Source organism: Bidens hawaiensis, unplaced genomic scaffold, assembly GCF_021521415.1.
Source record: "Bidens hawaiensis isolate Kalapana, Puna unplaced genomic scaffold, B.hawaiensis_p1.1 tig00012958_1, whole genome shotgun sequence".
Lineage (NCBI taxonomy): Eukaryota > Viridiplantae > Streptophyta > Magnoliopsida > Asterales > Asteraceae > Bidens > Bidens hawaiensis.
Window position 1 is genome coordinate 32,862 of NW_027504993.1, and position 66,328 is coordinate 99,189.

At 36.7% G+C, this 66,328-nt stretch overlaps 2 protein-coding genes and 4 pseudogenes across 3 annotated transcripts; 2 read left to right on the top strand and 4 right to left on the bottom strand.

Moving 5' to 3' along the window:
- Nucleotides 1-8,576: 8,576 nt before the first annotated feature.
- LOC143609752 (basic leucine zipper 43 pseudogene) lies at nucleotides 8,577-9,302 on the bottom strand (annotated as a pseudogene).
- Nucleotides 9,303-35,978: 26,676 nt separating this feature from the next.
- On the bottom strand, nucleotides 35,979-36,996 carry LOC143609747 (uncharacterized). Its single transcript, XM_077084416.1, has one exon. The coding sequence runs from the start codon at nucleotides 36,994-36,996 to the stop codon at nucleotides 35,998-36,000; it is 999 nt and encodes a 332-aa protein (XP_076940531.1). The 3' UTR covers nucleotides 35,979-35,997.
- A 1,398-nt stretch (nucleotides 36,997-38,394) lies between these two features.
- On the top strand, nucleotides 38,395-42,889 carry LOC143609748 (uncharacterized; annotated as a pseudogene). Its single transcript, XR_013149472.1, has 12 exons — nucleotides 38,395-38,642; nucleotides 39,596-39,681; nucleotides 39,939-40,018; nucleotides 40,089-40,144; nucleotides 40,669-40,717; nucleotides 40,834-40,980; nucleotides 41,063-41,158; nucleotides 41,231-41,343; nucleotides 41,406-41,536; nucleotides 41,611-41,852; nucleotides 41,928-42,758; nucleotides 42,840-42,889. The product of XR_013149472.1 is annotated as an uncharacterized LOC143609748 (transcript).
- A 1,268-nt stretch (nucleotides 42,890-44,157) lies between these two features.
- LOC143609749 (pentatricopeptide repeat-containing protein At3g02330, mitochondrial pseudogene) lies at nucleotides 44,158-46,692 on the top strand (annotated as a pseudogene).
- A 1,046-nt stretch (nucleotides 46,693-47,738) lies between these two features.
- LOC143609750 (uncharacterized) lies at nucleotides 47,739-50,399 on the bottom strand. The gene is made up of 5 exons (XM_077084417.1): nucleotides 50,107-50,399; nucleotides 48,803-48,839; nucleotides 48,486-48,722; nucleotides 48,334-48,381; nucleotides 47,739-48,236 (listed from the first exon to the last, which is right to left on the bottom strand). Exons 1-5 carry the CDS (start codon nucleotides 50,397-50,399, stop codon nucleotides 47,739-47,741), a joined length of 1,113 nt encoding a protein of 370 aa, XP_076940532.1.
- Nucleotides 50,400-55,137: 4,738 nt separating this feature from the next.
- LOC143609751 (WAT1-related protein At5g40240-like) lies at nucleotides 55,138-60,340 on the bottom strand (annotated as a pseudogene).
- Between the last annotated feature and the right edge of the window lie 5,988 nt (nucleotides 60,341-66,328).

Below are 66,328 nucleotides of genomic sequence, written 5' to 3' on the forward strand. Positions count from 1 at the left end.
ATCGGTTCATTAATCGAGGTGAGTACTTTCATACCCCTTTTTCCATCTTTCGTTTTGGGGTGACATTTCATACTTATCAAACTAAATGCTTTAATTACTTGCATCTTCAACCCACAAACGTGATTGTATACCTTACTTGAATAATTGCTCGATTTGGTGTTGTATGCTTATTTGACTATGTGTTTACAGCTTTTGGATGGTGAAACTATAAATCCTATACCATTTGGCAATGGCAAGGTGTCGTTAACGTATGCTATTAACGATAACTATAAATCCTAGACTACTCGGCATCCCCTTGTAGTTAGGTGGTGCTAATGTAAGCTTATCAACAACTGTCATAAAATCCTAGACTAATTGCCAATAGCTAGGTGTCGCTAACTTGTTTAGCGATAACTATTTATTCTAGTTTATAGCTCTTATTTATTGTTTTGTATACAAGTTTTGTGGATTTTCATACTATACACTTATATGCTTAAACTTATGAATTGCTCACCAACCTTTGTGTTGACAAACTTTATTTTATGAAATGTTACAGGTTTGACTTTTGTTGACTCGAGTGCTTGACGGAAAACGTTACCAAGACCTTTAGGATATTAGCAAAACGAACAATATAATTATTACTTGTATTCAGTTTGTTTGTGTAGACGAGAAGTGTTGTTTATTGATTTGTTGAAATAAAATGAGTTAAATGAATATTGTCATTTTAAATAGTGTCTTGTGTATTTGTCCAATCACGTTGTACCCCGACATGTTCCGCCTTTGGTCGGGGTGTGACATAAAAGATGTCAAACTGTTGGGTTAAAAGTAAAGTATTAAAGATAAAAAAAAAAAAAAAAAAACCAAAAGTGGGTACAACCCACTAAAGCCCAAGGTACAAATTATAAAGCATACTTAAGTGCTAATTGTATATATAATATATATAACTAGTTTTTCTACCCAGCACGGTGCGTCGGGGCAAGTGGCAAAACCCCAACGTTGACACACGGGTGTTGGTTAAACCCGAACAATACGATGATGATTTGACACGAATTCGATCAGGATCAGCTGCGTTTGTTATGATATAGGCACCATTGATACAATTTGAGCGTTAAAGCTCAAGTTAATTTGCATTAACATATAAAAACATTAACATATAAGAAAACAAAATATTTAAGGCGATGTTTATTTGGTTGGCACACCCGGAATGTGGTTAAACCCAAGCGTCGTGCTCCTGAGTGTTGAGGCGGTAACTTGACACGAATTCGGTCGGTTTTGATTACGATATGTATTACAGTACCGGAAATAAATAAATATATATATATATATATAAATCGAGATGGACCAACTACCAAATTTGGGGGGGGGGGGTCGATCAGTAAAATCGTGCATTGGTAAAACCCGAGCGTTGTCAGACATGGACTTTAAATAAGGCCGCAAGTATATGCGAACTCGGTCAGTTTTTTTCAAGTTTGTTATGGTACCGGAACTAAAACAAAAAAAATTAATGTTTAGTCGATTTCCATTACGTTTATTATGGTAACTAAATTAAAAAAAAAATTATTTAACGACTAATACGGTGCCGTCAAGTGGCCCAACATGCCACTTGCGGCACCAATGTCCTTATTTATATTATAGTAATAATTATGCAAATAATAAGAATAAGTGTCTTTTAATAATAATAATAAAATACCTTTTCTTTTGTCTAGATTTGAATGTAGTATATTTACTAAGTACAACAAAAACTACAGGTTACCATACGTGTATGTTTTTAATGTCTCTGATAATTTGAAACTTTACAAGTATACATGTTTTTGAAAGAAGAAAGCCAAGGTGTTAATTATATGTCATTTGTCTCGTGCTCTGGTTACGTTACGGAGTATATGGAAGTCTAGAAACGAATTAGTATTTAACGGGAGAGAGGTCCAATTATCTAATGCGGCGGGGAATGTAAAGTCGCTTGCATTTTTGTGAATAAACAACCGTTTAAAACGGGGTTTTATTTTGTAGTTGTGCAACCTTATTGAGATGAGTCGGTGCTGTCATTTTTGGTTGTTGCATACATAATATATAATTATTTGGCGGTCATTAAAAAAATGAAAAAAACATCCATGTATGATTTATATTTGTGGTTTGCTACGATCAAAATATGGGAATTAATTAAGTTTATAAATGTTTGAGTATTTTCACGAGTTATATTTTTGTAAAAATGTGAATAAGCAGAGATTCGATCGAAATTGTAGGATGTTTGTTAGCATTAACAGTGAGGTGAGACGCAGTTTCTTAACGAGGTTCTTTGAGGCTTCGTGGCCGCGTAATGGGGTTTTTTTTTTCCACAAATATTTAATGCAAGTTTTAACTAAAATTATAAAAAAATTGAACTAATTTCAGGTTTACGAATCACAATAAACGTTTTAAATGCAAAAGTAACTCAGTTTTATTTTGTTTTATAAAATAAAACATCTAATAATAAAATACAAATAAAAATAAAAATGTAAAAAATCATCTAATAATAATCGTGTTTTTAAGATTTTTATTAAAATAATTTGATGTTTTTTTATTAAGTTAAAGTCACTTAAATATATTAATTGTGTTAGTTACATCACCTTTTTTTTTATATAAATAAAAGTAATCATGGAATAATAAATAAGATTCATGTATGCTTCACATTGTTAGAGCACGCAACAAAAGTTGAATAACTTTAGAAAAAATAAACAAAGTTTCTTCTACTTTTAAGAAACTTCAATGATTTTTGAAATACAAAAACTATTAACTTATAGAATATTAAAATTGATATCGACCATTTATTTTCTATTAATTGGTAGTAAAATGTTCTTATGTATGTCTCCTTTACTTATTACTTATATCAATATTAGTGTTATTATTATAATTATTATTATCAAATTTCTTGTAACTTTTATTATTATTAGTATTATTATAACTTTTTTGTTAAACCAACAATGTTGAAAAGAGAACAATTGTACTTGTTTGTGCGACATCAATCAACAACGTGTGAAATATATGATCCGTTCATATTGAATATCTAAAGAATAATATATCGGCTCATTGTCATATCATTTGAAGGGAAGTAAAAGGAGCCCTTTTAAATAAAAAAACGAAACTTTGGTTTATGAGTTTTTAAAAACCGCTTGGCTTTGTTTAGAAAAAGATGTTCGCTAAGAAAAATAAGTTTGGGTCTAAATCTCTTTTCGTTAATTAATAATTGATTATTATAAAATTGGGCTAAATATCTGACTTACACTATTTATCAAATTTTTAGAATTACTCCAAGTCCAGAATTAGTTTTGAAAACTTGTAAATTTGGTTTTATTCAATTTTTTAATTATTATTTACATGTAAAATCAAAGCTGAACCAAATGTTTGGTTTATGAAAACATCAAACAAACCGTCAGTATTTGTTTGAATTCGTTTTTTTCAATTTCATTCGCACCTGGTATACACAAAGCGGGACCTATTAAACATGAGGAGAGGATGATTCCATATTAGTTTACAAAATTAGAGTAGAGTTGGGTGCCGAGCATCACAAGAAAACTTAATTTGAGTTGATATAGGTAAAGAAATACATGTCATGTATAGTGAATTAAACTACACTTATCAGTTGGAGCTAGTTTTTACTTTGAATCTTAACAAGCCTTTTGTTTATATGGTATAAATCAGGTTATTTTACTCAGTAAAAATATAGATTGGAAACCCGAAAATCATTTCAATATATTAATTTAAATTCCAATCTAATAAGTTTGGAGAAACTAAATTGGCTCACCGCAAACCTAGGCTCGCGCCACTAAGGCCATGTGTGGTGGTAGAAGCCCATGGAGGCGCCACCATAGCCATATGGCTTCGTTTGACTGGCTTATACCTCTTTTCTGCTTTAACCGTCTTTGCGCCCCGAGAAGTGACGACACAGTCATGGATGGCGCCCACTACACATGTCCCAAAGGCGTACACCGTAGCGCTTTACATGGATGTGCAAAATTCCAAAGTTTCAAAATGTTTCTTATCTACGTTTAAAAAATATAAATATACATTGAAATACAATACAAATTTAAAAACTAAACTATTTAATTTAACGATTTGAACACCACACTTAACTTTGAAGAAACATATAATCATCTTGCACATAAATTTTAGCCTTATTTTAAAGCATTTGGGGAAGTCTAAAGCCCAATAAGCATTTGGGTTGGGATTCAACCCCTTAATTCACCCCATTGAGGATAAACAGCCCAAACCAATTCATCCAACAAGATTTAGAATTGGAGTTAATTCTATAAAATTCTTTTGAGAGGTCTATTTGTTAAAACTTATCAATTTTTAGACAAATTATATGTGTCCTCAATAAAGCTTGAGTCAACAGAAATATAGACAATATTCTTTTGTGTTTGTGACAAATTATTCATCTAACGTATATGAATAAACGAAAAGTGTCCCTTATCAACACTATATATAGGTTATAAGCAACTGAAGATAACGTCTACCGTCGCCGTGACTGTGGTGTCTCGGGTGAGGGGTGCTAAGAGGTGGGAATGGGGTTGGCGGATGCGACAACGATGAGTGCCTTCATGTTTTAGAAAGAATTTTATAGAATTAACTTCAATTCTAAATCTAGATTAAGAATGAAACTAAGATTTCAACACTAACAAATTCTATGAACCAAACGTATTAGAAAAAAAAATTCCAATACTAATTCCAATTTTAGTGAATTCACTTGAATATGTAAACCAAACACATCTTTAGTTTGCTTATGACATTTAAAGGAGAAGTTGCTTAGCAAAGCCTTAAATATTTTTCTCTAATCGTACATCTTTTCCATATACAATGGTTTGTTTGTTTTGTTTTATCTTTTGTTAGAAATGAAACCAAATAGAGTAAAAAAATAACGAGAACAATCGTTCGTTACATGATACTCGCATAACTAACAAATATTTGCTAAACGATTACAACAAAGTGGCAAACAAACGAGCAACAACCTGCGCTGCAACCCCTTTTTGCATAGCAAAGCCAATCCTACTAAAAACGAAGCTTTGGTACTTAGGAGCCGAAAAAGTACCATGTACGACACACTAAATCCTGATCAGAAAATTCACAGCCTCCGGTGGCTAGAAACCCAAATGTATTAAAAGCAAAAGGAAGAAACACATGTTGATTCTCTAAATAGGCTTACTCGGGTTTGACAACTTTGCCGGATTCAACCTTTAACGCAGCCTGACTCACAACAACACCACGATCCCTGAGCCCACCACTGGTTGATAATGAGACTTATAAAAAGTTTTTTATGGCACAGAAAGTCATCCCGTTTTCACTATTTTCCCCATTTCTTCCAATCTTTTTGAGGTGACACCTTCTGAATTTCCCCATTCTTTCAACATGTTTCAATTTAATTTATTTTTAAAATTTATTTGTATATTTCATGTTTCACATTTAATTTAAATAAAAAAGTAACGGATATAAAAGTACAAAAATTACAACAACCTAAAAATAAAACTAAATACCATAAATGCTCGATAACATCCGATCGAAGCTAACGTGGCACCATGCAGGAACCGTAAATGTGTAAGAATAATGTGGTTCCCTAGTTCATCGCATGGAGGATGATCATCGACATGTTCGTAAGATATCACGGCACCATATATGATTTTTCTGATACTTCATGGACGTAGTTGCTTTGAAATAATTCCCACTTACCATTTAGGACCCAAATCTTGTTCGACGTACTTTGGTGCCACTTCTTGTGCTTGTTTGAAGCGTTTTTGACCCGTTGGTTTAAATGGCTGTAATGAGGATACGACGATACGTCAATGTTTTGACTATGGTTGCGCAACTAGGGTATATGACGATATCCTACCAAGATAATATCCAAATCTATGTTCAACTCCATCTGCTACAAAAGGACACTTCAAGGCGGTTCCATTTACTACATATTTGAACAAATGCGATCAGTCAATGACCTTGATGTCGTTGTTAGATCCAAGGACTAGAAACACAGTTCCCAAATTCACAAATCATGAGACGCCATCGCTTCAAGAGATCATAGTTGTCAAAACTTAAATATTCAAAGTTACACCCACCCGTCTTAACATTTTCCCTAGGAACGTGAGTGCTGGATTGGACGATGGCATACCCGCTCGTTCAAGTAAGTCGTTCGCATATACTATACTTGTTGTGACAAAGATAGGGAGCCCAAATATTCCGTAGCAAATAAAAGTTTCATAAAGGGATAAACGTACCCTAAAACACAATTCTCGTTGATCGATCAAGAACTCTTATCTTTACATGATCACCGCATATATATATATATATACACACACATACATAGAGTCCGATGATGAACAAGCGTGCCATAATGAGTCCCTAACCTATTAATAATGCACAATAGACACTATACATACTTTCTAATCAATACACTTTTGACTCAAACTTGGTTAACAATTATATATGAGGCTAACAACACACTGATCAGTTGCATAAGACCTTTTTCTTCCATGTATAATATGCTAAATCTTTTTGGATATATGATTTCATGGCAGACATGATTGAGTATATTATACTGAAATATATGATGTCAAAAGCTATATGCTGCTTTGCCAAAAAGAAATCATGGTAGAGACCACAATTTTAAGTGCTTCGGTCTCATCCATGTAGCTTTCCGTCTTTTGTTTGTGGCGATGTGTCGATCTCCAGAGTCACAGATCGAGTTTTATTAATTGATTGGTTTACTATCCGGTTTATCTATCTTTCTCTTCAATCTTCATCAACAAACAAACTTAAATATAACCCACGAATCAAATAATAATAACTAATTAACTATTATATAAAACTTGGCTAGGAGCTGAGTACTAGCTACCAGCCAAGGTTGCAAAAGTCAATAGGCGGACCATAGGCAGCCGACTGGGGAGTTGGGAGTACTCGGAGTACTCGGGGAATATTCAGAGATTACTCGGACATGATAAATATAAAAAAAATAACTTTTGGATATTATATATTTGTCAAAATAAGCATAATTCACGTAAAAAGGTACTCTAGTTGACTCAACGACTTTTGAATGATTTTTTACGGACTTTCAGAGAACCCTAGCCCACCTAGCCCGACTTTTCACCGCCTAGCCCGACTTTGTGTTCAACTTTTTACCGACTTATAGAAATCCTAGCCTGACTAGCACGACTTTTGACCGCCAAGCCCCCCTCACCCGACTTTTGACCGGCTTTGACCGCCTCTGACTAATCCAGGCCGACTTGAAAAAAGTCTCCAAGGTAGGGGTCCAAGGACCGACTAGTCGGCTTTGGAATCCGACTTTTACAACACTGCTACCAGCTTAAATGTAGAATAATCTAAGCATGATCAAGCACATTCATTAAGAAGTAAAAAATCATATTAATGTGTGTGTGTGGGAAAAACGATGATATCGAGATATACATGGATTATCTCAGTTGACATAGGAATATAGGATACTTCTCTTGTTGTACCTGCATATGTTCAACTCTGTATACATTGAAGTAAAAGGGCTAGCAGCGCAGATTGTTGCGCAACTTGTGTCCGCTTTCCTTCTATTTCGATGGTACTATGGTGTAATGTTTAATGAAATATATTGAAGTGAAAAAAGAAAAGTTTGTAACATATTTGAAAACAGACTTACAATATATCTCATGAGCTCCATAATAGTTTATCATACCAGATTAATATTGATACTTAGTGCACATTAATGATATCTTCAGAGCCTAGGATTAGCCAAATTAAATCAGTGAGGGATCATGCAAGGTTGGATAGTGCATAAAAGTTAGCATTTTGGGTGGACCTTTTGACATGTTTTTCTTTTTAACAGCAGTTTTTCTAAGCCACCTTGCTCTAGCTTATCCTGTCCACCCTTCTCAACCAAGAGGGTGACTGCTACTGTCTTGTTATACATATATATTAACCTCAAAAAGTCAAATTCAAGTACTTGCCTTTACTATACTCAATATATATGTACTGATCAACCTTTACTTAGAGCACCTCCAATGAGAGGTTTGCAAGCCATGTCTGGATGATCGACGCGTAATCAATTAAGCAAATAATCCCTAATCCGAACCCACTAGTGTGGAGCGACGCCAAGGCTAACTTCGCTTCTGCTAACCTTGTTTCGGACTTGGACATGGGCCCCTCCGTCTCACACGCATTTTACATATTTATATTATATATACATATATAATTTTAATTTTTTTAATTTGAGTTTATTGAGGTTGGTGTTATAGGAAATTAACTAAATTAAGGTTTTTTTAAGGAGATTTGAATATCTATTGTGACATGGTGAGACGGAGGTTTGTGGAGTGCGCGTTGGAGATCGATGCTCATATGTTTAGAATCCTTTTATTATAATTGGATCCTTGTTGCCCGTTTGCTACCTGCTTACCTGCCTATTTATTGTAATTGGATCCTTTTATTATAATATTATTGTTAGACATCAAAAAAAAACAAAAAAAAAAGAATCCTTACTATATATAGGCTATGATTGAAAAAATAAAGATGTTATTGTACTACTTCCTCATGGAACTCATAGAATACATAGTAATAGATTTATTAAACATGACCATATTAATAAAGAAAACACACTAGAAGAAGTCTGAGGAACTTGAGATGGACGGGTTTGAAATATCATCAAGGTCCCTTAAACTCGGGTAGGCGCCATTAATCTGCCACTGGGTCACCATTTCTCGAAGCTCGGAAGCTTCCTCTTTAAGCTTAGCATTCTCTTGAACAACTTCCTCATGAATCCCTGAAAACTTATTAAGTTTGTCAACAAGTTGATGGTTTTCATTTCGCAACCAAACAACCTGTGACCAAAGCTCATCTAAATGCTTCTGCTTTCGCATACGCGATCGACGCGCTGATTCTCGATTAGATATCATTCTTCTCTGCTTCCTCTCATTAATAATGTTTAGTTGATGCTCATCTGCTTCATCAGAAGTCGAGTTGCTCCGGAAACACGGCGTTTGCATGTTAAGTTCTTGGTATTGAGGGTTCATATGGAGATTGTAGAGTGTGTTCGACGGCTCGTTAAACGGCACGATTGGTGAGTTGTGTAGGTTTAGGATGTTTGGATTTTGGTTTCCATGAAGAAGGTTATAGTGAGAATATTGATCAGTAAACTCACCGGCTTGCATGGCTATAATATTATTTAAGTAAGTTAAGTTTGGCAAGATTTAGGTTTCAGATAGTAAGTACTATAAGAATTTTTAGGGCAATTTATAGTATTCAAAGAGGTTGAGTGGGTCCGAGAATAAGGCTGGTTGTGGACAAGTAGGGTATTATGCATGTGTGGAAGAAATGTTATTTGTATTATTGTATCAATTTTGTCAATGTATCTACTATAAATATAAATGTGTTCGTGTGATGCGGCGGGATACAAAAATCCTAGTAATCATTGCAAACGGTTTGATTTACAGTTTATATCGAAAATCGATCATATAAAACCGACCAGAACTGTAAACTTATTATTGAAGCTCAATACGTGAAACCAAACCATTAGTAACCATTCAGTTTAAATTTTCAATTGTTCAGTTATAGTTTTCAATGATAAAAAAATCAAACCAACGGTTTGGCTCACGGTTCAACTTAGAAACCGTTAAAACCGAATTGTGAACGCCCATACGTAACGTGTTAATTTTTTTAATAGAAAAAAACCTATAGAATACCATACCCAAATTAAAGACAATAAAACGCTCATATTTATGATGCAATTACATATATATATATATATATATATATATATATATATTAGTGTATGAAAAAGTTACGGTCGTTAGAAAATCATTGGTGAAAAGTTGGTTTACAAATTAAATAAAAAGAAATACATGAGTAGAGATGAAGGTTCATATTTTTAACTATTTCTTAAATTTACAAAAGTTAATTAAAGTTGAGAGGGTAATGTTGTAACATCCTAGGCAAATCCCACATCGGCCGTGGACAAGAGAGATCGTTGGTTCATAAGTAAATGTCCCGCCTCTTAAATCATCAACGCGTTTTGGGCTTAATGGTAGTGGACGAGAGGAGAGCTCCACGGTTAAGCTTACTTAGATAGGAGTAGTAGCAGGATGGGTGACCTCCTAGGAAATCTACACCTGGGCAACCAAAACAAATCCGTGAGCTCTTCGTGGGCAAAGCGGACAATATTGGTGGTATGAGGGGTCGGATGTTACAAGTGGTATCAGAGCCACTCTTGTGCCGTTCGGGATTGTGGGGCAAACCTCATCAGAGACGGTGAGTCCTCCAGGGTGTCGCGAGGTACACCTTAGGCGAATCTCACATTCTGGATTGGATGGCGGGGCAAACCTCATCGAGGACGATGAGTCCAAAGGGGGGGGGGGGTGTTTGTAACATCCTAGGCATATCCCACATCGGCCGTGGATAAGAGAGATCGTTGGTTCATAAGTAAATGTCTCGCCTCTTAAATCATCAACGCGTTTTGGGCTTAATGATAGTGGACGAGAGGAGAGCTCCACAGTTAAGCGTGCTCAGGTGGGAGTAGTAGCAGGATGGGTGACCTCCTAGGAAGTCTACACCTGGGCAACAAAAAATAAATCCGTGAGCACTTCGTGGGCAAAGCGGACAATATTGGTGGTGTGAGGGGCCGGATGTTACAAATGTTGTAACTATTTCTAGGCGTATTTTGTAATGGACAAGTTTGCCCTACCTTACATGCTATTAAAGATGTAACTTATGCTTTACAACTAGTAAATTACTTAAAAAATAGGTGTCGTAATTTGCTGACGTCTCATGTATTATATATAGTATAGATATACATATATAGCTACGGTTACTGTTGTGTATATATATAAATAATTCATTGTTATTTTTGATATTTACAAGGCATGTGCCCCTTTGATGGTCAACTGGATACATGATTGCACAAGGCATTTTCTTTTGGCCAATGCCAAGCATACTATTTTTATGGTGGATAAGATTATAGATCTTGAAATATGCTTTCATCACTCATGGAGTGGTGGGGATGGGGAAGAGAGTGCAGAATAATTCATTAATATTGGTGTTAATAAAGCAATCAAATTAAAGAAAAAAAGGGTCACAACTCAACCTTAATTAATATTGGCCTTTGCTAAGTTATATAAGATAGGTAAGGCTGATTTTCATCATTCCATTTAATAAACTGGGCACGTAGATTACATACTAAAACTCTAAATACTAAATTTTAATAAGATCAACACGAAAGTCACAAACTGCCTCCCTACTTGTCAATTGTACACGTTGACAAAACTCTCCAAGGTCACAAACGATCGTTTTGTTCTTTCTCCTCTCCTCTCTCTCTTGCATCTCAGTTGTCACTCTTCCACGTTTGAGTTTACAGAGACCCCGCTGAAGGTGCTTTAAACCATATAGTATAAGATAGTTTTGTTGCAAGATAGGGGAAGTAATTAATATCTAGTTTGCCCATTTTTGAGAAGGATTTATTAATAATTAACTAGTTAATTATAATTAAAAAACAAATACTTTATTTAGTACAATAATCCAGATATTTTAATAAACTAAGTAGGAGCTCGCGGGCAATAAAAATAAAATTAATGGTGTTTTTTAGTTCTCTAATAATTTGTTTAGACTTTAGACACATCTTGTTTTGTTTAATTTTGGTTTAACCTGTTTAAAATATAGCGTAACCTGATTGATCCATAATCTCCCTGATCTTAAATAAATGGAACGAAGAGCGGAATTTTAGAGCGGGTGAAAAGATTATTTACCGCGTCATTAGGAATCACGTCTTCGGGTGACACACTTAGACATCAACCTATGGCAATTAATTCTTAGTCATTATTGCATTAAGTTAACCCACGATGACAAATGATTAGTTTTCAAGGCCATTTTGGAGGAGGAAAAAAGGCACAACTTAAATTGTAATTGGTAAGTGGTCAAGCTAGAGAAAGTGTGATGTGATTGTGATGTGATATTGTCACCTATGAATGTTTTCAAAACCATGTAAACTACTGTACGTTTAATCATATAATTTATATATGTTGATTAAAAGTATTAACATATAGTCATATACCATTACCATTGAATATGCTAAAATAGTATTTGCATGTTGTCATATGCTAGAGTAACTAGTTTAAAAATCATGAAGATAGTTAATTAACTTAGCGTAGTTAGTTTATTTTGTTATTTAACGCCCAAAATTTCGTTTCATATAGTTACTACACCTCATGTTGTTTCTTGTGATTACTATATGACTTTGATCCATCAATGTCTTAAACAACTCTGCTTTCGGAAAGTTTTGTTTAGAGACTCTAGTGACGAACTCTGTTAACTCGTCTAACCGTAACGAACTTTGTTGTTGCTCTAATCAAGGTATTATGACTCATGTTTTCACTATATTTCTTCTATATGTTGTGCACTATGCTATATGGGGCATTAATCCTTTTTTCCATCAATCACAAGCCATTGATTTCTTTAGTAATTTCAAAAGTCAAAATAAGAACTTCTCCATACAATCACAAAGTGATGATGCATATGAATTACTAGAGGTTCCATGAAACATTTATTGGATATCAACAACAGACACTAGCTAACACAATCAGTCGAAAAATCGAATGAACATACAAGCGAAGTGGGTTAATCTTATATGTGAATTAATCTTGGTAACAATTAAAGTTTACAATATCTTCATATAATCTAGATGGCGGGTTGCAACGGTTGTGAACCGTTGTGATGGTTGGCGGCAAAAAAATAACCGTTTAATGGTTATTCTCATTGGCTGCATATCAAATATACCCGACATAATCAAATCCTAGGCTAATATTATCTTAAATGTATGTTACATGCAATAATATTGACAGTAAACCATAATAATGTTTATAATTCTAATAATTTCTTGTTGAATATTGCATTAGCTATTGTATCTCGTGTCCTTATATTTTTTTTAGATTGCTCGATAATAGTCGAACCCTATTGTGATCACATGCCCGTCTTGATCTTTTCACCTCGGTTATCTTCCAAATCTTTCAACTTTTACTTAGTGTCTTGTAAATCCACTAATCACACAATTAGTGACAAGAAATCACGAAGTTGCAATAAAAAATCGACACGTTAACATGTAAGTAAATGAATTATTAACACATGTACGATTTAGCACAAACTTCGTTCGTCTTCCACGCGAATTTAATTTCCGAATTCGCTAGCCAGGCCATCTATATAAATCCAAACTATTTGGTAAAAGAGTAAGCAGTAAGTATTTTGTGACGATATGAAGTTAAATCACTTTTGTACTTGGAATAATCATTAATACTCCATAGTTGAGTACACTAAATGGTTGAAGTTATATACTTATATATATTTGGACAGGAAGAGACTGCTATTTCTTTTCTTGTCCTTGATTTGTTCTTGTGATGTTCCATTTCTTTTCGTGTTGCTCTACATATGGCATCTTGAGTATCGTTTCAACCGTAAGGATGACTGTATATATGCATGAGTTTAGAAATATTAGCATAATGCGGAAATTGATTCATAAAGACACAGCACATGTGGGGCATGCAAGAATCTATCAAGGAAGAAAATAGATTTTCTTGATTATCATCAAATATTTTTTACACCAATTAGCATGAGTTAACATACAGTAAAAAGAAGTCAGAAATACAAATTTTGTCCTTTAAACATAGTTGATTTATGGATCAGATCTTTTAAAAAGTTTACTTTTGAACGATGTACTTTATTTGACAGTTGACAACTTTTCTTGCTTTTCATTCTTTACACTAACAAACGTTAATTTTTTTTTTGTTAAATCACCTCATGTACAGGACACATGAGGGCATTTTAGTCTTTTTACCCTTATTAATTTATTTATGATTAAAAATAAATAGATATACAATATGGGTAAAAAGACTAATATGCTCTCATATGCTTTGCACATGAGGTGATTTAACAGAAAAACATAACGTTCGTTAGTGTAAATGACGAAAAGCAAAGAAAGTTGCCATATAAAGAACATCATTTAAAAGTAAACTTTTTAAAAAACCTGATTCATAAATTTATGTTTAAAGAACAAAATTTGTATTGTTGTCTAAAAAGAATGTGTGGATTGGAAAGAGTCTGAAAAAAATGATTTGCATGAGAGTTAAAAACAAACCTTACCATCAGATTTTTTGTTGTGTTCCATGTATAATGCTTGATGTTCCTGTTATACCCTTGATTTCATTGAGCAGTCAAGAGAAAAACAAAGGAGCTTATGGTAAAATAATATTGACAGGATTAGGACAATGCCCTTAAGTTACGGACAGGCGTCCCACATGGACGGTGCTTGATTTAACACCAACTTCGTCTCTATCCAACCCATAAAGTAGTAATGGTGGTAGAAACATAATATCTGATTCTTTTAGTGCCGGTAGCTCACAGTCTAGCTCTTTGTGTCACTACAAGACTTATTATCTACAGCGACGACATATAGTCAGCATAGGCAAGACAACCTTTTCATTTTGGTTGATCTATACTTACGTGTGACACCCGGTAAATTCCCAATCCCTTAAACCAAGTAATCAACCTAAATATTAGGTAATTATGTTATATGCGCCCTGCGCGAGCGCGCCATGTTAGTCAGCGCGTGCATTTGTTATGTGCGCCCTGCGCGAGCGCGCCATGTTAGTCAGCGCGTGCATTTGTTATGTGCGCCCTGCGCGAGCGCGCCATGTTAGTCAGCGCGGGCATATTATGTGCGCCCTGCGCGAGCGCGCCATGTTAAGAACCTGCGTGGGCATATGTTATATGCGCCATGCGCGAGTGTATTGGTTTTATGTACCTTAACGTTATGTTGTCTAATGGGCTGACCATCCCGCATGATGCTAAGGCGGGTGCATCCTAAATCGTTTATGCGCGTGCGGAAGGGAACTAACCTCCCCGCATGGCGGGAACATTGAGAGCTAGTTTGTCTGAAGCTCCAAGATGGAATTGACTTCAACATAACTGATCACTATGTTGAAATACCAAGACCACCTGGAGAATCTACAAATGAAACTCAATGTCCCTAACTGCGAGAAGGTTGGTGCCTACCCGCAGCAAAGAAATGTCCTTCACGCAGAAAGCTATGCGCACCAAGTGATACGCGCAGAACACTTAGTCTATTCTCCAGACGTAAGGAGATTACTCCCGCCCAAAAGGAAACAGTAGCGTGTTTCAGAGATTTTCCACTTTTTACTGTACACTAACAAAAGTACCTGAAAAAGCACACTGTAACATGAAAAGTCAACTGTCAGCCACCCTATTCTCACCAACCCCAGACCTGCATGTCCTGACCAAATCAAATCAAAATCTTTTATCCACTACTCCACTCTTAAATAAATAATAATAATTTCCATACTTTATCATCATTACCCCTAGATATGAAAAAGATTACAATCCCCTAAAGCAAGGGATTGTGTTCCCTTGAGTTTGCCTATAAATATGTAACCTAAATTATCACCCAAAACACACTTCAAAGAACTGCAAACTTGCACTAATCCTCTCCCAAGCATCCGTTGTTTTCATTTCCGATCCTGTTACTAGGTAAGCCGAGAATATAACCTTGAGATCTACTTTCCAACCCTTATATTCTCCTATTTCTTGATCTTAATATATATACTTCTTGTTATTTAATCGTATTCTAGACCTTCAATTCCGAGGCCAACACCAAGAAAACCCGAATCTCGATTAATCCCTTAACAAGAACCACAGGTGAGTCTCACAGCCCCTATTCTCGCTGTTTTCACTGTTTTTAAACTGTTTTCGGGGCGAGGGACACGTACTTAAATAATGTTTTATCATGGTATACTTACAAGCTATGCAAGCGATTATGTGTTTAAATTATATTTCATGATGAGCAATGCGAACGGTTATCTAAGGTTTTCGATGTATGTGCGCTAGAACTCGAGTAAGTGATCACTTTACCATTGGAACTCTAAGGGTAAGGACTGCTGGTTTGATCCACCCACTCGTAGGGGTCGCACCTCTTTGCATAGACGAGTGCCTAGTATGGTCATGGGGCAGTACTATGGGTTTGAGCCCGCTCGTAGGGGTCGCGCCTCTTTGCATGGACGAGCGCCTTGTTTTCCGGCACAACGTCCGCGCGTAACCCGCGGGACGGAATTATTGATTAGCTCGTAGGGGCAGCGCCTCTTTGCATAGACGAGCACGGTTTTTCAGAAATGTCCACGCGTAAACCGCGGGACGGCATTATATTATTTAGCTCGTAGTGGCAGCGCCACTTTGCATGGACGAGCACACTTCCAGTAATGATCGCGCGTAGCCCACGGAACGACTTTTATCAGAAATATGTCAGATCTATGTTTTCATACGGATTATCAAGTATATGTTTAGACATGAAATCATAAATGTGTTTCAATATGATTTTATCAAGACTATGATGCAATGCGACATATCAAGTTACTAAAACTTGTGAACTCACTCAGTTTATACTGATTCAAATGTTTTTACGTGTCTTTCAGGAGATAACTAGGTAGCGCATGGAGTCACACTTAGAGCACCTCACGCTGAACATCTAAAACTAGCTTTTTGGAAGATTTTAGTTCTATCCCTTCGATGCGCGTGGTTGTTCCCGCCGCGCAAGGGGATATGGCGTGGAAATCTTCAACAGTTTTTATACTTGGATGTTTTTATGAAATTTTTAAACAATGTAATGTATTTGTATTAAACTTTTCATGCGCAATGAAAATCTTTGAATGTTTGCAATGGCCCGTGCTTAATTATCAATCCCCACTCGCGCGCGCCCGGCTGTTTCCGCCGCTCAGGGCCGGGTGTGACAGATTGGTATCAGAGCACTGGTTATAGCGAACTAGGAAAAGAAGTTTTAACCTAGACTATAACCGTTGGGGAATCACATGAAATATTTTTTCAAAGAAAATATTTTCAAAAGAAACTATACACACACTTAGGAACACGGGTCACACAGTGTCTAGTAAATAATGATAACATTATGTGCTCAGAGTACATGCGCTAAGTTTGATATATTTTCATTCTCTTTTAAAGCGAGAATGCCTCCAACTAAAGCCAAAGGAATTACCATGACACCCGAGGAACTCGCGGAAATAATCGCGCAAGCAATCGCAACACATGAGGCCAGCAAGGCCGAATCAAGTCAGGGTCGTCAGAATGAGACCCCAGAACCCGAATCAGGAGCCTTGGACAAAGGATGCTCCTACAAGACATTCATGGCCTGTAAGCCTTGGCCATTCAAGGGTACCGAAGGGGCCATTGGGCTCTACAACTGGATTGACAAGATGGAGACAGTTCTCTCCATTAGCGGATGTAGTGAGAACCAGAAGGTCCTTTACGCGACCTGCATGTTCCAAGAAGCAGCTTCGTCTTGGTGGAAGCTTCAAACGAAAACATTGGGGCGAGAAGTTGCTCTCCACAAGACCTGGGAGGAACTGAAGGAAATGATGATGAGAAAGTTCTGCTCTCGCGCAGAAATCCAGAGTCTACAACAGGAATTCTGGAACCACACCATGGTAGGAACGGATATCGACGCCTACAACAACCGGTTCAACGAGCTTTGCCAGTTGGTGCCAGACATGGCAAACACGGAGGAAAAGAAGATCGAGAGGTATATTTTTGGGTTACCTCCTGTTGTTAGGGTTCCGCTCAACGCCGCAGCGCCTCCAACTTTTGATGAGGCGGTAGCGCGGGCCATCACCCTTACAAGGGATACGGTCCGTGCGGGTATGTTAACTACGCGCGGAATCGAGCAGCGAACCTCTGATCCCAAGAGGAAATGGAACTCTCACCACCGAGGGTCCGACTCCAAGCAGCCACCGTTCAAGAAGCAGGAGAGCGCAAGGACTTACGCGATTCAGGCCGCGGAGCCACCACGAAAAGGATACAGCGGGCCTCGCCCATGGTGCAACAAATGCAAGTATCACCACGAGGGTGAATGCGCAAGAATCGAATGCGCCAAATGTGGCAGACCAGGGCACAAGACGATGAATTGCCGTGTCAGAGAAGCTGGAGCAAGCGACAACTGCTACGCATGCGGGAAGCCAGGGCATTTTAGTCGGGATTGCCCGCAAAAGGGGAACCAAGCTCGCGGGAGAGCTTTTGTGATCGGCGCAGGCGAAGCTAAAGAAGAGCCAAATGTGGTAACCGGTACGTTTTTGCTTAACGGACATTTTGCATCTGTCTTATTTGATACTGGCGCTGACCTAAGTTTTATATCCGCTGAGTTTAAAGACTCCCTAGGCCTAGCAACCAGTAGGCTAGACACGCCTTATACTATAGAACTAGCCAATGGTAGGCAGTTATGCGCGAACGAAAGAACTGAACAATGTGTAATAGTCATGGGAGGTCACGGGTTCAATATTAACTTGTTGCCAATAGACTTGGGAAGTTTTGACATTGTGATAGGTATGGATTGGTTAGTCGAGAACCACGCGGAAGTTATTTGCCATGAGAAGCAGGTTCGGGTCCCACTGTTGAACGGAGAAACCTTGGTGATTCAAGGAGAAAGAAGGGGAGTTGCGACGAAACTAATTTCGTGCCTAAAAGCGCGCAAGTGCCTAAGGAAAGGGTGCTACGCCTTCCTGGCGCATGTCGTAGAGAAGAAAGGAGATGAGCGAAGAATTGAAGACTTACCAGTAGTGCGCGAATTTCCAGAAGTTTTTCCTGAAGATTTGCCCGGATTACCGCCGCCGCGACAAGTCGAGTTTCGTATTGATTTGGTCCCAGGAGCTGCGCCAGTAGCTCGAGCGCCTTATCGATTAGCCCCATCTGAGATGCAAGAGCTATCCAATCAGTTACAGGAACTATTGGATAAGGGTTTCATACGCCCAAGCTTTTCACCTTGGGGAGCTCCAGTACTGTTTGTTAAGAAGAAGGATGGTTCGTTCAGAATGTGTATTGACTACAGGGAACTGAACAAGCTGACAGTCAAAAATCGGTACCCCTTACCGTGGATTGACGACTTATTTGACCAGTTGCAGGGATCCAGTTATTATTCGAAGATAGATCTACGGTCAGGATACCACCAACTTAGGGTCCATGAGGAAGATGTGCCGAAAACAGCCTTCCGATCTAGATACGGCCATTATGAGTTCTTAGTGATGCCTTTCGGGCTAACTAATGCGCCGGCTGTGTTCATGGATCTGATGAACCGCGTGTGCAAACCATACTTGGACAAGTTTGTGATTGTGTTTATAGATGATATTCTGATTTACTCTCGGACCAAGGCCGAGCATGAGCAACACCTGAGATTGATTTTGGAATTATTGAGGAAAGAAAAGTTGTATGCGAAGTTTTCCAAGTGCGAGTTTTGGCTTAGAGAAGTTCACTTTCTCGGTCACGTTGTAAACGAGAAAGGAATACACGTTGATCCTTCCAAAGTCAAGGCCATCGAAAACTGGGAAGCGCCAAAAACCCCAACTGAGGTGAGGCAATTCCTAGGACTAGCTGGCTACTATCGACGCTTCATTGAGAACTTCTCCAAGATAGCTCTACCTCTGACCGCGCTAACTCAGAAAGACAAGAAGTTTGTTTGGGGCGAAAATCAGGAAACAGCATTTCACATGTTGAAACAGAAGTTATGTAGTGCGCCAATTTTATCTCTGCCCGAGGGGACGGATGACATCGTCGTTTACTGCGACGCTTCACATCAGGGACTTGGATGTGTCCTTATGCAGCGAGACAAAGTCATAGCGTATGCCTCGCGCCAACTCAAGACCAATGAAAAGAACTACACAACGCATGATCTGGAACTTGGAGCGGTTGTCTTCGCGCTAAAGATTTGGCGCCATTACCTCTATGGTACAAAGTGTATAATCTTTACGGATCACAAGAGCCTTCAACATATATTTGATCAAAAGGATTTAAACATGAGGCAACGAAGATGGGTGGAGTTGTTGAATGATTATGATTGTGAAATTAAGTACCACCCTGGAAAGGCGAATGTGGTAGCAGACGCGCTAAGTAGGAAGGAGCGAATAAAAACGCTACGAGTCAAGGCTCTAAGGTTGACCATTCACGCAGATCTCTCTACCCGCATCCGAGACGCTCAGCAAGAAGCCTTGAAACCAGAGTTTGTTAAAAACGAATGCCTTGGGGGTATGATTAAGAGTTTGGAACTTAAAGAGAACGGCAATCTATATTTTGCTAACCGCATATGGGTCCCTCTCAAGGGAGGACTGCGCGAGCAAGTATTAAACGAAGCTCACAAGACAAGGTACTCCGTACATCCTGGCGCAGACAAGATGTACCAAGATGTTAAAACGCTGTATTGGTGGCCCAATCTTAAAGGCGCCATCGCGACGTATGTCAGTAAATGCCTGACGTGTTCGAAGGTAAAGGCTGAATACCAGAAACCATCAGGGTTGCTTCAACAGCCAGAAATTCCCATGTGGAAGTGGGAACAAATCTCTATGGACTTCATCACCAAGCTGCCAAGGACACCTGGGGGTTACGACACGATCTGGGTTATTGTGGATCGGCTAACTAAGTCAGCACACTTCCTGCAGATCAAGGAAACCGATAAGATGGAAAAGTTAGCCCGATTGTATATTCGAGAAGTAGTTTCAAAACATGGAGTCCCAGTGTCCATCATTTCTGATAGAGATAGTCGGTTCACATCAAGGTTTTGGAGATCGTTACAAGGGGCTTTGGGTACTCGTCTTGACATGAGTACGGCATATCATCCCCAAACGGATGGGCAAAGCGAGCGAACAATCCAGACATTGGAAGACATGCTACGCGCGTGCGCAATCGATTTCGGTGGTAGCTGGGATACTCATCTCCCATTGGTTGAATTTTCTTACAACAACAGTTATCACACAAGCATCAAGGCTGCGCCATTCGAAGCTTCTATGGGCGCAAGTGTAGATCCCCACTGTGCTGGGCTGAAGTGGGCGACAAACAAATGACTGGTCCAGAATTGATCCAAGAAACAACAGACAATATTTTTCAGATAAGGGATCGCCTTAAGACAGCGCGCGATAGACAGAAGAGCTACGCAGATGTGCGAAGGAAACCATTGGAGTTTCAGGTAGGGGATAGAGTACTTTTGAAAGTCTCTCCATGGAAAGGAGTCCCCCGTTTCGGCAAGCGAGGAAAGTTGAATCCGCGCTACATTGGACCATTTGAGATCCTGGAAAGGATCGGTCCGGTTGCTTATAAACTCCGTTTACCCGCCGAACTCAGTGGAGTTCATGATACGTTTCATGTGTCCAACCTCAAAAAGTGTTTATCTGACGAAACGTTGATTTTGCCGTTGGAAGAGATTCACATCGACAAACAGCTGCACTTCGTAGAAGAACCGATAGCAGTAACCGATTGGAAAGAACAAAAGTTACGCAGAAGCAGAATCAAGTTAGTAAAGGTTCAATGGAACTCGAGGCGTGGGCCTGAATTCACTTGGGAAAGAGAAGACCAGATGCGCCAGAAATACCCACACCTCTTTCAGAACATGGCTTCTGCCAGCAACGTCTCCTAAATTTCGGGACGAAATTCGCTTAACAGGGGGAGAATGTGACACCCGGTAAATTCCCAATCCCTTAAACCAAGTAATCAACCTAAATATTAGGTAATTATGTTATATGCGCCCTGCGCGAGCGCGCCATGTTAGTCAGCGCGTGCATTTGTTATGTGCGCCCTGCGCGAGCGCGCCATGTTAGTCAGCGCGGGCATATTATGTGCGCCCTGCGCGAGCGCGCCATGTTAAGAACCTGCGTGGGCATATGTTATATGCGCCATGCGCGAGTGTATTGGTTTTATGTACCTTAACGTTATGTTGTCTAATGGGCTGACCATCCCGCATGATGCTAAGGCGGGTGCATCCTAAATCGTTTATGCGCGTGCGGAAGGGAACTAACCTCCCCGCATGGCGGGAACATTGAGAGCTAGTTTGTCTGAAGCTCCAAGATGGAATTGACTTCAACATAACTGATCACTATGTTGAAATACCAAGACCACCTGGAGAATCTACAAATGAAACTCAATGTCCCTAACTGCGAGAAGGTTACGTGCCTACCCGCAGCAAAGAAATGTCCTTCACGCAGAAAGCTATGCGCACCAAGTGATACGCGCAGAACACTTAGTCTATTCTCCAGACGTAAGGAGATTACTCCCGCCCAAAAGGAAACAGTAGCGTGTTTCAGAGATTTTCCACTTTTTACTGTACACTAACAAAAGTACCTGAAAAAGCACACTGTAACATGAAAAGTCAACTGTCAGCCACCCTATTCTCACCAACCCCAGACCTGCATGTCCTGACCAAATCAAATCAAAATCTTTTATCCACTACTCCACTCTTAAATAAATAATAATAATTTCCATACTTTATCATCATTACCCCTAGATATGAAAAAGATTACAATCCCCTAAAGCAAGGGATTGTGTTCCCTTGAGTTTGCCTATAAATATGTAACCTAAATTATCACCCAAAACACACTTCAAAGAACTGCAAACTTGCACTAATCCTCTCCCAAGCATCCGTTGTTTTCATTTCCGATCCTGTTACTAGGTAAGCCGAGAATATAACCTTGAGATCTACTTTCCAACCCTTATATTCTCCTATTTCTTGATCTTAATATATATACTTCTTGTTATTTAATCGTATTCTAGACCTTCAATTCCGAGGCCAACACCAAGAAAACCCGAATCTCGATTAATCCCTTAACAAGAACCACAGGTGAGTCTCACAGCCCCTATTCTCGCTGTTTTCACTGTTTTTAAACTGTTTTCGGGGCGAGGGACACGTACTTAAATAATGTTTTATCATGGTATACTTACAAGCTATGCAAGCGATTATGTGTTTAAATTATATTTCATGATGAGCAATGCGAACGGTTATCTAAGGTTTTCGATGTATGTGCGCTAGAACTCGAGTAAGTGATCACTTTACCATTGGAACTCTAAGGGTAGGGACTGCTGGTTTGATCCACCCACTCGTAGGGGTCGCACCTCTTTGCATAGACGAGTGCCTAGTATGGTCATGGGGCAGTACTATGGGTTTGAGCCCGCTCGTAGGGGTCGCGCCTCTTTGCATGGACGAGCGCCTTGTTTTCCGGCACAACGTCCGCGCGTAACCCGCGGGACGGAATTATTGATTAGCTCGTAGGGGCAGCGCCTCTTTGCATAGACGAGCACGGTTTTTCAGAAATGTCCACGCGTAAACCGCGGGACGGCATTATATTATTTAGCTCGTAGTGGCAGCGCCACTTTGCATGGACGAGCACACTTCCAGTAATGATCGCGCGTAGCCCGCGGAACGACTTTTATCAGAAATATGTCAGATCTATGTTTTCATACGGATTATCAAGTATATGTTTAGACATGAAATCATAAATGTGTTTCAATATGATTTTATCAAGACTATGATGCAATGCGATATATCAAGTTACTAAAACTTGTGAACTCACTCAGTTTATACTGATTCAAATGTTTTTACGTGTCTTTCAGGAGATAACTAGGTAGCGCATGGAGTCACACTTAGAGCACCTCACGCTGAACATCTAAAACTAGCTTTTTGGAAGATTTTAGTTCTATCCCTTCGATGCGCGTGGTTGTTCCCGCCGCGCAAGGGGATATGGCGTGGAAATCTTCAACAGTTTTTATACTTGGATGTTTTTATGAAATTTTTAAACAATGTAATGTATTTGTATTAAACTTTTCATGCGCAATGAAAATCTTTGAATGTTTGCAATGGCCCGTGCTTAATTATCAATCCCCACTCGCGCGCGCCCGGCTGTTTCCGCCGCTCAGGGCCGGGTGTGACATTACGGCATATCTTTGGCATAGGATTAGCGGGAATCCTCATTCCTTTGGTGCCGGTATAACCACCAAAACTTAAACTCAAAATGATTATTGAATAGCCCTCGATATATTATAGAGGGGATGTAACTCAAAAACTCCTATTAGAGTGCATAACTCTATCAATTGACTATTAAAACCCTAATCTATTATAACTCGTTTTTATATACTAACCATAACTTGCTAGTCAAAGAATCGCCAGTTTTAATTAAAATACAATTAAGAAACATATTGTAATTATAAAACATAACAAAGATGATTGGCTTGTCATATTATTGGTAACTCAAGTTTCACGAGTTGTGACCGGGAGTCCGAAATTACCGACATAGCTCACAATCTAGCTCTTTGGTTAATTAAACGTACACTTACTCCATGGTACATAAGTTAATTAGTGAATTGCTTATAATATGTTAAATGTTAATTGATGCTAGACTGTCGTTATATAATCAAAAACAATTAAATTCAGTTTCTAATCACATGTAACAGATTTCTAATATTATGAAGTAGCAATTAATAGTACTTATCACACAAGCAAAGGAGTTGAGTTTAATAATTACTAATCAACTTAACAAATTTAAGTAATAAACAAAAGCAAATCACACCCGGGATTCAAATATGCAACTAAACAGTACTCTCATGCAACTTAACAGATTAACTATCACTATTCAAATAAAGATTGCTTAAAGAGCTAAACTGCAGGCATCAACATTCGCTAACACACGACACTACGGTCCCTGCTAGTATGACTCAACTAAGGGCAATTGTATGTTTCGTTGCAATCAACTAATCAAACAACCCTATAAGCAATTATTATAGCAACCGGCAAACTAATCATTCTGATCGACATAAATCTAAACCGACTGAATACACAGCAATACTAAACATCAATACTCATAGATTAACCAATAACAATTACAAATCATTTGTTTTTTAAGTACATGAGAAAAATACTGAAAGTTTACACACTGTATATCCCGGGTATGATTCGAGAAGACTAGCCGTGTATCAACATCTCTAGATCTTCGATTCTGATGATATGGAACATACGATTGATTGAATGGAATGGAGAAGTCTCTCTTTGCCTTAGAAACTGCCTGGAAGAAGTTTGATGTCGAATAGGGTCGTCACAATGAGTTATAAATTAACTTTCTTGTCTGTGCCATCCATCGGGGTACGCGATGGACCAAAGTCAACAATTTATTAATATTAAATACCATCGCGATACGCGATGGCCTTCTTTCCATGATGGGTCCCTTCACTAGCAGTATTAGTTTTTCATCTCGATTCACGTGTTGGACATCCGGGGTCTTCATCCCGTGCTCGTACATATCCAAATTAACTACTGCTTTAGTTACCCGTGACCTGAAATACAATAAACACATATGAAGTATCGAATTTCCTACTATAATTAATAAACTAACAACCCGAAATATATACAAACTGGCCGATCGAAAATCATTAATCATCTGTGTTTTAGAGTTAACATAAAGGATCGTAGAGTGTATGTTTATGATTATATATGGGACTGCTTGAACACAAGATATAACCTAATGATGAACATAATCCCCATAGGAGTAGTACTATATATATGCTAGGGTTCTAGTGCATGATATATTATTATGGTCTAGCTAGCGCATGGGTGAAGTGAGCACCACATTAAGCTTTTTCTCTCTAGCCCGACCTGTCAATTCAACAGTAATTTATTGTTCAGTAGTTGTCTCAGGTGCTAATATAATGTTAATGCTATGATTATATTTGGAAGGATACTTGGATATTGAATATATATCTTGTGGATATCGTCACTTTTAACCCCATTTGTGCACCCCACTCTAGTGAAAGGCCACACGATTTCCATACGACAATCAAGTGCAACTCTACTACACCTTTTCTTTTCCTCTTCAACTTGTAACCAAATAAAGGACATTTTAATCATACAAAAAGTGTTATTAATTTCCTTCTAATGTTTATGTTTCTTTGATACCTTAATCAAGGTTATTGTTTAGTCCCTTTGGGGCTTCGACTCTCGCATAAAGTTCTTGCTTCGACAATTCAAAAGTCGGAGAAGGTTGTTTACTAATGAATCGATAGTCAAACTCATTCCATATCTTTTACTCTATCAAAACGGCGGATTTCTAAATTTTCATAGCCCCTCTCCCCGGGAATTCCTTCTGAGGCCTGCTGAATAATTTTGATGGATTATGTCATTTCACTGATTCGTATTAAATAACGAGCTAACGAATTCCCCGCTTTTTGCCATTGGACTTCAGTGCATCAGTCTCAGCCAAACCCTGAGACTGATGCCTACTTAAGGGATGGTTGAAATATTGTATTATATTATATATTCATTCCACATGTGTTGATGAAAGAAAGAAGGTTCAAGCTTTCATACCAAGTAGCTTTTATTGTATTGTATTATATTTTCATCCCATTAGCTCATATAGAATATTAGTAGAAGTATTTATTTTGCTTTGATAGCAATGATCTTGTTCTCAATTAGCCAAAGATATGGTTTATGTTGACGTCTCTTCTAAAATGATTAGCATTATGACTCTTTAGCCTGTGGAGAAAAGTTGATTGCATACACTTTGTTTTATGGCTTCCAAAACTACTTGACAATCCCACCAGACAAAACAAGTTGTATTACCTCATCCTCTCTCTCTCTCTCTCTCAAAAAATAAAATAAAATAAAATAAAAAAATAAGAAAAGAAAGTAATTCGCTCACTTCGATCCATTTCTTTTTGTGATTTTAGTATAATCTAAGTCATTTAATTCCCATTAATTTTCTATATACCATTGTTTGTTACAAGTCAGAAGTTGTGAATTGTATACTTGTAGCTAGAAGACTATTTTTATTTTAAGCAACTTTTCGAACATGTGATTTAGGGGGTCTTTGGGTGAGCTTTTTAAATTGTTTTTTTGCTTATTTGCTTTTTGAAAAATAAAAGCAACTTTTGAAAAGCTTCAATTTGAAGCTTTTGAAAGAGCTTTGCCAAAAATATTTTGCTTTTTAACAAGTAAACAAGCAAATAAACAAGTTTTAAAATCTCACCCAAACACCCTCTTAAAGAAGTGAAACTCCTAGTGATCGGGGTTTTAAAGAGGGCATAATACCCTTGGCAGGATTGGGGACCACACCCTAGTGGTCCAAGGCCAAAGAAACTAGCTTCGATTTGCACGAAAGCTAAGCATCAATAGTAACCGACATCAGTTATAACTATGACCAATGATAACTTGATCCATTAGTGATAATAGCGAGCTACAACTTGGAGAACAGAGAAGTTGATATTGCTATAAGCAGTAAGTGTGCAGCAGCCACTTGGGCGATCAATAGTTATTGAGTCATTGCCAATATGCGTACTCATAAATAGTATCTGAGTTATTGTCGTGGGTTTTTCTCACTGGCGAGTTATTATGACGAAACCAAATAATTTCTGACACGTATAACCGCCAACCGTCAAAATCTTTAATTGTGTTGTGTCAACTCAACGTTATGATGATTCCCTACATATAAAAAGGTCGTATTTGGTCTTACTAGATGCACATGTTTCACACCGCTTCATATATAGTCTTACCTACAAGTTACATTCTTGTTCTTATTGAACATTTTAAATTATCTGATTAAATATTTTAAATTGAAAGTGGATTCTATAGGGTTTCTAATGTTATCAATCTCATTTATAGGAAATATGAAAGCTATATTTTTGGAACATTATCAATTAGTTCCTATATAAGGTTGAGTTAACATCACACTAACAGCTATCACAAATATTATAATGTATACATTTATAGTTAACATAGAGCCATCATCCATATCTCCTAAGATTGGTTAAAAGAGGATAAGACGATTATCACAAGCTGAAATTGCATAAAATAGTATCAATAGTCGTTTGAAGACTTATTTTTTATTATTATTTACTTTTGTAAAGACGCAATATAATTGCCTCATATGTGCTTACCAACCGTGCTTACAATAAAGTCTTGGTCCACTAAGATCATGGATAATAAAGTTGTTTTGTTTGCTTCAAGCAAATTGGGTTTTTCTTTTATCGTAAATTAACCAAAATATTGCCTTCTAGTACTTTCTCGGGTGACGTATTATTTATCATTGTTATTATTAGTGTGGGTACTGGGTATTTCCTGACAAGAATAGCTGAAAGCGTAGTACAGGCTAAAATAAAATTATGAAGATGTAGTCAGTGTTGTAAAAATCGCTAGTCGAACGGTGGGGTGGGGATTATCGACTAATCAGGATTAATTGGGATTGATCGGATCGGACTTTAATTTATAATTTTCAATTTTATATACACATGCACATATTTTTATATGTAGTTTTCAGTTTTATTCATACATAAAAACATTCTGGCCGGAAATTGGCCTGCCGGAAATTGGCTTGAATCTTGTCGGAAACCGATGGTTTTTATGGAATCTCGCCTGACCTGCTAATTTTGGTTGGAATCTCGCCAGAAATCACTGATTTTGGTCGGAATCTCGCTGAAACCGCGATTTTGGCCGGATTTGAGCATTGACTGATTAATTGGCCGATTAGCCAAAATTAATCAGTGAAGTGGAGACTAGCGATTAATCAGGGATTAATCGATGTCTAGTCGGGATTTTTGCAGCACTGGATGTAGTCAATACATAAAACAAAGAGAAAAAAAAACTTTATAAACCGAATTGAAAATCTAATATAAAATCGAAACATAATTCGTCAAGAAACTTTATAAACCGAACTGAAAAAAAAAACTTTATAAATCGAACTGAAAATCTAATATAATTCGTCAAGAAATTGAAGGTATCTTTGATAGTTGACAAACCGAATTGAAAATCTAATATCGAAACATGTCACTTTTATTTGTAGAAATTGAGGGTATCCCGCATTTATGCTAGACTCTGTCTCTTAGATTAGGGTATCTTTGATAGTTGATAAACCGAATTGAAAATCTAATATAAAATCGAAACATGTCACTTTTATTTGTATTCATATGTGTTTGACAAGTTAACTCTACGCGAAAATAAAATCACGTTATATGACACAAATAAAACCGTAAACAAATTACACAATTATTAAAAGATTATATGGTAATTTGGTTATAAAAAGTAAGCTATAGTTTTCTATAATTAGAGGTTTGTTAGAAAGTTACAATTTTAAAATAAACGTTTAAGCACTCACATTCATACAAGCCTTGTATTTTAAAACATAGACTTATTTTTCAAAAGCTAAAAGGTTAAGCTTGCGGAAGCTAAAAGTACTCATGGTCAAACATGTAGGATTCGTGACGTTTGGATAATCTGAGAGTTATGAAAATATTTTTTGATTGAAATAATTTTGTGGTTTTTCTAAACTTTCAATTAGATTAAACTCATACTTCTAATAAAAACTATGTATGTAAATTGTGATTGTGTGAATTTCGTGAACCTGAGTCCTCGGGAGATGACAAAAGGACGTCTTATATTTGGGGGTGAGTAGTTGGTGGTTGTATAACCGCTATAACTACCACCGGTAGTTGTATAACCATCATAATTGTTATTGGTAGTTATATAACCATCCTAACAATAGATAGTGGTTATAACCTTCTTATCTCCATAACAGCCCCATACCCCTTTGTTACCAGAAGTTGGAACAGTCTTGATCAACATCAAGTATGCCCTCTACACCTCCTAACTTATATTAATGTATATTCAAATTTAACATTTTGTCTTAAGTGAAGAACTAATTACCCAAAAATATCATGATGACACTAAAGTCACCAACAAAACACGTATTTTTCATATGAATTATGCATATGGAGAAGAATACGTACGTATTCGATGGTGATTATAACCTCCGTAACTATCATTGTCGCTACCTTATATATACCGCGTTGTTCCAAAAAATTAGAATAGTTAGATCAATTGTGCACTCCGCACCTCCTATACTATTTACCCTTAAGAAAATGAGTTTACTCCTTACAATCATCATGTGTAGACTATCTGCCTACATTGTAGACTCCTTGATAGTTACAATCATTACCCAAATGACAAAATATAGAAGGCGAAACCACCCTTAAACTTAGCAGAGTTAAGTGTGTTATAAAACCTATGTGACAACGACAAGTATTTTTGTCATGTTTGATGCCAATTGTAAATGAACATGATGTGTGACTTGTGACATTTACACCATGCTTTGTACCCATGGCAAAGATGGAAGAATATCTACGACTTCAATCTGATTGACTACAATTAAATCATAGAGATATGCACCCTCATCTATCAACACTAGTGATCTTTTACTATACTCGCTTTGTCCTGCATAAACCGTATCATTAAGACTACAAATCACGAGTGTCCACTTAATACTTCGAATGGTAAGGAATCATATGTGTTTTAAGTGGTTGAACATGTGACACGGACATCAAGAGACGCCATGGTGGTAAGATATCTTCTGTCTATCCAAGAGGTCGAGTGTACAAATACTACAAGATACAAGTGTATGTAGTGATTGTGGAAGTAGATTATGAATCGTTAAAAAAGCATGTGAGGCGCAATATTCTTGAGTAGCGGGTTTAAATTCAAGCGAGTGGTCAAACTCGTGATATTAAAACATTCTCATGTGGACCTCAAGTTCAACTTGATCCTACCTCGCTACAATAATTATTATTCCGCTTCATTCGCTAAGTCGGTTATTATCGTTTTTATTATTAATTAGACATATCATACCTAGTTTAAATTCGGATATTTTGGTTATAATAAAAATGGCAATTTGTGAGTTAACCGAATTAAATTAACTGAAATGATTAATATTTATATAAGGAAAGTTAACGTACAAATTAAATTAACGTGCTAACTGCGAGAATCAATTAGTGTAACCGAGAATCTAAAAACCTATATCAAGGAGTTAAGAAACTTCTAATGATAGAGGGGAATAAAAGCTATATCAAGGAGTTTAGAAACTTGGAATAAGAAACTCTCCACATACAGAAGATTAGGTGTGTGTATGAAACCAAAAAAAACAATCTGAAACCGAAAAAACCGAACCAAAAACTGACGGTTTGGTTTTATGTTTGTAATAACCGCATTTACTGTTCGGTTTTTGTTTTGCATGTTGTAAAACCGAACCGAGTTTCTAGATGTTCATTTTTTTCATTATAAGTATGCAACTAAAATATTTTTGTTAAATGCATATATAATAATCAATTAGCTATTAATTAACATAATGATTTATACCTAAATTCATTATTTATGGCCAACTTTCATTTTCAACCCAAAATTTTCAAGCTCAAATGACTAAAACCAAAACCGAACTGAAACAAAAACCGAAACTGAAAAAACCAAATTCGAACGGTTTCACTAGCCCAAACCAAACCAAATCAAGATGACTGCATTCAGAAACTAATTGAGATACTTGATAATTAAATACATTTTAAATTGGCTTTTGATGGCAAGAACTCAAGAAGTAGTATTTTTATTATTTTCCACATCTTTCTAGACTTCAACTTTTGTTTTTATTGTTTCCTCAACATATATAGGATTCTATTTGATCAAATTAGTTGCAATCAAAAAACATTACAAGATCAGCATGAGAAGGCTCCTGCACCAAATCATGTTTCCTAATAATAATTACACACATCAAATACCATCTACTGTTTGTGATGAGAAAGAGAGTGAGTGTAAAGTGGGGTTTGTGTGTTCTGGATTCATATGGTGTTGAAGGAACCCAATACATCATATGGTTCACCACTTGTACACAACTCATTCACCACTGCATTCATCACTAGCTAGTACTCTACAAGTACTCAAATGTACTTTGCAAACTATTCTTAAAAACATAGAAATCAAAATTTTTTTTTTAAAAAAAAGAAAAGAAGAAGTATATTGTTATTGTTGTAAAATTGTCCATTATTTTCAATAGTTGTATAAGTAGTTTTTTATTTTTATTTTTATATTTTTTGTGATTTTAGAGTCATCGGGCTATTTGGATGATTGGGGTTAACCTGTACACCAAATGAGAATTCACGATATACATTGTACAAGCTAGGAGGTATGGAGTACATACTTGTCCAAGACTCTTGTGACTTCGGTACTGAAGGACCTATATCACTTCAATATTATGAGGGATTTCCAAGGGGCGTTTCTTGTTAACGGGCTACGGGCAGAACCGGCAGAACCCCTTGTATAGCTCCTTTTTTTTTATTTAGTACTATTTGCCTTACATAGTTTATTTCAAAATAACGAGGACTTTTTCTAGTTTGGTTCGATTTGCGTTTTTTCTCTTTGTATTTCTTTTCTTTCTTTTTTTTTTTGCATTGATATTATAGGTTTCTATATCATATACTTTTCCAAATATTTTATGAAGTTTTATTTCCAATTCAAATTCAATCGAAAATAAAGACAAATATAAATTTTGCTTATTGATTACTTTTCTTTATTTATTATTAGAAAGAATCTATTTTTTTATATTAATTTAAAAATATAGTAATACTAGATACTAGATATATAGTAATACTAGATACTAGATATATAGTAGAGGGGCGGATGTAGCCAAGTGGATCAAGGCAGTGGATTGTGAATCCACCATGCGCGGGTTCAATTCCCGTCGTTCGCCCAGGTTATTATTATTTCTTTTTCTTCTTTTGTGTTAAGCTTATTTATTTTTTTTAATAAATTATTCGCTACAAAAGGATTTTTTTTAGTGAACGTGTCACAGCTTCCTCCTATTTTTTTTTTAAGACGAAGAAAGAAATTCTATTTTCTCTCCTATTTACTACGGCGACGAAGAATCAAATTATCACTATATTTATTCCTTTTTCGACTTCTTTTTCCAAGTGCAGGATAACCCCAAGGGGTTGTGGGTTTTTTTCTACCAATTGGGGCCCTCCTTTCACCACCCCCATGTGGATGGTCTACAGGGTTCATAACCACTTCTCTTACTACAGGGCGCTTACCTAGCCAACGCTTAGATCCGGCTCTACCCAAACTTTTCTGGTTCACCCCAACATTCCCCACTTGTCCGACTGTTGCTGAGCAGTTTTTGGATATCAAACGGACCTCCTCAGAAGGTAATTTTAATGTGGCCGATTTCCCTTATTTTGCAATCAGTTTCGCTACAGCACCCGCTGCTCTAGCTAATTGTCCACCCTTTCCAAGTGTGATTTCTATGTTATGTATGGCCGTGCCTAAGGGCATATCGGTTGAAGTAGATTCTTCTTTTTATCAATCAAAACCCCTTCCCAAACTGTACAAGCTTCTTCCAAAGCATACGGCTTTCTGGATGTAGATGGTGATATCTATACAGATGGATCTTATATATATGGTATAATGAAGTATCACATGGGTGGATATATAAGAATTAAAATCTGCCGAATCACTCATTTTATGATCTTCTACATCCTAGGTCTTCCCGTTCCATCATCTGGCTTATGTTCTTCATGTAGCATTCAGACCGAATGACTCTATGAAATTACGTTGATACTTCCACATATTATGGGTAACGTCGGAGACATCTCTATTTTTCCCCCGGGGAATCTTTAGAATTACCACTGCGTAGCTTTCACTTCGCCTCTGACCATCAAATGAAATGTGAATAATCCGTCCTCTTCTCTTTGAAAGAAGGGGCGCTTCCGGTTCTGTCGGTGCTTGAAACAATTTTGTCTTGGACAAGTATGTAAGGGCAACGCCCCTGGCAAGGTTGTGCTTGAAACAATTTTGTCTTGGGCGGGTTGGGTTAAGGGCAACGCCCCTGGCAAGGGCCACGTTGCCAAGCCAGCATGAATGGAAAACAAAAGAGTTGCTTAACAATGATAGCAAAAAAGTTGCTTCATCCGAAACGCATCTATCAGCATGGATGGCAAAAGGTAGATTGAAAATGAACTTTGAAAGGTACTATCATTTTGTAGTAAACATAAGGTCGGTGGTGAAGTTAAAATTCGGTAATGAAAAAGTTGCTTCATTCACTACTAAAGTACAATTCTGATGTTGAAGATAACCGCTTAACTGTCATAGTCGCATTTGAACATTGTATCGTTTTACCCATCTTTGTCTTGATTCAACACCTATATAAGGACATCACTTGGTCAGGTATGTTCAAACTATTGCTCAATCATTCTACTTTGTTTAATCGATGAATCTCATACTCATATTAAGCGAAGGTCAGATTTGTTTAAATGCTGGTCAACTGCATAAGGTGCCGCATCAGTCGCCTCACATGCACATCATGGAATTGCATCAACTACAAAGATGCGGTCTCAGCACTGTATCATGCGCATCTCACATTGTGTGCTCAAGACAGGCGGATTTAAACCAAGATTATATAGTTTTATAAGAATTTATTTATGTTAACTATGAAGTACTAAATTGACAACAATTTGTTAATCCTAAACAATAAAGTGGCGTTGTACCTCTGCTTTGGTATGCAGACAAGATATTCATGTTGGGGACCCAATGGGCTTTGAATAAGTGAAACAGGCCCATTAGCATATATCATGGCCCATAACTACAATGAGCAACTCCAATCCAACCAAGGGTGCAAACAAGCCGAGCTACTCGAGCTTGGATCAATAAAAAGCTTGAAACGAGTGGCACTCTTTCGAGCAGAGCCCTCAAATATAGCTCGTTTAGTTATCGAGCCTATGCTCGAACCTTATATGGGAAGCTTGTTTAGGCTCGTCGAGTCTTATGTATTATTAAATGTTACCTATTTTGGACTTCTATGTATTAAGTTTACATTACACTTCATAGTCGAGCTCGAGGCGAGCTTTGGGTTGTTTTAGGTACTAAATGATCTCGAGCTGAGCTTAAGTTTGTTTAACGTTTTTTCTCAAAATATATAAAATGAGTAAAAAATGTATATAAATTAATTAATAGATAACAAACGAGCCGAGCCCAAGCTTGCAAAACAACTCACGAGCTGAGCTTGAGCTTTAGAAAAAGAGCTTGAAACGAGCCAAACTCGAGCTCGAGTCCTTGTAAGTCAAAACAAGTCAACCTCAAGCTTGGTTCGTTTACACCCCTAAACCAACCACTCGTGCCCAAACAAACAAAGAACTAGTAAGAACCTCTCAAGCTACCTATAGGTGGTTTCGACTAGATCAATTCGAGCCAATCAGTTTTTATAAGTGTGTAAGTTTATACAAAAACCGATTCGAATAACATTTGAACTTGTTCGATTCAGATACTACCAAGTCGGGTTTTGGGCTGTAGTTTATATATCGTTGGGTGTTCGGATGCGCACTTTATACAAGCATATAGGGTATGCGATTTTTTGAATTGATTAAAGTTATAGGTATAAGAAACACCTAAAAAGATTGCAGGATGTCATATCAGTTGGTTAATCAGCTATTACTAGTAACTTTAGGAGAAAGTTTAAGCAGGATCCCAACTCCCAAATTTCCCAAGCCGATTATCGAACCCAAAACGACCTACGTTAAACTGAAACCCGTTCTACCTAGGGGTGCAAACGAGTCGAGCTACTCGAGATCGACTCGTTAAAAATCTCGATCGACCCGAGCTTAATCGAGCCCGATCCCGAGCTCGAGCCTAAAAGTAAGCACGTTTAATAAACGAGCCCGAGCCCTAGCTTCAATTAATGAGCTCGAGCCGGCTCGCCAGCCTAAACTAGAATGTCATTTATATAATTTTTAAAATATATATTTAATAATTATTAATTAATATATATAATGCTATAAAATATAAATAAAAATAACTAAATAATATATATTATTTTATACATACATTTATAATAGAAAAAAAATATATAAAAATTATTATAATTATACAAAAAAAATAATTGATAAATAGTAAACGAGTCGAGCCCGAGCTTGAAAATCTACTCACGAGCCGAGCTCGAGCTTTGAAACTAGAGATCGAAACGAGCCGAGCTCTGTGTAAGTTAAACGAGCCGAGCTCGGGCTCGGCTCGGCTCGTTTGCACCCCTAGAAACACTTAAAAAGATTGCAGGATGCCGTACCGGTTGGTTAATCGGCTATTACTAGTAACTTCAGTTGAAAGTTTAAACAGAATCCCGACTCCCAAATCTCCCAACCCGATGATCGAACCAAAAACGTCCTACGTTAAACTGAAACTCGTTCTACCAGATCCAAATCACCAAAATATTAATATTAACTGCACATATTTATCTCCAAATGAAGTTCCATTTATTCATCATTAACACTTTAACATGAGTTCAAATTTAACATTTCACAACAGAACTAACATCAAACTATTTACAGGTATATTAACATTAACATATAACAACATTATGACATTAAAGTAAAAAATCAAGATTCAAAACCATACCCGACTCGCAACTCGTCATCATCATACACCACCCGGTTCTTGCTCCTCTCATACTCAACATCATCCGTTGGCAACTCAAACCGACAAACCGGGCACGTGTTCCGAATACCCAACCACGGCACGATACACTCACCGTGATAACAATGCTTACACGGCAGCTCCGTCACCTTCTCCCCAACCAAAATCCCGTCTTTACAAACTGCACACACTTCATCTTCGTCATCGGCATATGACGCATCACACGTCTTCAGATTATCAATAACCGACTTAGCAGCCGGAGGACTCCCTCGCAACGCTCTAACCGTCTCCACGAACTGCCCAATCAACGTATCGAACTCGGGCGTGTACACAAACCCGTCCGCCCCATCGGTCGCAGCTTCAAGATCCCGTTCCAGATTATTAACCGCCAACAGAATCTCCCATTCCAACACACCGACACTCGGTTCACCGTCCGACGAAACCGATAACTCCTCGATCCGATCAATCACCGAGCTCAACCCGTCTCGTTCATATTCATCATCATCATCAACCCGATTATTATCACTATCACTAACCCGATTATCACTGTCATTAATTTGTTGAGTAAATTGAGCTAATTCTTCAGTATCGGATTCGGAATCAATCCCGGCAACTCTTAAGCCTGATTCTAAACTCGGGTTTTCGATATTACTCGAACCGAACAAATCGGTGATGAAATCCATCTGATCGAATTCAATTTCGTCATCGTGGGCGTACAAGCAATCAGGGTAAACGGTTGAATCGGCATCTGGGTCTGGTTCAGATGAGCAACAAGAGCATGAATTCGAGTTTACCTGATTAATATTAGTGTTATATGAAGATGATGAAGATGGGACGAAGAAGGATGAATTGAGGGGTGAATATGGGTCCAAGTTGAAGATGTACGGAACGTCTGTGTTGTCGATGTTGACAACGTCGTCTTCGTCTTCATCGGATTTAGGATGTTTTGTGATGTCCGCCATTGATTGTTGATTGAAGGTGTCAAGTCGAAACCCTAATTAGGTGCTGGTTCTTGGCTCACGCTCTTTGACAAATGGTGTTTCATATCATTAAGAAGTATATAATATTCGGGATGGTTTAACGGAAAAACTTAACGTTCGTTAATGTAAATGATTAAAAGCGAGACGGAAATTCGATTGTTAATCGTGTTTGAATGATAATGAACGGATGATTGGGTTTGAAATTACTGATGTCTGGTGTATATGATGCGATCGATTAACGTAGATGTAGGCATTTACTTTACTGGATCATAATTGTGTTTGTTTATTTAGTTGATCACATGCTACCATTGTAGTCTGATCACGTAATATTATTGTGACCATTTACTTTACTTGATCACATACTAATCTTATGGTTCGTTTACTTATTGAACACGTGCCACCCTTGTGACTCGATTGCATACTTCCCTTGTGGCAATTTTTTATTATTTAACAATGTATGGCGATAACCCTCCGAATAACAACTGGATAAATGAATAAAGAGCATATACTCAGAAGAAAACAAGAGTGATCATTAGCATAATGACCGCGATCGAATGGGCCCATAAGATTGTCATAATAGTACAAGTGTAGATGCGATATGATGTAATATAAATATACAATTATCTACGTATCAAAGCCTTTAACTATATGTATCTTTGTTCCAACTTGTTACTCTCGTTACCCTTAAATCATTCTTATCGTTTTCACGAATCATGATCATACTTACTTGATAGGACTGATTTGATCCTATATCATCATCACAAACGGTTATAATAACGAACGTTTCAAGTTTCAACATTAGAAATTTTGCATGAATGACAAAACAAACTATACAAAATTTCCGAATATCCGACACTGATTATGGGTATGTTTCGCAAGGAGCTTTTAGGGCTTCAAGCTTTTAAGAAAAAGCTCATACTCAATTAAAAGACTTGTCTGGTTAAAGGAGCTTGAAGCTTTTAGGTCATGAGAAAAAACTTAAAGCTTAAAACTCCAACTACTGGCGTTTAGAAAGAGCTACAAGCTTTTAGTATTTTAATTACTTAAATAACCTCCAAAATAAGTATATTTAATATTATTGTTTCACCGGCATCCAGCTACCGGCTAGTTTTGCCAAACATATACCATGTGTGTTAAATAACTTAAATGTCAAGTGCGCACGCCCACCTGTGACGCATATACCACACCGAACACTTGTTGAATTTCAAGTTACCCGTACATCCCGCATCGCCCGGACACCTGTTTAGTTAACTAAGGCTAAACATAATATTTAACCACCGCCAGCGTCTCTAGTTGCCTGCCTGAATCCCCAAATATGACGACGGACATGCCTCCTCCACCACCACTTCCGATCAATCTTCACCGGCAGAAGCTAAGCTTATGCCACCTCCACCTCCACCTCCACCTCCACCTCCAATTCCTCAAAACACACAACCACAGCTACCTACCGATGGTTCCACCGATAATTCGACGCCAAATGAAGACATTATTGAGCCGGAGAGTAAGAAGAACATTGCCGGTAGTCGACTGGCGGTGCCGTACACGATTCCGACGTGGAGTGAACCTCCGTGTCACGGTTATTTTCTCGAAGTGCTTAAAGATGGATCTATTATCGATCAATTAGACGTGTAAGTTTTATTAATTAGTTAATTTGGTGTTTAATTTGTTATACAGTGTTTTGAATTAGCTAATTGTTGCCCTAATTATAGTAGCTGCCATGCTAATTAGGTTGAGAAACTGTAATTTAGTAGCAATGTTAACAAAACCGAAGGTTATGGTTAAATGAAATATGATTAAGTGATTAACTGATCGTTTGGTTATGGTTCCGGTTAATGTGTCTTTGTTAGTTAACTGTTTAACATGAAACCGAAATGAACCTTGTTTGTTTATGTTTTTTCAAACTTTGTATCTCTATTTTCGTCTTTTATATATCTATTTTTAACTTTGAGCATTTTAAAGTATGCTACAGCTATCGGTAAAATAGCTCGGAGCACCCTGACCAAACTTGGAAATTGGGATATTTTAGGTTCAAAACTTCATATTGAGCTTGGAACACCATAACTGAACCGTTGACCGAGAAAATATTAGCTGAAATTAACCGTAACTGAACGAAACCGAAGGTTATGATTATGGTTATGGTTAATGTGTCTTCGATAATTGACTTTGACTGAAACCGAACTGAATCTTGTTTGTTTATGTTTTTTCAAGTTTTGTGTCTCTATTTTTGGCTTTTATATATCTATTTTCAACTTCGAATGTTTAAATGCATGCTACGAGCCTACGACTATCTGTAACATAGCTCGGAACACCATGACCAAGCTTGGAAATTGGGATATTTTAGGTTCAACACTTCATAATTGAGCTTGGAGCACCATAACCGAACCGATTTCAACTAGAAATCGACCCATAAGCGACCTTTTGGTTACGGTTGTGGTTTAGTTTCTATTACTGAACCGACTTTGCACACCCCTACAATTTGGGGTTAATAGTTTAATTTATGCAGCATAGGATACATAATGCTTGCTCTGTGTTTTGTTGTGGTAATGAAATTGTTCAATTGCGTATGTTCGTGATCATTCAGGCATGAGAAGGGGGCTTACATGTTTGGGAGAGTGGATCTTTGTGATTTTATCCTTGAGCATCCAACTATTTCTCGGTTTCATGCTGGTAAGCTTCGGTGTTCATTCAGGCTGCTTATTTTTTTTGCATAATGTTTCGTATGACATGTAAAAGCATCATGTAGGAAGTTGTTTTGCTTTATAATGACATGAAATTGTTCAGAGTAGAGAGTAGTATACTTTTTGTTCCAAACTTATTAGTCCTGCAATTGTTGTTATTATACTTTTGTGCCTTTTGATCTATATCGAGAAATTTTACTTTCACATTGGGATTTTAACTAAGATCACATTTTATCTCTATGCTAGTTCTCCAGTTCAACAAATCTGGTGGTGCTTTTATATATGATCTGAGTAGCACGCATGGTACATTCTTAAACAAAAACCAGGTATGTTTATTTAACTTCACAATTTAATGTGAAATATGATCTCTTTAATAGCCCTTTTTCCAATATTCAGGTGAAGAAGAAGGTGTATGTAGAGCTGCATGTTGGCGATGTCCTTCGATTTGGCCAGTAAGCTTTTACCCTTGTGTGTTAACTTAATATTAGTTACATTGTGCCACTGTGTGTTAGCCTTGTCATTTCATCATATTTAAAATTAGCCCTGCTTGCGGTGCGCACATATGATGTATATATGTGTGAACTCTCAGGTGGGCAAAAGTGAAATTGCACTAATTTTGACGTTATTTTACTAATCTCGTGAAAATAACGTTAAAAGTGACGGACGGTTAATCAGGCATCATGTAGTGGCGTTGATAGCCGAAAGACAAGGGTACATGCACCGATCAGCCGGTGTCCCGATGATTGAGTGCTATGTGCCTTATGTCCAAGGCTTGATGCAAAACTACTATCGAGCCGGGGGTCTCACCGGAAGCAGCCTCTCTATCCTTATGGGGTAGAGGTAAGGCTGTCTACATCTTACCCTCCTCAGACCCTACTATAGCTTTGCTATTGGTGGGATATACTGAGTACGATGATGATGATGATTTAAAATTCTTTCTGATAAAAATTCTTTCTTTTGCTTTTCTTGGGTACAGTTCAACTCGGCTATACATATTTCAAGGACCGTCTGACTTGATGCCTCCGGTAAGTGTAATTAAAAGCATTAACCGCAGTTAAGCATAATTGTTCATTTAAGTATATTGAGTGCAATTGATTTCTTTGTAAAATTGAAATTTTGATATTATATTTACTTTGGCAAGGAAAAAGACTTGAAGAGTGTTAGGAATATGAAGATAGGAGATGAAAGACGTGACATGGAAGCTTCACTTCTAAGGGCAAAAAGAGAAGCAGCACTTGCAGATGGTATCTCATGGGGAATGGATGAAGATGCTGCTGAAGAAAACGAGGTTTAAGTTGTTTCTGAGTTATAAGGTTATGTAATTTCTGTTTTGTATTTTGGAATCTTAACTGTATTTATCTTATTTCTAGGATGATCTTGATGAAATAACTTGGCAAACATTCAAAGGACAGCTTACAGAAAAGCAAGAAAAAACCCGTGAAAAAGTTTTAAAGAGGCTTGAAAAGGCAAGCCCACTTTTATAGGTTTATTACTTTATTTCAGTCATTTTCAATAAAGAAATTTATATTCTTTTACAGATTGCTAATATGAAGAAAGAGATAGATGCTATTCGTGCAAAGGACATCGCGCAAGGTGGTTTAACACAAGGACAACATCTCAGATTGCGCGTAACGAACAGAGAATGGCTCAGGTACATTTTTTTAACCAAATTTACAATTTTGTTACTTGATGTTTAATGAATTTGATTATTAGGTTGCAGAAGAGCTTGAAAACTTGGAAGAAACTTTAAATGACAGTATTCGTGAAAGTTTAGGTGCACGTGGTGGTAGGGTGCATGGTAAGAAAAAGGGTGCCGCTGCAGATGATGAAGATGAATATATGAGGTATTTTGTTGACAATAACTAAATATGTAGTTTCTTACTCAAATCAGTTGATTAAATCAAAACTATTTTTCCAGTGATGAAGATGACTTTTATGACCGAACAAAGAAGAAACCTTCTAAACAGAAGGGTACAGATGGAAAGTCGGTTGAAACCGCCGATTCTCTTATCGAAAAGAAAGACGCGATCAATAAACAAATTGAAGAAAAGCAGAAACTGCTTGTTGAGGAGCAGAACAAAGTGGTCCCCACCAACGATGACGTGGCAGAAACTGGAGACGAACTTGATGCGTTCATGTCTGGACTCTCTTCTCAACTAGGTTTGTATTCTTCTCTTATATATCATATTGTCATGTATTTGTTGGGGGTATATAAGTAATTTTTTTCTATTGCAGTGCAAGATAAAACAAAGTCAATCCAGAAGGAATTAGACGAGCTGCATTCAGAACGGGAACGAGTTGTATATTTGCTGAAAATAGCCGATCCTACCGGAGAAGCTTCTAGGAAAAGAGAATCTGTTACTACCGGAGAAGCTTCTGCAAAAAGAGAATCTGTTACTACCGGAGAAGCTTCTACAAAAATAGAATCTGTTAAACCGGATATTCCTAAAACGCCAGTTGTGAAGAAGGCAACAGTAGAGAAGGGTAAAAATGTCCAAAAACAAGCAACTGAAGATGCCACTATTACCACAAAAGCAAACATGAAAGAGGAGTTGGTTGAGGTTGTTTCAACAACTGCAGCTGCAACCGAACCGAAAGCTGTTGTGTATACTGTTACAAAGCCACAATGGCTCGGGGCAGTTGAAACCAAAGAAACAAAAAAGGACCACGAGACACCATTAGCAGAACCGGAACTGGAACCGGAATCAGATGGGTTTGTAGATTATAAGGACCGAAAGGAGGTTTTGGTGAATAAAGATGATCTTGAAAATGCAGCACCGGGTCTGATTATTAGGAAGAGAAAACAGGTTGAGGAAAAGGATAAGGGTAAACCGGTCATTTCGGAGCCGGTTGAGTCGTCAGTTGGAGTAGAAGATGCTGTAGCATTATTGTTGAAGCATAAGAGAGGAGTTCAAGCAATCAATGATGAAGATATGGATGGTGGCGAGGCTGAAAGGGGTAATAACGGAGCGAAAAAGGCGAAAAAGGCGAAGAAGGTTTTGGGACCGGAGAGGCCTTCGTTTCTGGAAAGTGATACTGACTACGAGGCTTGGGTGCCTCCGAAAGGTAAATATTGAAACTGATTATATTGAAGTACGGTTATATGCTGTGTGGCTTTATTTGTTTTTGTGATTTCTGTTGACTCAGGTCAATCGGGTGATGGCCGGACGTCGTTGAATGATCGTTTGGGATACTAAGTGCAGATAGTCAAACCAGTATGTTCATTTCACAGGATACATGAAGAACAGCAGCTCAACGCGATGCCAAATCTAGAGTGGGCCCATTACCAACGGACTGCCCGTATAATATAACATCTTGATATATGTTCTGAGTCTTCGCCTTGGGCCCGTCGTACATGGCCACAACCAAAATATTGAACTGCTTGTTAAGGGTTTATGGTTTAACGTTTAGGGTTAACTTGTTGCATGAAGATTTCATACTTCTTATTATATGCGGCAGTCATGATAAAGCTTGTATACGGGTTCATATGGATCATCTTAATTTAGTCAATGTGCCAAATCGGATCATCTTAAATTATTTAACGGGTCAAATTGGATTATCTTAAATTATTTAACGGGCTTGGGTGGGTCAAAATGAGTAGCTATCGTAAAACTTGTTAACTTATGAAAGAAAAAAATTTGACCCGGGTATGGGTCAATTTTGTTAAACGTTAAAAGTGCGCACAAGTTATTTTGTAAACCAGTAATCGAGTGATTGAAGGTCTGGTGGTGGCGTCGAGAGTACTGGCACTGAACAGGCTGGTGGAAAGAAAACTGATAGTTGTAACACCCCGAAAATATTATTCGTTGTAATGATTATGACTACGATTATGTTTAAAATGCTATTTTTTTATTTTGTTCAAAATATGTGCCCTACCCTGAAACCCGAACCGATTAAACCAAGCATGCTTAACCCGAACCGATTAAACAAATCATTTTTTTGTTCTGGTCCGTAACACACGTAACGAAAACTGAAAAATGCATTTTTATCTTTTTATATGAATTGAGCCTACGCAGTTTTGTTTTTGTTTTGTTTTTTAGTTTGGGTATTGTAACAAATGTGACGGAAACCGACCGAATTCGCGTAGACTCACACTCACTGTGTTTTGTTCTAGTTCCAGACTTCCAGTACCATAACGAGCGTAACAAAAAACGATCGAATGCCGATTTACCTTTTTTTTTTTGTTTTTATTTTTTTAGTTCCAGTACGGTAACAAACGTGACGGAAAAACTGACCAAATTTGCGTAGACTCACCGCCTCAACACCTAGGATCGACAACCGTCGGTTTTACCTAGGCTCAAGTTTTACCCATTGGTCTATCTCAATTTTTATTTTATTTTTTTGTTTTAGTTCCAGGGCAATAAAGCGCACATGATAGAAACTGACCAAATTCACCGATTCACGTCTACTACTAACCGTCTCAATGCTTATTTAATTGATTGTTTGGTTATTATTATGAATTCAAATGTTGGCCGCCAAAACAACATTCTCCCACATATACCAAAAATGCTCACATCACAAAACCCTGAACCCTGGAAAACAAGCTCATGCTCACATGATTGTATCCGGGTTCGAACCGACAACCTTTGTTACAAATTGTTTGATCCAAATGTACATCAAATGTTCCCAAATGCAGTACGCACACCAGGCGTTCGACAAAATGCCTCAACGAGACACCGTGTCGTATAACGCCATGGTTTTCGGGTACGCTGTGGTTGGGCACATGGGCATTGCCCAGAAAGTGTTTGATTCAATGCCTGAGAGAGATGTAGTTTCTTGGAACTCATTGATTTCAGGGTACTTACAGAATGGGAGTTATGGGAGGTCGGTTGAGGTTTTTATGCGGATCAGAAGGGCGGGTGTCGGGTTGGACGCGACGACTTTTGCTGTCGTTTTGAAGGCATGTTTGGGGATAGAGGATTATGGGTTAGGGGTTCAGGTTCATGGGCTTCTTGTTAGAACTGGATTGGTTTATGATGTGGTGGCGGGTAGTGCGACCGTAGACATGTATGCAAAATGCAAGAAATTTAAAGAATCCGTAAACTTTTTCAATGAAATGCCTGCCAAAAACTGGGTGTCGTGGAGCGCACTGATAGCCGGTTGTGTACAAAATTACGAGTTTTTATCCGGTTTAAAACTATTCAAGAATATGCAAAAACAAGGGTTAGGAGTTAGCCAATCAACGTATGCGAGTCTTTTTCGGTCATGTGCAGGCTTGAATGCGTTAAACTTTGGTTCTCAGTTACACGGTCATTCGCTAAAGATGAATTTTGGCTCTGATTTAATTGTAGGAACCGCAACTTTGGATATGTATGCGAAATGCGACCGGTTAAATGAAGCCAAGAAGCTGTTTTGCACGTTACCAGTTCGTAATCTGCAGTCGTACAACGCGATTATTATAGGCTGCGCGCGTGTCGGTCAAGGGTTTGAAGCTTTGCAGCTGTTTCGTAACCTAATGACCACCGATCTTGGTTTTGATGACATTAGTTTATCGGGTGCGTTTAGTGCGTGTGCGGTGGTTAAATCATACACCTTTGGAGTGGGTTTACACGGGTTGACGATCAAGAGTATATTGCAGTCAAATGTGTGCGTTGGAAACGCGATACTTGATATGTATGGAAAATGTGGAGCTTTGGCTGACGCGCGTCGTGTTTTTGAGGAAATGCCGATGCGAGACGCGGTTTCTTGGAATGCGTTTATTGCTGCGTATGAGCAAAACGGTAATGTAGATGAAACACTAGAACTTCTAGTTTTAATGCTAAGTTCGGGTCTAGAACCCGATGAATTCACTTTTGGTAGCGTGTTAAAAGCGTGTGCGGTTCTGAAATCTTTAAACTATGGGATGGAGATTCATGGTAGAATCATAAAATCAGGGTCGGGTTTTGAATCTTTTGTTGGAAGCGCGCTTGTAGATATGTATTGCAAGTGTTTGAATATTGAAGATGCGAAAAAGCTTCATGAAAGATTGGATGATCAAACAATGGTGTCATGGAACGCAATCATTTCGGGGTTTTCAGATCAAGAACAAAGTGAAGAAGCTCAAAAATTCTTTCATAATATGTTAACCTCCGGGACTAAACCCGACAACTTCACATTTGCAACGGTTCTCGACACGTGTGCGAATCTTGCAACCGTAAGTTTAGGAAGACAAATACATGGTCAAATTATTAAACAAGAAATGCAAACTGATGTGTTCATCTGCAGCACTTTAGTTGACATGTATTCAAAATGTGGCAACATGCAAGATTCAAGGTTAATGTTTGATAAGTCGAATAATAAAGATTTCGTCACATGGAACGCGATGATTTGTGGATATGCGAACCACGGGCTCGGAAACGAGGCTGTGAGTATATTCGAGTCCATGAAATTACACAATGTGAAACCGAACCATGCGACTTTCGTGTCGGTTTTAAGAGCGTGTGCGCATATGGGACAAGTGGAATTAGGGTTACAATACTTTAACTCAATGTCTAGTGATTATAAGCTAAGCCCGCAATTAGAACATTACTCATGCATGGTGGATATATTAGGCCGGTCGGGTCAAGTTAACAAGGCGTTAAAGTTTATTAATGACATGCCGATCGAGCCGGATGATGTTATATGGAGAACATTACTTGGTATATGCAAGTTGCAAAAGAATGTTGAGGCGGCTGAGACGGCTGCGAGTCGGCTTATTCAGTGGGACCCGCAAGATTCGAGCGCGTATGTGCTTTTGGCAAATATTTATGCTGATGCTGGCATGTGGGAAAACATGTCAAAGATTAGGAAGACAATGAGACATGTTGGGTTGAAGAAAGAACCAGGTTGTAGTTGGATTGAGGTGCAGTCTGAGGTGCATATGTTTGTGATTGGTGATAAAGCTCATCCTAGATGCAATGAGATTTATGACATGTTGGATGAGTTAGTAGGTGAGATGACATGGTCTGGATATGTGGAGGATGCTGATATATATTTGATTACAAACTTGAAGTTATTTGTTGACAGTTATGATTATGATTAACTAGCGAACGTCCCCACGCGTTGCAGCGAATGGTATTGTAACAATTAGACATTAATCTGTGTACAAAAGCAGCCTGCAACATTTGAGGTACAGAAACGAATACAATACTTGTCTTGATAATACCGAAATGGTACCTACGTTGTTCGGTTGGTATCGGTTCAGGTCTTCACGGTATAGTTATGGTAAAGACACTCGTAACAAGTTTACGAAACTAAAAAAATGCTTCGTTTTGAATACTTCTTTTTTTTTAATAAAATTTATATCTGAAAGTTGAGAGAAAAATAATAATCACAACTGCATATTAGCTTTTTTATAAAGGTTAACAAATGCAAGTTATTTGAGAAAATGAAAATATTAAAAAATCAATTAAAAACATTTTTTAATTTATAGTATATGGGTGAAATTGAATCTAAAAAAAACAACAAAAAACAAAAAGCTATTTATATTTATATTGAATTACTGTTCAGAAAGATTGTGAGTAGAGGTGGGTAAAAGAACGGTTAAGCAAACCGACCCAAAAATTGTACCAAAACCGAACCAGTTTGAAACTGATTAAGTAGAAACCGGCTTTGAAGTGATTGAAACTGTGGGTTCAGAATCGGTTTGTAATTTTCTCTACTGAAACCGGTTCCAAACCGGTTAACCGAACCGAAACCTACCAAAACCCTAACCTAAACCGATTGTAACTGGTCAAGAAACCAGTTTCAACCTGAACCGATCATAAACAGGTTTTGACTTTTGTTGACCAAACCGAACCGTTTTCAACCCAAACCGGTTTTAGGTTTTAAAACAGTTTGTGCACCTCTAATTGTGAGTTACAGTGACATTCAAATCTGTATGTGACACCTCGTTATTCAAACAAATTACAAAGTTGAAAGTATTTGTTGACAATTATGATTAAATGATCAAGCTAATCTTATTAGTTATTTTGGTCCATGACATTAAACAGCTAGAAAAATATTAAATAAACTTAATAACATACATCATCTACCTACATTAAATTAAATCACTAAAATACATAAATCATTTGTATTTCTGGAAAGCCTTCATTTCTGACAAGATTTTCCTACTCCTGTTGCTCCATTAGGCTTGAAACAATCAATATTACAAAACACCGCGGACCGCACCATACCACCAAACCGATCGATACTATTTCTTCCTTTCTCGGGCTGGTTAATGCTGTTGGTTGACCTCCTGCCCATTTCCATATTCTTCTTTGACTTTTCCCTCCGGTCAACACTCGATCTTGACTTGTCTCTACAGTCAACGCTCAGCCTTGAGTCGGTACTAGGTCTGTGTTTATCTCTACAATCAGTACTCATACGGTGCTTGTCACCATTATCGGTAACGGGCCCACATGGGCCTTTCAAACGGGCCGACTTCTCAACCGCTGAAATGAACTTTTTAAGATGCCGTATGTATTCTGGAAAGAGCTCTAAATCACAATGGTTACCGCCTTTTACCCATAACGGTTCGTATTTTTCGACACATAACTCCCAAAGCTGCTTACCATGACTAAAATCCACAACATCATCAGCAGTTCCCTACATTAAAAAAAAAAAAAAAAAAAAAATACTATAATAATAATAATAATATAATTTCTTTCAAATGTAACAATTTTAATTACATTAAACACCTTACATGAATTACCAAAACAGGAGACCGGACTAACGCTATCTTATCAATATTCTGCGTCACAAGAAAATAAAACTTATCAACGATCAACGAACATATTATATTTGACGCGTTATAAATCAAATAAAACTATAATAGGTTGATACATGATAACTAACCTTGTATATATCGAACCAGTACGTTCGTTTTACAGGATACATGACTCTGAGTCCGGACAATATCGGGCTGTGAAGAACAACGGCTCTTAATCTTGACAAACGCGATGCCAAATCTAGAGTGGGCCCACTACCGACAGACTGACCGTATAATATAATGTCTTCTTCTTTTGCACCGTATGTCTCTATAAGACATCTGTATGCAGCCTCTATGTCAGCATAAGTGTTGTGCTCGGTTGGCTATAATATAAACATAACTAAACAGATTAGGCTAATTAAATCGTCACGTAAATTAGAAATGCGTGTTTTAAGAGTTTTACCTTGCCAGAAGATCGCCCGTACCCGGTGTAGTCATACCTGTCAACAGCCAAAATATTAAACTTCTGTTTAGTGTTACATGCCTACCATAAGGGGCAACCTACTCTATAAGAAATAAAAGAATTTTCATGTCACGTGTCGTCTTCATATCCACTCTTACTATTTTTTCCCCACTCTTTCTTCATATCCACTCTTACTATTTTTTCCCGTCTCTTTTTTATTGAACCGGGTATGATTGATTGATCTCTTTTATTATACACACATTTTCTCTTTTTAATAATAATTTACATTAAAAGAAAATACTAATAAAATACATTTATTTTAAGAAACTTCATAATCTAGATATGTAACTTTTGTTTTCAATCGAATAGTAAATGGAAATCAATTTATGCTAATAGTACTTAATGTCTTTTCAAAACCAAACTTTATATTGATTTTAATTTTTAACACACTTTTTATCTTTCTTAAAATCTGTAATATATGCCATACATTTTTTCACCTCACGTTCTAAGCTAAAAATAAGATTATTCAAATATCACAAAATTGATTTGATTAAAAAACCTAATTAGGAAATTGGTCTTGATTAGAGGTGGACAAATAAACCGGTTAACCAAACCGAACCGAAAATCAAACCGAAACCGAACCGGTTTGAAACCGATTATGTAGAAACCGGTACGGAACCGATTGAAACCGTAGGTTCGGAACTAGTTTGTAATTTTCTCCACCAAAACCGGTTCCAAACCAGTTAACCGAACCGAAACAGATCGTAACCTGGTCAAGAAACCGGTTTCAACCCTAACGGAAACCGATCATAGACCGGTTTTGACTTTTGTTGACCAAACCGAACCGGTTTTGAGTATTAAACCGGTTTGTGCACCTATAACCTCTGCTAGAAGTGCACAAACCGGTTCGGTTTGGTCAACAATAGTCAAAACCGGTTTATAATTGGTTTCGGTTCGGGTTGAAACCAGTTTCTTACCATGTTACGATCGGTTTCGGTTCGGGTTTTGACCGTTTTTTGCCCGGTTTCGGTTCGGTTAACCGGGTTGAAACCGATTTTGGTGGAGAAAATAACAAACCGGTTCCGAACCTACGGTTTCAAACCGGTTTCTAAATAATCGGTTTCAAACCGGTTCGGTTTTGGTTTGATTTTCGGGTCGGCTAAGTACCGGTTTATTTGCCCACCCCTCCCTTCTACTAATCCAATTCAAAAACTATCATAAATCTATATGGAAAGCCCCAATCTAATCTTCATCTTCATAATCATAACTAAAATTAAAAAAAATAAATAACTGAACTAACTAACCCCAACAAGTTGACTCGGAGGTGAAGACTGAGTTCACAGAACAACTCATACATCTGGCCAATATCAGCCGCGTTGCCGTGCGAATACAACACCGTCAATGAGGCCGCGGGGTTCTTCACATACACCGCCACGATCTCCGTCCCTCGCTTCGTCTTCACCTTCAACACGTCCACGTTTCCTCTCTCAGGAACATCCGTCATCGTTAACCTGCCGGATTCGGTCAGTCTGTATGACGGTGGACTCGGTGGGAAGAATGCGAACTTAGCCGCTACGGATGACGTCACGCCTCCCATCTGGAGATTGAAAACAAAACTTTACTTACAACTTAAAACTCTACAAAACTGCAGCAGATGTGATAATCATAAAAGTCATTTGTATTTGTTACGTGTGTGTGTGTGTGTGAGAGAGAAAATAAAGAGGGATTTCCGGCGTCGAATAAGAGAGTGGGCACGTGTAAAAGTGTAACGGAAAGACTGGTCAGGTGAGGGAGAGACTTTTATACATGGTTATTTTACAGGTTTAAGCAAAACTCAAAACCAAGAAACCTCACATTTATGGGAATATTTGACAAAATTAGCTGGTGGCTTTAGCTTTATAGATATATTTAGATATTCGGCAGAGTAGCTGGAGCTTTTAACAAAATGTATAAAATGATCAAAATGGGCATAACTAAAAAAAATAATATTAAATGTACTTATTTTGGAAGGTTATTTAAGTAATTAAATACTAAAAGCTTTTAACTTTTTCTAAACGCTGCTAGTAGAAGCTTCAACGTTTAAGTTTTTTTTCATGATCTAAAAGCTTCAAGCTCCTTCAACCAAACAAGACTTTAATTTGAGTTTGAGTTTTTTCTTAAAAGTTTGAATTATTATTTGGTCCCCCCTCTCTCCTCTCTCCCTCTCTCTCACACACAATTCTCCTTAGAACACAGGCATTGAAATTTGCCACCCAAAATGAGGGGTTGTTCCTAGGCATTTTGGCACGAAAAACTCCCCACTACGGATGGTTTAAGTTGTTTTTTAAACTCTGAATCGGCTTGCCAAATTAAAATGAAGAGGGTATTTTAAATGATGGAAGTTTTTGAAATGAAACATATTTTAAAAGAAATACAAATAATCAAAAAAGAGTTCATCTAAATAAGAATGTTAATCATGGTTTTTCAATAGCTTTCATGATTGTATCGATTAATCTGTTTATTATATATTATTAATCAATTTTTATATGTTTTTTAATTATTTTTTTATATTTTGAAAAAAATAAACATTAAACGAGCTTAATAGAGACAAACCATAGCTTGGCTCGAGCTCAGCTATACAATGTGAAATTAATACATAAAAGTTAAAAAGATTGAAAGGGTAGAACTTAAAAATACAGAATGCTCGAGGCCTTGCTTGATAACTAAACGAGCTTTATTTGAGGCTCAGGCTTGGATTATGCTTGATAAAGCTTGACTCGTTTGTAACCCTATGTATTGTAACCGGCCCGATTAATAAGACGGTTTAAAAGTACTTAACTAGCCACCTGGTAAAGTCTAATTATAAAAGCGGTAGTGTATATAAAGTCATTTTTAAAACTTGAAAATAAAGAAAATAAGAAATGGTGGTTGTCATGAAGTGAAGTTGAATTATGAGAGTGAAATCTACTATATCATTTGAGACATGATATAGTGATTACAGATCTTTTTTTTTAATTGCTAAAAAGTGTGGGAAGTTATTTGGAGATGTATGTTTTAGATGTAGGGTAAATGTGTTAAAAGAAATATAAATATTTAAAGAAATATAAATATTTGAGCGCAGATACGTATGTTTCTTATATCTTGTTGAAATAATTCTATCGTCTCTTGGTAAATTCAGACTTACTATTGAATAATCATGATGTCGTGTTATTCGCACATAGTTCAACGCACTTAAAAGTATTTTTTTTTTAATTGTAACAATAGTTTATTAAACTAAAAATAAAAATCTCAATTTTATGGTAACGCTAATGAATAAAAAAATTATTTACATTTTAAAAAATGATAGGAAAAAAATGCAATAACAAGTGATTAATCACTCTTCTACCGCTCCTTGTCAAAACCAACACATGTGGAGTCCGAGTGTTATGACACACCATTCATATAATCGCATCGACCATCAATTATATAGCATCAACAATTTTGTATCAAGCTAATTGACATAATAGTTAAAAACATCGTTTTTTATATAAACCATGAAAGTTTCTTCTCCCAAAAGGCATACATAGTTCATCAAATTCAAGCACGCACCTCTTAGCATAAGCGGATCAAGAAGATGATTTCGGAGAACTTGCTCACGTGTGGTAAATATCGGTTGGTGCCTTCACTTGATCTCATGCAATTTATACAAGATTCTAACAAGACTATGAACTCTCCAACACTTTACTTGATTTCACCAAATATACATACTAATGTACTATTGTATATTGCTTTTAATTAGTTGAATTAATGCAAATAAAACAAATAGGTGGAAGGTAGACTATTCTTGGTGGTTGACACTACAGTAAACTCTAGTTACCAAATTGCTAGGGTATGTAGGGGCCAAGGCCTTCATTACTAGTTCCATATTTGGGATAAGTAGGTGTAGATATTAATAAACCGAACGGCAAAGAATATGAACACTTAATTAAACAAATATTTGTGTTTATGTCTGTTCATTTAAAAATGAATGTTTGTGTTCGTTAACAGTTTACAAACATAAACGAACATAGATGAACATAATTGAACAAAGATAATTAACATAAACGAAAATAATGAACACAAACAAACATAAATTAGCACATTTAAATTAACATAATCGAACCACATAAAACATTAAGTAAATGATTCATCTAAAGTTTTATCTAAAAATAAACATAAACAGACATATAAAAACGAACATAAATGAATGAATGTTCACGTACATAAATGAATGAACGAAGCATCCATTCATGTTTGTTTATTTAATTAAATAAACACGTTCGTTCGTTAATTAAATGAATGATTCATGAGTAAATGAACAAACATAAACGAACTTTTCGTTGAATGGTTCACGAACAACTCAGGGCTCAGAATGTTTGATTCATTTAGAGGTGTTAGGTATAGAGAGAAAAAAAAACAAGGGCAAAGTGACTTTAATTCAATAATGTAACCGTTCAAAGAATAACCTATATTGAAAAGAAAAAAATTTAGTGACTAAAATGTCAATAAATCATATGTGGGGTAAAAAAGTACAAAGTATTTATTAGAATATTTAACAAGTAACAACATCACAAGTCAATGTACATTTAATTTGAAAAAGAGTCTTTTCATTTGTTTTTCTATGCCGTATTTAACATTCATTTAAAGATATGATAATTAGTTATTTATAACAAAGTTAATGTAATTAAATAAAATGGTAAAATATCATTGTCTACAAGTAAAAGCATAACATCAAATTTATTATTAGATATGTATATTTGACTACATTAAAAATCTATTTATTTTCGTTCAAAAAAATATATTTATTTTTAAATAATTAAACATATTAAGAGTGCAAACATAAATCTAGCACTTGTGTTCTAGTGATAGGAGGCTTTGATTCTCTGGTGAATACCAAAGTTCGATTCCTACTTGTGTCATTTTGGTAGATTATGGCAATAAAGACTTGAGCTAGGCCTTTACAAAGTTGTCAGTTCAAATCCCAAGCCCACCCGGGTTTTCGACTCACCGTGTGTTACGCCAGAGAATTCTGCTCTTTTAGCGACACGACTGTCAAGTGGCAGCCAGGGGTATGGTTTCCGGGAGAACGCCCAAGCCAAACTCTGAATCTAACGTGGACCCGATTATGACAATATAGTCTTACCAGAATAAAACGATGGGGTTCTCCATATTTAAATAATACGATAACCTAAAAACAAGAAACTCAACATTTGAAAAAAAAAAAAAGTGTAAACATGAAAACATGAATGTGGGTGTTGTTTGAGTGTCTATAGTCTAGTGGCTGGAATTAGTGTGTGTTATGTTGGTATGTCGGATAGGTATAGACAAACACCTTTGTCTTTTCTTGACCACCTTCTTGTTAACCACACTATTATTATTATATGATGTTTGCAAATGATTCATTTTTTGTACATTACCTTTTTGATCTATGCTATTTGAACAAAATAACATTTCTAGTTCATCAACTTTTTGCTTTTCCCGTATTGGTACTTTTCATTTTTGTCGAATAGTTTAACCCACATAACCAACCAGACTGAAATCATACACGTGGAGGAGTCTGCGCTGGCAGGCGGGTGATTTCGGGGCCCTAACACCGTCCATCTATATATTATTGAATTTTTTTCATCAGTTTATAAAATATGAACTAGAAAAAATAGACGATGTTAGTGTTTTGGACCAGAATGAGAAAAATGGAATCTACGATGACTAATAATAATTACAATAACAATAATAATACACTCATCAATAAGTCATGAACCCATACAAGTTACATTGATCATTCAATCCAGATCAAAAACACATATGTTGATGGTCTTAGACATTGGGCATGGTTAGGTATTTTTTTGGTTAAGTATTTTGGTGGTAAGAATGTTGTGAAGGTAATAGTGTAACACAGCGGTGTGTAAGGCTTCGACCGTTAGTTTTGATGGCAACAAGGCATGAGTGAGAAGCGGCGATATAATTTTATTTAGTCTTGAGATCAATACGCTAATATTTCCCATTTTGTTGGGAAGTATGAGGCCGTGAAAATCGACCCCCCCTCCCCCCACCCCAACAAAAATAAAAAAAAACAATCACACTGGAATGATTTAATAGACAAATTGAATTAAGTTTGAATCTAGTGACGAGTGACCTAAATTTATTAAAATTGTCGGATTTGAATTATAATGAAAACACACATGTAGTGTGTAAAAATGTCCAAAAAAAAAAACCATGTAATATTCATATTTGGAGATCCATTGGTTGTTCGGATGCCCGAATATGATTAAGATAATTTACATTTGTGAACATCCATTTTACTCTGTCGGTTTTAATTTTCACGACAAAAAAATAACCATTTACCTTCCTAAATGTAGCGAATCACCAAGAAATGTGACGCCCAAAATGACCCCGGTAACTATGGAGAGTGGTGAAAACATGACCACAAAAACTGGACCCTTCTTGTCCAAGCACCAAGTAATAGCATTAACGCGAAACAAAATCGTATAAGCAGCCTTCAAACCAAACATGTCAATCTACCAACACCACATTATGAAAAGAAGTTTAGTTTAGTTTAGTTTACCGCACTTACCCCTAGAACACTAGCCATTCACTTGGATTTGGTTCTAGGAAATGTCACACCCCGACCAATGAAGGCGGAAACGTCAAGGCGCGACATGATTGCTCATTGCACAATGACACTATAAAGTTACAATATTTAAACAACTCATTTAAATCCATATCATCATAAATAACACAACAATTATTCATACAAAATGCCAAATAGATAGATAAACAAATAACTTGTTCTTTTATTTTCTAATATCCTAAAGCCAAGATAATAAGTTTCTTCAAGTAATCCAATCAAGCTAACATCAAACCTGTAACATTGCATAAAATAGAGTTTGTCAACAAGAAGGTTGGTGAGCAATTTTCATAGTTTTGGATAATAAGTATATAGTATGAAATCCACAACTAGTATATGAAAACAATAAATAATAGCAACAATTTAGATGATAAAACCGTCAATAAGAATACATTGATGACAATAATGAAATCGTCAATAAGAATACATTGACGACACCTTTCTATATGGGGATACCATATATACTCGGAATTAACGTATGATCATACTTTGATGAGGCTACCCGCCTTAGCATTTAAGAGGCTACCCGCCTTAGCATTCAAGAATTTGCACATAATCATGTAAAGCATATAACACCAAATCGAGCATTTATTTAAGTAAACATATACAATACGTGTTGTGGTTTAAGACTCAAGTATAAATCATTTGAATTTGAATAAGTATGCAATGCCACCCCCAAAATGAAAGATGGAAAACGGGGGATGAAAAAGTACTCACATTAACAAGTAACTTGAAAGATAGTATCGTGAATAATCGGAGAGATCGGTTTAACGAGCAAGACCTATATTAAATGGGTCTTGTGTTAGTAGGTAATCTTGGAAGGGTTTAAAATAAAATACATGACAAATAAAGTAAATAAATAAAGTTTAGGATTTAAAATGTAAATATTTGAGAAATTAAAGAAACGAGTTTTGTAAAATAAGTTTACTCGAAACCGGGTCTCGGTATTCTATTCATTAGTTTTTTTTCTTTTTTTACTCAACCTATGTTAAGTAATAATGTGGGTTAAAATGCGATATTGCAAAACCCTTGGTTATAAGAATACCCAAAACGAGGTTTAAACGAGTGTTCGGGTTTGTCGGTTCGAGACTTAGTAATTGACCAAGCTCACAGTTAACTTCCCAAAATAATAAATGTTATGAGATAACTCAATAAAATCAAAATAGACTTAACCAAGTATGTAGTTCTATTGTGAAGAACCTTAACGTTCGTTAAACGAGTATACGACCTTATCGGTTCGAACTTGTTATAAGATCAAGTTGGTTACCGACATGCCAAGTATGTTTAGAAACTAACTAAAATTGATTTAAAATATAATCTTGAAGAAAAATATGAGTTTTGGTGGCTAAAAACACACTTGTGTGTCTTAAGCGAGTGAACTCGGTTTAGTTTGGTTTTTGGTTCGGTCCTTGACTCGGAATAAGACCGAGGATGGTTACCACATACCCAATTACCATGGAACTTGTAAAATAACTTATAATAATACTCAAGTTTTACATTCAAAAAATTAACAATAAAGCTTTTAAACAAAAGTTCGGTTTTTGGTTCGGTCCTTGACTCGGAATAAGACCGAGGATGGTTACCACATACCCAATTACCATGGAACTTGTAAAATAACTTATAATAATACTCAAGTTTTACATTCAAAAAGTTAACAATAAAGCTTTTAAACAAAAGTTCGGTTTTTGGTTCGGTCCTTGACTCGGAATAAGACCGAGGATGGTTACCACATACCTAATTACCATGGAACTTGTAAAATAACTTATAATAATACTCAAGTTTTACATTCAAAAAGTTAACAATAAAGCTTTTAAACAAAAGTTCGGTTTTTGGTTCTGTCCTTGACTCAGAATAAGACCGAGGATGGTTACCACATACCCAATTACCATGGAACTTATAAAATAACTTATAATAATACTCAAGTTTTACATTCAAAAAGTTAACAATAAAGCTTTTAAACAAAAGTTCGGTTTTTGGTTCGGTCCTTGACTCGGAATAAGACCGAGGATGGTTACCACATACCCAATTACCATGGAACTTGTAAAATAACTTATAAATAATAATACTCAAGTTTTACATTCAAAAAGTTAACAATAAAGCTTTTAAACAAAAGTTCGGTTTTTGGTTCGGTTCTCAACTCGGGATGAAACCGAGGCTAGTCACCGCATACCCAATACCATGGAACTTGACAAATATGAACAATAAACTAAAATATGTAGAAGTTAAGCAAGTATAACAAGTTATATGGTTAGATTTGTTAAATATATAAACAAGGACTACAAAGTCCTCCATGTAACCTTGCCTTACTAGCCCGACATTTCAACCGGCCGAGACCGGAGAAATGAAAGACCGAAGGTAAACAAGGAGTGTATATTATATATATGTTGTAACATCAAGCTTTAAGTATTGAGAAGTTAGTTAAAATGAAAGATTAGCTTACGAAGAACAACCTTAGAATTCAAGAATTTGAGAGAGAAATGAAGAAATGAGCAAGCACAAAAGAAGAAGATGGGTGTGTATATATAGGGTAAGTTGAATGGGTCTTTCATAAAGGGTGTTTCATGAAAATGGGTTGGTTATAGACCCAAGAAAACACAAACTACAAATGGGTCCTTCAAGTCTCCATTTTGGTAGTTTTAGTCCCTGGAGTCCGTTTTGAGCGTTTTCGGGGAATTTTAAGAACCGAAAAGGGTGTTTTTTTTTATCCAACAACTATAAAACAAATATTTAACATACAATTCATCATTTTGATAATATCGAAAGGTTCGGGATACAAAACGGGTCGGGTTTACATTAAGAATACAAGTATAAAATAACCCTAAATTGACAAATGTCACAGGAAAGGAGATAAAGCTATACATTGTATCGTTCCAAAGAGGCAGTAGAAAAAGACAACGGTGAACTGATCTGGGAACTCTTTAGTCGTCACGGACTAGATGCATAAATCAAGAATTTAAAAAGCTAGTCTAGGGTAGTGTAAATGTGTAATATGGGGAGATCTTACATGCAAAACTTTCCATATGAAACCGAATATATTTGACAGAAAAATGATAAGACCTCCAAATATCCAGTTAGACGATTTTGATGAAAGAAGTTGATCGGATGAATCACGAGTCACAAAAATTTCAGGGCTTTGATAGAGCGTGAACACCGTCGCTCCAGATATTGCTATTACGGTACCCATTAATTTTGCAATAGTGCTTGAACTTGTGATGTCAATTCTCTCCATCCTAAAACACATAATTAAAGGTCAAGCATGAAAATGCGAATCGAATGTAGTTTGATCAAATTAACACTATGGATTCATTAAGCACTACCTAAAAATGATTGCGAGCATGAATGTTATCGCAGGACTCAAGTTCCAGATGGCTCTAGACAACGTCGGAGAGCCATAGTAAATACCTGCAAACATGAGTACCTCGCAAAGGCAAAGCCTACAAACAACAAATAGACGTAAAGTTTGTTAAAGTGAACTCAGTATTCACGTGCGATTCATTGGTAAATGGTAAATAAAATAGTATTGCAATATAGGGTCAAGTTATTCTACAAAGGAAAGGAAGACAAAAATGAGAATGATGAGAAGGATTTGTAGGCACACAAAAAATACCCCTAAAAAAACCATAACTCAAAATTTAATAAAAAAACGAAAAAAGTAAAAACACAAAAATGTTTCCACCGTCTTTCTCGTTCTAAAAAAAAACAGTGTTTAGTGAAAAGCATCATTATGTCTTGTTGTATATCATTGTGTTTTGTATTTATTTTCGTCATTAGTTATGTCTTTTTTCCTTGGCATTGTGTCCTTTTTTCTTGATATTGTGTTATATTACTCAACATTGTGTTATATTTGTTCGGTATTGTGTTATATTTTGCGATATATCGTGTCTTTTTTTAGTTATAATTATGTCTTTTGTTCATTTTCGTCATTGTGTCTTTGATCTCGGCATTGTGTCTTTTCATCTTTTTTTTCCTTTTGAATAGGAATGATGGGGGAAACATTTTAGTTTTTTAAATTTTTTTGTTTTTTATTTATATTTTGCGTTATGACTTTTTTATTATTTTGTTTTAATATATTTTTAATGGGTTTTTTGTGTGACCATAAATCCTTCTCAGTTCTCACACTTCTCATTTTTGTCTCCCTTTGTATTTTAACTTTACCCTTGCAATATATATTTTAAGAAACAAGTTACACACACACACCATTGATTATAAGTGTGTGTTTAAACTAGTTATAACAGTGTGTCTAAATTGTCCAGTTACGAGAATGCGTCTTAATTGGTTACATGGCATGCTAAAACATTACAACGGCCCATAAAAATGCGATTACAATGTGATATGAAGCCAGTCCAAAAAGTAACCGACTCCCAAATCAGCTAACCAGAAAAAACTGGGTATAGACAATAGTTTACGTTTAGGCTATTAGCCTATAAACCATCAGACATAACAAGTTCCACTTTTTGATTAGAATTCAAAACGATCTTTTGAGATTTTTTTTGTTATATAAGTGTCGGTTTTTTAGTACTCGTTGTTTTAACATATGGAACAATGAGATCAAATGCTTACCCTAAGAGGCCAAGGATGAAGAATCTGGCTATTATATGGAAAGTGAGCCGAGGACGATCAATGTTTCTATACAAGTTCAAAATATTATGTTACTTATAACCGGTTTATATTATTTTCCTCGGATAATAAAAGAAACAAATATATAACATAAACCTGCACATATGAAGAACAAAAAATGGAAGAAGAATCGATGTTCCAAGAGCGTTATGGTAAACAACATAGACGATGCTAGCTAAACCATCGTTCATAGCAGCTTTCACTATTATCAGCCCGATCATATCCAAACATGTTATTAGCATAACAAAAAACGGCAACACCTCATTCTTGCGTGACCATGTCTCGTCACTTCTTGCCATATCTATCTTCACCGTGGTCACAATAGTAGACAAATGAACTCGAACAGCGACTCCAATGTATAAATAGAATTTGGGTCATATTATTTGTCTATTAACGTGATTCATGAATTTCGTTTCGATTCCTAGGAAGAAGTTATATTATTTTTCTATCAACATGATTCATGATTACATGTTAAACAAAAGCCATATGGGTTCCTTAAGTGTTATTTATGTGCTTAGTCATGTATATGAATATTAAAAACTTATGTTTTGAAGTTAAAAGAATGAGCCTTTTGTAACTATTAGGGTTACCAAATATGATATGCTATATGTTATATTGCTTTAAAATCAATGTAGTTTGGTCTATACTGGCATACATCCACAGTGACAACTAGATACCTTTATTAGTGATAAAACATTGTAAGTAGTAGATCTTCCTTTTCTTAGGGATGGCAATGGATCGGATATAGGTATTCCCAAACCTATTCTCGATTATGAAAGCCCATTCCAAACCTGTCGGGTTTTCGGGTTTCCCATCGGGTTTCGGGTTTTGTCAAAATACCCGTTGGGTATACCCGGCCCAAAACTCATCGGTTTTATATCAGGTTTTGAAAAAAAATATAATTAATCGATTACAAATAATGATTGCTATAAAAATAAAAATTTTCATATAATTGTCATAAACAAGTTTCAGCAAATAATGTTTAGACAATACTATTTATAAATATAGAAAAGTTATGTCGAGTATATAGAGTGTAAAATCGGGTAAATGGGTCAGTGTTATTAGGTAATCGGGTCGGGTAATCTGGTATGTTACAAGTTCAAAGCCCGTCCCAAACCCACGAAAAATTTCAAAGCTAATCCCAAATCGTAATGGGTCGAGCATTACCTGTCCCAATTATATCGGTTTTGAGTTTTACCGCCATCCCTACCTCTTCTTTTTTCCTCATGGATGATCTAAAGTCTAAACCAACTCTTGACCCCACCTATATGAAAAGTATAAGCCTCTTTTTAGAGCTCTTGATTAACTCTTCTCTCTTATATCCTACATACTCATATTATACACTTGAACATGTTTATGCTTAACTAGCTACAATTAATCCACGAGATGTGGTGAGGGCGTGGCTGGAAATCGATTGGTATCGGTTTAGTTCATTACATAGTAAACAATGTGTGTAACTTATCTAGTTAACATTCCAAAAATACCATAAATAAAACCTTGTATTTTCAAAATAATTTAGTTAAATAAATAACAAAATAAGTTCGGTTCATTCATTATAGTTGCTGATACACGCCAATAAAACTATGTCAAAACATAGAAAAATATATTTTTCGAAATGCTCCATTTCACTAAAACCAATTATTATTCTTTGGAAAGTAATTGTTATTAAGTTATTTCACAATCCAAGTTAACTATTAAACTTTGTGAAGAATTTAACTACATTATTTAAACTTATACTGAAATTGCCAAATAGACAAAGATGTAAAAAATCCAAATAAAAAGTGACAAACATTTGGTGACAAACACATACGTATTTGATTGTATATAGCTTAATTATATAGTTCGGGTAACTACCCAGCACGATCATCATATATTTTGAACTTAAAAAGTTGGTGTGTGTATGAAAACCGATCGAATAACTAAAAACACAAATTACTTAACCAAACGTAAACCAATGCATGTTACCTTTGATATTTTGTTGCACATCTGGTGCATATGTAGGTAGAGGTGCACATATCGGGTTTTTCTAATACCTGGTTTCGGGTATGGAATCGGATCGGGTATGACCGGGTATTGACAATACCCGGGTCGGGGTCGGGTCCGGATATTGTCTCTAAAAACCATACCCTATGCACCGGGTTCGGGTCGGGTCTAGAACCGGGTATTTGAATACCCTATTTTCGAGTATTGAAAAAGTCAAAAACCCTATATTCGTGTTTTTTTCCCATGTATTTTTGGGTATAGATTGGGTTTTTAAAGGACTGCACTTTTTAGGGGTATTTCTCAGGTAATTTCGGGTATAGATCAGGTATCTGAAATACCAAAATTCGGTTTTCGGGTATTACCGGGTACAAATCGGGTTTGGTTCCGAATAAAGGTTTTGATACTGAAATGCATACCCTATGCGTAGAGCTGTAAATGAACCGAACGAACACGAACAAGGCTTTGTTCATGTTCGTTCGTTAAGAAAATAATGTTCACGAACACTTACCGAACGAGATTTTATGTTCGTGTTCGTTCATTAAGGAAATTAATGTGTTCACGAACGGTTCACGAACACAAACGAACGCATATAAAATCGGCAGAGCCTAGAGATTGAGACCGATGTGTTCATCAATGTGAATAATGAAAGCCTGTAAACGAATCGAATGAACATGTTCGTGTTCGTTCATTTAACTTTAAAAGAACACGGACACTTAATCGAACAAATATTTATGTTCATGTTCGTTTATTTAAAAAAGGACATTTGTGTTCGTTTGTTTAAAATCTAAACGAACATAATTGAACAAAAATAAACGAACATACATGAACAAATGTAAATGAACACAAACAAACATAAACGAACTTAAATGAACACAAATTAACAAATATAAAACCTTTGAGCAGATAACCTATCTAGATAATATTTAATTATTTTATATTAATAAATAAACGAACAGAAATAAACAGACATAAACAAACATAAACGAACGTCCATGAACATAAATGAACGAACGGAATATGTGTTCATGTTCGTTCATTTAATTCGAACACAAATATTTTGTTCATGTTCGTTCGTTTATTAAATAAAGGAACATAAACGAACTTCCCGCCGAACAGTTCACGAATAGTTCCCGAACGTTCGGTTCATTTACAGGCCTACAGCTATGTGTAGCCTACGGGTAGGGTCGGGTATTAAAAACCCAAGTATAAAAAACCAGTTCCGGATTTTTTTTGTTTCATGTTTTAGGTTCCGTTTTCCCGTTTTCACCTCTATATGTAGCCATGTAGGACCTAACTCGTGCCTCTTAATATATTGGGCCTCCCGTTTGATCTAATGTTCTAATCTTAGCAAGCCCAATAGTAAAAACTAGAACTCATTTTTATTCCTGTCTAAAATAAATGTTAATAAAAATGGGAATATCAAAATCATATTTATGTGTTTTTACTTTTTATTAATATATTAATACTGTAGGATAGAGTCTGTGTGATATACTGTGGTTAAAAAACAATAAAAAAATTTTAATTTAGTAATATACATGATAACAAACCTAATATATTCATAAGATATTAATAATGATAAACAAAATTTTACAATTCATAAATCTCTAAAAGCTTCTTTGAATAGAACATTGGATGTTGACTTAAATGTTTAATGATTTTCTAGTATTGATTATAAGTGAATTAACAATATATCATTTATAAGTCAAGAAATTCAACACAATAACTACTTATGTGAAGTCGGTAAGCATCTTAGTTTGAAACATGAGGTTTTGGGTTCGAGACTTGTGTCACACAATAATTTATTTTCCAAAATTTTACAAAGTAGAGAAAAATAAAAATAGAACATGAATGTTAAAAATATAACAGTATAAGTTGTAACTTATTTGATTAATTTAATTTCATTAGGAATCTTCAATATATGTATATGATTATTGAGTCATTTGAAGATATTATAGGGATGATTGCAAATTGTTTCAAATTGTATGACAGTGCTTTTCATCAAGCATAACCTTACTTTCCCTTTGATTAATGATTAGGTGCACTAATTCTCTCATAATAAGACAAGATTAACAAAAATAAATGCACATAGTAATCAATCACAGTACCATCTTTTGATAAGGCTGAGGGGTGTGGGGGCGCCAGCCAATAATATTGTGACGTGTGGCAGAGAGAGAAAGTTGATAAGATGGGTGTTGGTAGTGGTGATCGCGCCCCGGGACATGGTGTGGAGGGGCGCGAGAGGGGGCGCGAGCGGTTTTTTTTTATTATTTTTTAAATGTAGTTCAAAAACGTATTATTAAAAAAACGCAAAAATTATTTAAAAAAACACACATTTTTTTGAAAATTCATATAATAAAAAAAACATACTAAGAATTAAACAAACAATAATATTTAATAATAAAACTAATCTAATACAAGATCCTCTGGTCGCCTCGCCCACAAATGTTCAACCAACTCATGTCGAAGATCCCCATGTATCTCACGGCTCTTGATATTTGCTACGTTATGAAGTTTTTGTTGATCACTGATTGTGGACGGTTGTGGCGGAATGTCACCTTGGTAGTTTTGGCATATAGCTTTGCCCTCGTCTTCTAACGTCATGTTGTGTAGGATAAGACACGTGTAGACGACGTCCATTATCCTCTCCCGAGTCCAATAACGTATCGGGTTCGCCAGAACATAATATTGTTTTTTTATAGCTCCAAAAGCTCTTTCAATATCTTTTCTAGCAGACTCTTGCTTCTTCGTAAAATACTTCCGTTTGTCGGCGACTGGATCTGTAAAAGCTTGAACTAACACAGCCCATTCGTTGTAAATACCATCGACCAGATAGTACCCGTACTTGAAGAGTTCTTCATTTGCAACAAAAGATTGAGGTGGTTCAACCCCGTCGATAAGGTCGTTGATCAAATGTGACTGATCGATAACATTAAGGTCGTTATTTGACCCAGCAACACCAAAAAAAGCATGCCAAAACCAAAGATCCTGTGACACCGCCGCCTCAAGTATGAGGGTCGGCCCTTCATGATCACCACGGTGGAACTGACCTCGCCAGGCCGTTGGACACATAGCCCATCCAACATGCGTACAATCGATGCTACCTAGCATCCCAGGAAAACCATGTTTTTCTGCGTGCACCTCATATATGCGTTGGATGTCATACGTTGTAGGTTTACGCAGATATCTCCGAGCGTAAGTCGATATGACTCCTACGTACAATATATATTAAAAAATGTAATAAATATTTAATAAAAAGTAAAATTAATGTTTTTTACCTTGGCAGAAAAAATGAAGGGATTCACGTGCAACCCTTTTCGACATCTGTAAATACTCATCCAAAGCGTCCGACGAGATGCCGTACGCTAGTTGACGGATAGCAGCCGTGCATTTTTGAAGAGGGGTAAAACCGGGAAGACCCCTAGCATCCTCCCTTTGTTGGAAAAAGGGATACCGTGCCTCTAAATCACTCGCTATACGCGTGAACAATTGCCTGCTCATTCGAAAACGAGTTCGAAAATCCGACTCCGAGTATACCGGTTGAGGGCTAAAATAATGCCTCATCAAAGTATCGTTAGCACCCGATCGATCACGATCACGAGGTGGTGCTCTAACCCTCGGGAGTCGGGGTTGATGGGCTTGATTTTGCAAGAGATTTACCACGGCTGCGGTCAAAACTCCCCCTACATGAAGAAGCAAATCATCCTCTTCGGAGGAGTCGGAATCAGACGAGTACGACGACATTATTTTAAAAAAAAAAAAATGGGACGATGGGTTGTTTGGAGATTGAAGTTGTGTTTGATATGGTAAAAATGGGTTGATTTTGGGGTATTATATAGGATTTTGTAAAGGTTTTTTTAAAAAAGTTTGAAAGAAATGGGTAATATATAGGAAGTGTTGTATAAAGAAATGGGTAAGTTTGGTGTTTTTTGAAGTTGTGTTAAAGTGTTGTATAAAATGGGTAATATATAGGAGTAGAAAATTTTTTTTTTTAAAAAAAATTAAGAGCCAACGGCTCATTTTATCTTTCAAACGGCTCTTTTCACCACTCCCCATACCCCTCACGCTCAGCCTGTCCCGCGAACCCCCTGGCGCCTGCCTCTTTTTCCGCGCTCGCGCCCCTCTCGCGCCCCTCTCGCGCCTCGGTGGTGTGGTGCTCGCGCCCCAGGGCGCGAGTGGCTGTCTTCTTGCGCCCTTTCTCACGCTCCACACCCCTCAGCCTAAACAAATGGGTAGCTTTTTATAAAGAATAATCATCTCAACATATAATGCTTTCCATAAATTAAAGTTATAATTCTTTAAAATAA

Coding starts and splice junctions, on each gene's coding strand:
- LOC143609750 (XM_077084417.1), bottom strand. CDS start 50,399: ATGGGAGGCGTGACGTCATCCGTAGCGGCTAAGTTCGCATTCTTCCCA. Junction 48,840..50,106: donor CTCCGAGTCAACTTGTTGGG/GTTAGTTAGTTC, acceptor GGCTGTTGACAG/GTATGACTACACCGGGTACG. Junction 48,237..48,333: donor CTCCTGTTTTGGTAATTCAT/GTAAGGTGTTTA, acceptor TTTTTAATGTAG/GGAACTGCTGATGATGTTGT.
- LOC143609747 (XM_077084416.1), bottom strand. CDS start 36,996: ATGGCGGACATCACAAAACATCCTAAATCCGATGAAGACGAAGACGAC.